Raw genomic sequence first — 72089 nt, forward strand, 5'->3', positions numbered from 1 at the left:
GTCATCATAATGTTTTGAAAATGACGCCCATGATCAGTGATAATCACTTGTGGAACACCAAACCTAGCAATTATATGATTGAACACGAAAATCACAGTTGTTTTTCCGTCTACCTCAAATGTAGGCATCGCCTTGGCCCACTTGGTAAAATAATCTACTGCAAGGATGATATACGCATGCCCCCCGGCCGAGTGAGGGTTACATATAATAAAATCGATACCCCATTTGGCAAAAGGAACAACGACAATTATATGGTGGAGAGGAGTGGGTGGAGCGTGCATCTTTCGATCAAAAACTTGGCAATTGTGTCATTGTCGGACCGCATTAATACAATCTTTAAACAGAGACAGCCAAAAGTATCCAGCGCGCAATATCTTTTGGGTTGTGGCATATCCAGACATAGGACCGCCACACGCTCTGGAGTGCCAGTTATTTAGAACCCTTTCATCTTCCTCATGAGTTAAACAACTTCGAAAAACAGAGTTCTCCCCACGGCGATAAAGAGTATCTCCAATAATTCTGAATTGTTGGGACTGGAATCGTATTTTTCGACGTTCTGACCTTGAAATTTCTGGCCGAAAGGATTGGGTCTAGAGATAAACGATGATATCCCCATACCACGGATCTAATGTGTTGATTAGAAACAAGGATTTATCCACAATGCGCTCCTCCGCCACAGTTTCCATGTCAGTACGCGGGAAGTCACACATTAACTCTGCAAAAACTAAAGATTTCTTAGACTTAGATTTTTCAAATTCCAAGTCAAACTCCTGCAGGATCGCAATCCATTTGGATTACTTTCCCCCTAGCAATTTCTTGGTCAAAATCTAGATCATAGGGTTGCAATCACAAATTAATGTAGTTTTACGTAGTAAAATGTAGTGACGAAAATGTTGGACAGCTTGAACAGCTGCCAATGCCAATTTCCCCACATGTGAGTATTTTAGCTCAGTTGGATTTAAAGTTCAACTAAGGTAATATATCACATGTTCAGTACTGAATTCATCTTCCTAAACTAATACCATTCCAATGGTGGAATGAGAGGCGGCGAGATACAAGAAGTAGTCCTGGTTGTAGTTGGGAGGATGCAATAACGGTGCATGGGTCAATGCGTGTTTTAGTTCATCAAAAGATTTGTGAGCTATCTCATCCCAATAGAATGGAGTATTCTATTTCAACAACCGGGTAAAACCCTTTGTAACCTCGCCATAGTTAGGAATGAATCGTCGTAAAAAGTTTGCTTTCCCTTGCAAACTTTGGAGTTGGCGAAGACTCGAAGGAGGAGGCAATTTGATAATAGCTTCAACCTTCGAGGGATCGACGCAAATGCCAGCTTTTGAAACAACAAACCCTAGCAATCGACCCGTTTCTATACAAAAAACACACTTGTGTGGATTCAACCTAATCCGATAATGCCTACACCTCATAAAGATTGCTCGTAAATGGATGAGATGATCAGCTCGATGTAATGAATGAGAAGGAAAAATCGAGATAGGGTTGCCCAATGTGCTTGATGTCATGAAATGCATAAGACATGGCCCTTTGAAAAGTTTCCCTGGAATTCTTTAGCCCAAAAGGTAATTTTCAATAAGAAAATGTCCCCGATGGACAAATGAAATCCGTTTTTGGTTGATCGACAAGTAGAATATTGATTTTATTGTATCCGGAAAAACCATCCATGAAGGAGAAAATTTCTATGCTGGCACAATCATCAATGATTTGATTGATATAGGGAGTTGGGTAATTGTCCTTTGGACAAGTTCGATTAATGTCCCTATAATCGATACATATTATTATTGTACCTTGCTTTTTGTTAACCGAAACAATATTTGATACCCAATCCATTAACGGAATCAGATAAATGAAACCTGCTTTGAGTAACATTTCAACTTCTGCTTTTATAGCAGAAGCTTTTCTCGGGTGAATCTGACACAAATGTTGTCGGACGGGTTTAGCGTCTGGGTAAGTTTTGATTTCATGAATAACAATTGCGGGGTCAATTCCTGGCATTTCCTCATATGACCACGCAAACACGTTGTGGAATTCTTGAAATAGGGCCTTATATATTTGAATTTCATCTTCTGTACACGAGGCACCTTTTTTTTCCGGGGAAAATAGAGTTCATAATTTCTATTAAGAGGTATAATAGAGATTACATGCTGTAGATGCCAAGGCATATGCGGAAGCGTGGTATACCGCTGTTCAATAGTTACAAAAAAATACTGTACGATAAGTGTCTTTATGGATACGATGAGGCTGTATCCATTTACAAGTATTAACAGATATACATAAAAGTTCTATAATATGCAAAAATTGAGGTTTTACCTCTGTTCATAAAGCTATACATAAGCGCCTAACAGATCCATGCCAATATATACAGAGTAATGACAATTGTATCAAAAATCAGAAATCAGAAAGGGAGGATGTCCCCTTGTTGCAGACCGTCTATGTAGGGACGGTGGTAAAAAACGTTCATCCCATCTGGACTGTATTCTTCGATCATCCAATCGCCTAGGGGCCGATCCGCCGCTTCTTTCGAGAGCCGGTCAGCAGTTGAATTTCTTTCCCTGTAAATATGAGAAACAGTGATCCGGTCAAAATGTGTATTGAAAAAAACAATTTCTTCCAAGATATGTTTCAAAGAGTATGTATGACAAATGGAAGAATTGTTTGCCCAATCAATCACTGTCTTTGAATCACCAAAGATTTGTATTTGTCTGCAGTTTTTAGATAGTGCGAAGTAAAGAAGATGTCTCAATGTGATAAGTTCGGCATGATTGTTGGTACCCATACCAAGACCCAGTCTCAGATGAAAATAATGGGATTCGGTAATGTGGAAAAGAATACCCCCTCCAGACCCATGAGCTGATGCGGCCCCATCAAAATATGCCCACGGCATATTCCCGTTTATAATTTCGGGAACTATTTGCCTGGGCGCATTGGATTTAGTATCAAATGGGATTTCTGTATATGCAACGCATATGGTAGGTGGAAGAATCTGCCAGTTGCTCCTACCTGCCGCAAAAATGATTTCGTTGCGTTTGTACCAAATGTGAATGGACACCACTAATGGCAAATTTCTTGCTTTCTCCGTAGGTACAGCGGACCACCATAGATCCCAGGCGGTGGGTAAATCATCAGCATGCCAGTCTGTTGTGATGTTGAGAGCAAGCTTGACCTGCTGCCAGATTTCAATGGTGACTTCACAAGAGTGAAATAGATGATATGTAGATTCCTCTGCCTTGTTGCAGAGTACACACTAGGTAGGTCCAGCAAAGGCTCTCCTTTTTAGGTTTTCCCCAGTTGGTATTTTATTCGCCAAAATGCTCCACATTAAAAGTCTGGCTCTGGGCTGAGCTTGTAACTGCCAGATGTTCGACCACCAATTTTGGAGTGGTTCAGGCTTCTTATCCTCAATGAGCTTTAAATAGCCCAAATTTGGTGTATAGATGCCTGACTGAGCAAGTGCCCAGATGAGCTCATCTTCCTGCTCATGTAGCTTAATGTGAGTTTCAGTGAGTGCCTGTGTGTATCGCATCCAAATATCCGCCCACTCATCTGTTAATTGCCACTGTTGGTCCATTATCCAAGCCTGCGAGAAGATGGTAGATCGGATTGGGTCACCGACCTGAGCTAAGTGTTTGATCCCCTTGTGGTTGAGGTGTCGTATCATGTCTTCTGGTAGAAGATGTGCATTTCCTGACCCAGGCCATGGGTCCAGTCCAATGCGAACCTAAGATCCATTACCTATTTTCCATAAGAGGTTTTCCTTGATGAGGGGCAATGCTTTAAGGGTAGCTTTCCAGATCACCGAAACACCCTGTTGATTCCATGCAGGTCTACGAACCCAGTCTATAATATTTGAAGGCCAAATGTATTTTTTGTGAATAACTTCTGCCCAAAGGCTGTCCATCTTGAGTAGCGCCCACCCCTGCTTTGCAGTTAAGGCTTGTGCAAATTCTGAGAGGTATTTAAGTCCCCACCCACCCCAGTTCTTGGCCATAGTTACAAGGGGCCATCTAGTCCATGCAAAGATCCTTCCCTTTTTGTTTCCATTCCACAGGAATCTGCTGCAGATTTGTTGAATTTTATGTAGAATGCCCTTCGGTATCCAGGTGAGGGACATCCAGTATACTGGTGTGGCCTCAAGAACCAATTTGATCAGCTGTAATCTACCAGCTTTTGATAGTAAGCGATGGTGCCAACAAGTTATCCTCTTTTCAATTTTATTAATGAGCCACATCCAGTGTTCAGTTTTGTAACCATCCGGTCTCAATCTGAATCCCAAATATTTTATGCCTTCCAGTAAATTATTTTCCAGGAAGGGGAAGAGTTGGATAGACAACAGAGTTTCTTGTTGAGTGCATCTCGTCAATGATCTGGTGGACTTGTCCCTGTTAACTTCCATACCCGTGGCTTTGCAGAATAGTTGGAGAATACTATAAAGTGTAGTGCTATCTCTGACACTTCCATTGAGGAATATGAGAATATCATCAATGAACAAGAGGTGGGTAATGGAGAGTTGTTCGGTAATTTTGAGACCACTTAGCTCCCCATTCCTTTTTGCATCCGCAATAAGCCTACTCAACCCTTCCATTACTATGAGAAAGAGTAGTGGAGAGAGTGGGCATCCTTGCCTGATACCCCTGTTGATGTAAAAGCGATCTGAGGCTGCCCCATTAATGAGAATGGCAAAAGAGACGGAAGATACACAACCCATGATCCAGTTAATGAATGGCTGAGGAAAGCCCAGGTGTATAAGTATCATCTTGAGATATAGCCAATTAACCTTGTCAAATGCCTTGGAAAGATCAATTTTTAAGGAGACTCCTTTCAGATTCTTGAGTTTGATGGAATGTAAGGTTTCCTGGGTAGTGCCAATAGCTTCCTGTATATGGCGGTTCCGGAGAAAAGCAAATTGTTCAGCAGAAATATGGGAGGATAGAATCGGCTTAATACGGTTGGCAGTAATCTTGGCTATAATTTTGTAGAGGCAATTACAAAGGGATATGGGCCGAAAATCATTGAAAGAAGAGGGTTCATCAGCTTTGGGGATCAAGGCAATATAGGTCTGATTTATTGGCGGGTGGATGTGCCCTGAGATTCGGCTTTCCTCAACAACAGCTAACAGATCCTCTCCCATCTGTTCATAAAATGCCAGGTAGAATTCCACCGGCCAACTATCTGGTCCTGGACTCTTATCTCGCTTGAACCATTTAAGTGTGTTTTCAAGCTCCTGAGAAGTAACAGGTTCTGTAAGATCGTCCAAATCCTCCTGATTAACAAACCGAGGGAACTTTTCTGCAATTCGAATAATATCAGGAAGATTGACTTCAGGTGGGGCTGTGAAGAGACCCTTGAAGTGGGATACCCCAAGTCTAGCTAATTGTTGATGAGTGGTAGCCCATCCATCTGGCTCCCTTGGAAGTCTCCATATGCTGTTTGAAGCCTTCCTGCCATTGGCTAAGTTATGAAAAAATTTAGTGTTACAGTCCCCCGCTTTGAGCCAAATGGCTCTACTTTTAAGCCTCCACTGCTCCTCCTTTTCCTGAAGGATTTTTGCTTTTTGTCCCTGCAGTCGATTGAGTAGAGATTTGGAATCATCAGTAAGGTAGCCAGATCCATTGTCATCAGTCAATGAAGCAATCTGTGATTCAGTATCCATCAAATTCTGTTCGTCCCTCTTCCTCTTGTATGACGCCCAGTTCTTAGTCAATGCTTTGAGTTTGTTGAGCCTTTCACAGAAATCTCGGGCCTTCCTCTGCTCCCTTAGGGGGGGCTGTGTTTCCCAGAAGTCCTTAACCAATTTCATATAATCTGGTTCCTGTAGAAAGCCAGCAAAAAATTTGAATGGAGATCTCGGCTTGGGCTTGTTGTCACTAATTTGGAGAAATATCGGTTGATGATCAGATAGGCCCCGCGTACCAACCCATTGTCTGTATAGCGGGCATAACTGAATAAGTTCCTGGTGCATCATAAACCTGTCTAGGCGTCGCCTCAGTGCAGCCTCCCCTGTGCGCTGATTGTGCCAAGTAGGTAGTTTCTTGTTCATAGGGATGTCCACCAGGTGGTGATAGTCTAGGAGCAATTGCATTTGATCCGCAATGATATCCCACTGGGCATTATGTCCCCATGATTCTCCAATTCCCAATGAAAAGTTGAAATCCCCTCCAATCACTGTATGCTGTGTGATATGGTTACCGGATAGAAAGTCTTGCCAGAAGGGAAGTCGATGCTGGTTAGGACCATATCTATTGATAAATCTGATCGGGAAACCCAGTTCACCCACCATAATATCCATGCCGAGGAAACCTCTGCCTCCCCAGGCGGAGAGAGACCTACACTTCCTTGGATTGATGCCAATGAGTAATCCACCTGATCGCCCACATGCATCCAGTCCGTGCAGAATCCAACCCGGGAGTAAGCCTTGCAGGCATCTCACCGCCACCTCAGCTGTGCACAGGGTCTCTTGAAGAAAAATAATATCACATCTAGATACTTGAAGAAGTCTTTTGAGAGCCAGTCGTTTTTTGGGGTTGGCTAATCCCTTGCAGTTGAAGGAGAGCTAGATCATGGATCACCACAGGCCATGGGCTCGATAGCTCTAAGTGCCCTTTCAATAGTAGCCTGTCGCCCCATGGCAGCATCAGCCACAGCATTTAACTTGGCCGAAGACATATGTGAAGGTCTGCCTCGTTTCTGTTTTTGGAGACGACCGGGGGATGAGCCCAGACCTAAAATACGAGGCCGGGCTCTAGGTCTCAGGTGATAGTGATGGGAGCCGGATATATCCTGAGAAGATGAAGGATCCGCATCCCGTAGAACCAGGTTGTGTGAGGGAGGGGTGGTTGAAATGGATGGCGGAGGTGGGGCGATGGTGCAAGGTAAGGAGGGTAATGGAACTGATTCAGAATGGGGGGCTACATGAGATGAATGAACATTAGATATCATATTAATAGAGTAAGAATATGAGAGAGGGGGGATAGAGTCATTACCCGGACGAGAAGGTGCAGTCGCGGCCGGTTCAGTAGTCTTCCCAGCAGTCTTCGAGCGGGTCCGCGGCGGTCCAGGTGCATCTGAGTCCTTGCATCGAGTAGATTTTGTAACACTGTCCCCCTTCCTCATGGTGGGGATCTCCTGCTGAGTCTGTGCCCCCGCCGAAGGCACGTGCTCGCCATCATCTTGATTCACCGTAGTCTGTTGACGGGGACCCTTAGAGTCCTCAGATGTCACCTTTGCTAACAATGGGCAATCTTTGTAGAGGTGCCCAAATTTGTGGCACCTCCTGCATCGGTATGGCACGCCCTCATAGTCAAGGGGCTGTTTGCGCGAGACATGATTATGGTGCAGGGTGATCTTTTCCACCAGCCCGGGCCTGATGTCCATATTAACCAGAATACGTGCCATAGTCCTGGTGCCAGTCTTCTCATATGATCTATCATGCTCCAGATAAGTTCCTAATGTGTCCCCAATTTTTTTGAAGGTAAACTAATTCCAGAATTGCCAGGGTAATCCAGGAAGGCGAACCCATATGGGTCCTTCCCCAAGTTGTTCGCGCTCTGGATCGAAAAGGGGGTCCCATCGTTTGAGTAGGACCGGAGCGAGCTCAATGTGCCAAAATTGGGTGAGAACCCACTGAGTGTACTCAGGCCTCTGAAAAGGAAGGGCAAACCAGCCCCTTGTAAGCACCATAACCTCGGAAGTTCTTTAAAGAAGGACCCCCAAATCTCATTTACCCAAAGCTTAAGTCTCTCCGCGGAGTATGTTCGTCCCCTGACTCTGCCCACCAGAACTTTTCGAGAAGCATCCATAACGTCTGGTAGCGGGTCTTGAGGCCCCAAGTTGATGTTATAGTCTGGATCAATGGACCGGAGGCAGCGTCCCTTGGTCACCTTCTCAGAGCGCTTACCGAAAGGTATACCCTTCAGCAGGTTACGGCACGGGTCTGTGGAACTGTGCTGGGCAGATGCAGCGGAACGTACCGGAAGGGGCAGGGTGGTGAAACAGCTAGAATGAATCGGTGTGCGAGGGGTTGAAAGGCTAGAACCAGGGAGACCGGATGCTGGTGGGATGCAAGGATACTGGTGTGGCTGAGGCATAAATGAAACAGAGGGGGAATGGGAGCACGAAGGGGGTGGAGGCAATGGAGGTGCGGGTAGCACAGGGCTAATTTGTTCCTGTGGGAAAGGGGAACAGAGGAAGCTGGTGCCCAGACGATGTGCCGTAGCGGGGGATAGCGGAGGGCATTCGATGGGCGAAGATTCCACTGGAATGGTTGCCGGTTCTTTGTTCTTTGCTGCAGAGGACAAATGTGTATGCAGGCTCGAGGCACCTGTCACATAACCCAGCGAAACGCTCCTCGGAAGCATATAAGGCCTGCTAGTATGTGCCCATATATCGTGATGCGGCATGGGGTCCGCCTCGTAATCAACCAAATCCTCATCACCCATGATAAACTGTCGGTAGAGTGGCTCAAATGGGGTTCAAACAGTGGTCCGTCTGCAAAGCGTTAGGGAAGTCAGAGCGGCAGTGGGTGCACAGGGGGGACCGCAGAACGACCCAGAATCTCCGCTAGAAACAAAGACGATGCCGCAGTCAACTCAATAAGTTACATAAAACCCGAAATTTGTGTCTGTAAACCGCCATGGGAAGTTGTTCTGTCGCGAACCCTAGCTAGGGTTCCACCATTTTCTTTGCTCCCTCCAATGTCATAACAACTGCCGTACACGAGGCACCTATATGAATGATCTCAACAATTCTAGGCTTAACCGAAATGTCAATAGGAATAGTTCGAGAAATGTTTCCCAAATTTAACTCCGAATCAGGATTTTTCATTGGATTCTGAGGTTCCTTGACATATATAGTCATAAAAATTAATGAAAAATCATTTTCAAAATGATCATTCTCGGGTAAAAACGAAGATCTATGATGGAGATCTTCCCATGGTAAATCATCGAAACATAGGATTTCACGAATTTTCTCATCATTGTGAACAAGTTCAGAAAACGTTATTGAATCTGAGTTTGATGTGAAAAGTGATTCCTCATGGACCACATTCATTAAGTCAATTTTGGTTGAAGGTGGGTCAGAAAACAACTGCACGGCCTGATACGCAATTTCATATGGACTCAAAGACATAACATCACCAAATGAGTCTATCTCAGATTCAGAAGGTATGATCCAAGGATCATCATAAACAATGGTGTCTGACGAAATCATATGAATGGTTGCAAAAGAAGATGATGCGTTGATTGGAGGAAAAGGAAAAGTTCCCAGTAAACCGACATCTTTAACTAGTCCTACTCCAACATCCTTATACGGGATAGTCGTTTTACCGACATGCTGAATGCTTTCAGAAGAGGCTGGGTCAGACGAAAAGTAAGCCAGCGAGTCTATTGTTACGATCTTTCCATTATGAGGAAACTTTATAACCCGAAAGACCGATGAAACGATAGGTGTCATAGGGTAAGACCAACTATGACCCAAGAGAAGGTTGTAATCTAGAGGGGCATCAACCACCTCCACATCTAGATTAACATTTTTTCCTTCAACCCCTATATGTAAATCATGTAGAATGCCAAAAGGATGAAACCCACGGCCATCAAAGGCCTTTAGAATCGTCGGGGATTGATTTAGTGAAGGAGAACCAAACGATCTCCAACACTGTATCGACATAATACAAGTTGATTTTATACATATGGATGATGATGTTGGATAAATACGGTTGATTTCATGCAACACATTGATACCAAACATCATGGACAACATGTTGTAGATGAGATGAAGACCACTTCATGGACCTAAGCATGGCTTACTTAGATGGAGATGGATTCTTGATCAAGCTGATGTTGTGACAGAAAGCTAGGATAAAAGACCAATGATGGCATGAGGATGTGCATTCTTATGGTTCGAGCATAACAGTTGGACAAATCACCAAACTGGTTCGAATCATGAGGGTCAACAATGCACAGAGATGTGTTAGCATTGTGTTGGAGTATCATGGAAGAAGTTCACATGATGAAACGACAGAGGATGGAGACTGTCATATTATATATGTTGCAAGGATGTTTGCAATATATAGACTGATTGAAGTCATGAATCAAGAAGGTTCTGATTTATGGAAGACACATACTGGTGGATTATGTGGCATTGGTATGGATATCTTGGTGACAAATGGTTGCTAGGATTGAAGATTGTCAAGGGTGACAATGACTTTGAGTGGGTGAGGATGTAATGCCCCAGTGCTGCGAGCAATTTGGTGAGGGTGCATGAGAGTGGAGCACGGGCGAGCCAAGAAAAATGACACAGCCATGTGGAGGAAAACACGACACCACTTGTAAAAATCGCTAGGTGTGGAGATGGACAGTGGTATATAGGAGAGGGCAGTCTTGGGTGGGGGTGCCCAACCAAAGTGCCAATTTGTAGAATGTTAATTTGGTGGGCCCAATGGGCGGTCAGATGGGCTCGGCTGACGTGCTAACCATGGCAGTGAAGGAGTATATAAACATGGTGATGGGGAGGAGTTCATTCACCATCGATCAAGAGATCAACAAGAACAATGTGAGCAAATAAAAAGGCAAGCAAAGTGTGAGTTGGCTGGTATGGAATCTCAGTGGAGCTTATGGCAGACAACGGGCTGAAGCATGCAAGGTACAGAACAAACAGTGGGTGACACAGAGGTGTGTGTAGGTCGCAGGGCACAGGGTGAATGGTGAATGGTTCACCAGGTGTGGGTCAGGAAGCACATGGGTGAGCACACATGGTGACCAATCGGTTGAACGATGAGGCGGGTTGGTGGTGTGACGCATGGTGGAAGGGCTAGTTGGGTGAGATGACCTCGTGTGCAGGTGCCAGGTGGAAAGAACAATAGGTGAGCCTTGTAACGCCCCAAAGTTACGAATAGTTTTGGCGAGGGCACATGATGGAGGAGGGTGGTAGAGCCAAGCAAAATGACGTAGCCATGTGGAGGAAATGTGAGGCCACTTGTAAAAATGGCTATATGTGGAGATAGATGATGATATATAAGAGAAGGCGGTCCTGGGTGGGGGCACCCAACTAAAGGGTCGATGTGTAGAATGATAATTTGGAGGGCTGAATGGGTGGTTAGCCGGGCGGGGTCAATGTGCTAACCATGGTAGTGAAGGAGTATATAAACATGTCTATGCGGAGGAGTTCATTCACCATCGGTCAAGTGATCAACAAGAAAAGTGTGAACAACTATGAGGGCAAGGAAAGTGTGAGTTGGATGGTCTAGAATCTCGGTAGAGGTGTGGGTGGACAAGGGGCCGAAACACACTAGCCACAAGATCAACTATGGGTGTCACAGAGGTGTGTGCAGGCTGTAGGGTGGAGGGAAAACGGTGAATGATTCGGTAGTGTGGGTCAAGTAGCACATGGGCAGGCACACACAGTGAGTGTTTGGCTGAATGGTGAAGTGGGTTGGCAATGCAACATGTGTTGGAAGGGTGATTCGAGTGAGATGAGCTCGTGCGTGGGTGCCCAGTGGAAGGAATGTTGGGTGAGGCTAAACGAAGAGTCGAATTGTGAACGAAGGATGTGCATGTGTGCTGATAGGAAAGTCGTGTGGGCGCACCTGGCACGACGACACGACAACTTGGCGAAGTGTTGGGCTAGTCGGTGAACAAGTCGAAGGATGAGTTGGTGAATGCACCCCGGTGTGTTTGACCGTGCGATGGTGCATGGGAAAATGATGGAATGTTGGGTGAACATGGTAGGTTTTCCCGAAGGTTTCAACGAAGGTGGAGTTTGTGAGATGGTAGAAGGCACTGATGGAAGGACGATTCATGCACGGTGAAATGACGACAGGTGGCAGGAACAAAACAATGTGTGACAAGCGCACGGGCCCAAGGATAGTTCGAGTGAACTTTCCCAGTGGTTGGGCAAGGTTGCATGATGAGTGCAGGAAGGTGAATTTGTATAAGTGTAAAGGTGAAACTTGGGGTTTGCCTTAGTTGTAAGCTTATATGTGAATTCTGAATATTAACATTATTGATACGGGCAAACTCATAATTATAGGGAGTTGCCCCTCCCATGATATTCCACTATGCATTTGAATGTTAATGGTGTTAATATGTTAATGGTAAGATGAAATTTCCACTATGTTAATGAAATATATGCTTAGCTATTGAAAAATAAACTAAGTATCGAAAGTAGGCCTAGTCCACGATTGTTAGTATTGCTAAAAAGAAAACGGTCGGTGGTTACGTACCTCCTATAGCATGGTTGGAAGATTACCACCAGTGTAGCGGTGTGATAGGTGGTATTAGAGCTATAGAATTCATGACAAGGAGTTGATTCCACTGCCCTTCATGATAGGTGGTATCATAGCTCCATATTCCGTGGGCTTTGGTGATTCAGAGAATCGAGGAAGATGTCCATTTTGCAGAAAATGTGTTTTTCAGGGATTATGACCTTCGGAGAATGGCAGGGGCACACATTGAGGCCAAGTCAATCTGAAGGAAGTCAGCCTGAAGAATCAAGTTATTTTGAACAAAGAATTGCACAATGGAGCAAGGACTTGTTCGAAACGAGGGACGCTCTTCGTGCTTTGGTCAAGGGATCTCTAAAATGAATAGCGATAAAGCCTATCAACTTGCAGGGAATGTGGACTTGTTTGGTGTAGAACTCGAGTTGAAGATAAGGTAAAACTTGCTTCGAAAGAATCTAGAATGGGTTGGGTTGACATACCACCTCTCATACCCCCTCACTGGTGATACTCTTCCAACCGCACTATAGGAGTTGCAGCACCACCGACTTTTTCCTTTTTAACAATACTAACAATTGTGGACTACGCCTACTTTCTGTACTTAGTTTACTTTTCAATAGCTAAGTATGTCTTTCATTAAGACAATGAAATCTTTCATCATACCATTAACATATTAACACCATTAACATTCAAGTGCACAGTGGAATATCATGGGAGGGGAACTCCCTCTAATTATGAGCCTGCCCATATCAATAATATTAATATTCAAAATTCACATATAAGCTCACAACTAAGGGAATCCCCAAGTTTCACCTTTGCACTTATAAAAATTCACCTTCCTGCACTCATCGTGTAGCCTTTCCCAGCCACCAGGAACGTTCACCCGAACTATCGTTCGGCCCGTGTGCTTGTCGCACTTCATTTCATTCATGCTACCCATCACCATTTCACCATTTCACCATCCACAACTCATCGTTCCGCCGATGCCTTCTAGCGTCGCACAAACTCCACCTCATTCCAATGTTTGGCCATGCCCATTGAGTTCATCCAATGTTCTGTCATTGTCTTGTGCATCGTCATACATTCAACTGCACCCAGGCACGCTCACTAACTCACCCTCTGACTCGTTCACGTACTCATCCAACACTTCACCCTGTCATTGTGTCGGGAACACACGCACGACTCACCCATCGACACACCTGCACACCATTTGTTCATGTGCAGGCTCTCCGTTTAGCCTCACCCGATGTTCCTTTCATCGGGCACCCGTAAAGAAGCTCGTCTCACCCGACTAGTACTTCCACCATCCATCGCACCGCCAACCCGCCTCACCATTCAGCTGAACGCTCATCGTGTGCACCCACCCATGTGTTTCTCGACCCACACCCACCAAAATGTTCATCATTCGCCCTGCGCCCTTCGTCCTGCATGCACCTTTGGGGCACCCACAATTCATCCTGCGACAAGGGTGCTTTGGCCTCTTGTTTCCCCGCACCTCCATCGAGATTCCAGACCATCCAACTCGCACTTTTCTCACCCTCTTAGTTTCTCGCACTTTTCTTATCGATTTCTTAATCGATGGTGAATGAACTCCTCCCCATCACCACGTTTATATACTCCTTCACTGCCATGGTTAGCACGTCAGCGCAACCCAACCGACCACCCATTCGGCCCTCCAAATTAGGATTCTACACGTCAGCCCTTTGGTTGGGTTCCCCCACTCGATACTACCTTCTCATATATATCACCGTCCATCTCCACACTTATCCATTTTTACAAGTGGCCTCACATTTTCCTCCAAACAGCTGTGTTGTTTTTCTTGTCTCACCCGCCTCCTCCATCGTGCACCCTCTCCAAAACTGCTCGTAGCTCCAAGGCATTAAAACATAGACTAAGTGGGTGGTTCAGCCGAACGAGCTGACATGATAACCATGGTGGGTGAAGTGTATAAGAACATGGTGATGGGGAGGATTTCAACCATCGGATCATCATTCAAACAACGAACTCAAGGCGCAAAGTGTACAAGTAAGGGCGAGGCGTAGAGTAAGGATTTTGCTGTTAAGGCAGAGCTATAGAGAGATAAGGGGCTGAAGCACCTGAGTCACAGATGAGTTGTGATTGCCACAGAGGTACGTGCAGACCACAGGGAAAATGACGAACGATTTTGGTGGGTGTGGGTTGAGCAACACGAGGTCCGGTGCACACGGTGGCATTCGGCAGATAGTTGGGTGGGTGGGGAATGCGACGCACGGTGGAAGGGCAAGTGGATGAGAGGATCTCATGTGCAGGCACCTAGTGGTAGTAACGTCGGGTGAGGTTGAATAGGATAACCAGAAAATGGTGAATCAATGAAGCGTTAGGCGTGTGGAGGTGTGCCAACGGGCGATTTGTGTGGGTGTGTCTCGGACGATCACACGACCAACAGTTGGTGGTGAACATGGTTGGAGAGTGAGCTAGGTGAGTGCGCCTGGGCACAGTCAATGTGAATGAAGTAAACATGTAGTTTGCGGGTGAGTTGGTGAATGAGCTCGGGCACGGGTAAACAGTGAATGGTTTGGATGGTCGTAGTGGGTGAACTTGAATGAAGGTCGAGTTGTGCAACGAAGGCGTTGGTGAATGGTGGGTTGTGCATGGGTGAACGATGATGGGCGGCACAGAAAAATGACGAATGTGTGACATTGCCCAGTGGCTGAGAAAGGATGCACGACAGGTGCAGGAAGGTGAATTTGTATAAGTGTAAAGGTGAAACTTGGGGTTTCCCTCAGTTGTAAGCTTATATGTGAATTCTGAATATTAACATTATTGATATGGGTAGACTCATAATTATAGGGAGTTTCCCCTCTCGTGATATTCCACTGTGCACTTTAATGTTAACGATGTTCATATGTTAATGGTATGATGAAAGTTTCCGTTGTGTTAATGAAGGATATGCTTATCTCTTGAAAATAAAACTAAGTATAGAAAGTAGGCGTAATCCACAATCGTTAGGATCATTAAAAAGAAAAGGGTAGGTGGTGCCGCACCTCCTATAGTGTAGTTGCAAGAGTACTGCTAGTGTAGGGGTGTGACAGGTGGTATTAGATCTTTGTATTCTGTGGGCTTTGGTCAAGATTGAAGATGTTGATCCCATTGTCCCTTCATGACAAGTGCTATCAGAGCTGCAAGGCCCATGATGTGGAGCTAATCCCACTACAATTGTGAAAGGTGGTTTTAGGAGATATGTGACGAAGAAAAAAAATTGAAAGGTGATTCAAGTTCACAGGTGATTTCAGTTGAAGTTTCAGGGTTGAAGGCTGATGACTATTGAGGTTGAGGCAGGTAACGAATAATTGCCAAATGAGATGAGGGTGGTCAAAGGGGAATTTCAAGGGCTGAAAATCATGGGTGATTGTTGGCAATATGAATCACAGAAACACTATGAACCTATAATTCAAGTGTGTGAACCCTTGATGTAGGTAGGAAGCAGCATAGAAGATTTATGGGAACACATGAATAATATCCATGTGGAAGTTGATGATCTCAAGAAACTTGATGAGGAGATACAGCGGAATGGTCTTAGTCTTGAAGAAATTTTGGATGACTGAGTTCGACTAGGGCATAAAAGTGTCATGGCGGAGATTGAAGTCAAGTAGCTTGAGGATATGATGAAGAGGAACTTTCTTGATAGAAAGGCCATTGTGATAGAGCAGGATGAGCTCGATTACATTGACAGACTTGGGGACTACCACCAAAAGAATCAGACAAATGTTTAGACACTTAGTTCGATGTAGATAGAAGGAGTCAATGGACACTTGGTTGGTGCACTTAAGAAGAATGTGATGGAGGATGAGCTTGAAGGAAGTCAAGCCGAACGAGGATCAAGTTGCTTAGAAGAGCCCAACAAGGAATTGAAGTTCCTTAAGAAGGAAGTCAGGTCAAAGCATAAATCAATAGACTCTTCTGAGTTTGAGTTGTTGAGAAAGGTTGTTGATGTAAGGTGCAAGATCAAGCCAAAGGAAGATGGTAATTCCTTGAAGTTGAGTTTTGTGCAGGTGACTGTATATTGCAAGAGATTTGAAGCTTTGGTGGACACCGAGGCTACTCATAGTTTCCTGAGTAGGAAAGCAATAAATTCTTTTAGAAAGAAAGTTAAGCTGAGAAGAGAATGGAGTGATTTCAAAGCAGTCAACTCTACCATGAAAGTTGTTACTAGTGTGATGGAGAACACTCAGGTAAGAATGGGCTCATGGTTTAGAAAGTTGGACTTGCGGATCATGGACTTGGATGATCATTCTTTCATGTTTGAGAAATATTTTCTAAGACTTGCACAAGCCATACCGATGGTGGACCAGGACATTCTCTTGATTACAAATGAAGGGAGAACCATGTTAGTTCCGATGAATAGAAGAAGTTGGTTGGGGTATAAACCAAGGATGGCTTCTATGACCTTGTATCCCAAAGATGTGAATGTGAAGCATGAGGATGTGGAGAAAAGAGGAATTTGGAGTATGACTCAAAAAACAAAGGAAGAGAAGTTATTTGAGTTCATTGCAAGAGCGAACAAGAAAGAAGGAAGTCCGAGATCAATATCACGAATCTTGAAGTAGTTGGTAGGAGCATCTTCTACCAAATATCTTCATGATGGAGTTTCAGATGAAGGAAGTTTGAATACTTCTTCAGTGGCATTCGTTGGGGAGGATTATGCAGGTAGGGATCCTGATAGCATAGTGGAGTTCTGCAGGTATGCCATGGGAATATATGACTTTCAGTTGACGAAAGACAAGCTTGAGAAGCTTGGGTGTACATGTGAGGAGGTTGAGGTTGTGCACATATACTTGAGGATGCAACATAAATCTAATACATGGGTGGATGAGAGTCAGGGAGGAAACTTCCTGGCCCTCATTTCGTGATAAAAAACCTTGGAGATAGGTTGGTGCAGGGACCTTGTTTGGAAGGGGTTGCACCACCTTGACAAGGGGCCTTGGAGTGGCTTCTTTATATTGACAAGTGAATGATACATGAATGAATGCGACTACGTGGTAGCACATTGGAATTAGCATCATGGAAAACATGTTGAAGATGGGATGGAAATACCATGGACCTGAGCATGGCTTTTGAATAGATTCTTGATTGAGTTTGAGATTGTGATAGGATCTTGAAGAAACAATCAATGGTGGCATGGGGAAGGTACATTCTCATGGGTTGAGAATCATGGTTGGATTATCTACCCAACTAGTTCGATAACATGGTAGCATGCAGTGCATTGAGTTCGTGTCAGATAGATGTCTTGGTTCTGAATAAGATGTTGTGTTGGATGGAGTATTATGCAGAGGAGTTCACATGATGAAACGACACATGATGGAGACTATCGTATTATATATGTTGTAGGGATATTTGCAATATATAGACTAGTTGAATTTATGGATCAAGGAGGTGGTTGTTCATGGGACACATACCGATGGATTATGTGGCATTGGTATGGATATCTTGGTGACAGATAATCACTAGGATGAAACATTGTCGATCGTGACAATGAATTCCACTGGAGGAGGATGTGAGGACCTTGAGTTATGATGTGTTTCGGTGAGGTCGCACAGTGGAGAACGCGAGTGAGCCGGGTAGAAAAACACAACTGCAAAGGTGAAACACTCAAAGCCACATGTAAAAATGGCTAAGTGTGGGATCTGCACAAAGATGTATAGGGGAAGGTGGTTCCGAGGTAGGGGCACCCAACCGATGGACCGACATGTGGAGAGGTTAAAACATAGACTGAATGGGCAGGTCGGTCAGGCAAGCCGATGTGATAACCATGAATGGGAAAAGTGTATAAGAACATGGCAATGGGTAGGAGATAAACCATTAGATCATAATTCACTCAAGGTACAGAGTGTACAAGCAAGGGCGAGACATAGAGTAAGGGTTCTGGAGTTAAGGTGGAGGTGTACGTGAACAAGCAGCCAAAGCACCCAAGCTGTAGACATGTTCTGGGTGGCGTAGAGGTGTGTGCAGACCGCAGAGTGAACGACGAACGGTTTCAATGGGTGCGGGTCTAGAAGCACGAGGGTGGGCGCACACAATGGAAATCAGTGGACAGTTGGGTGGATTGGCAGTGCGACACATGGTGGAAGGGCAAGTTGACAAGACGAGCTCGTGTGCGGGCACCCGATGGTAGGAACATCGGGTGAGGCTCAATGGGAAAACTATCAAATGGTGAATCGATGAAGCATTAGGCGTGCAGATGTGTGTCAATGGGAGAGCTGTGCAGGTGCATCCGACACGATGGAATAGTCAACGGTTGGTGGTGAAAGTGGTTAGAGGGCAAGCTGGGTGAGCGCGCCTGGGCGCGGTGAAACGTGAACAAATTAAATGTGTTGTTGGCAAGTGAGTTGGTGAATAAGCTAGAACATAGGTAAACATTGAACGGTTTGGGTGGTCAGAGTGGGCACGCCCGAACGAAGGTCAAGTTTTGTGATGAAGGTGTTTGTGATTGGTGGGTCATACATGGATGAACGACAATGGGTGGCACAATGGAACGACGATTGGGTGACTTTACCTGTTTTTTGGGCAAGGTTGCATGGCAGGTGCAGGAAGGTGAATTTCTGTAAGTGTAAAGGTGAAAGTTGGGGTTTCCCTCGCTTGTAAGCTTATATGTGAATTCTGAATATTAACATTATTGATAGGAGAAAACTCATAATTAGAGGGAGTTGACCCACCCATGATATTCCGGTGTGCACTTGAAGGTTAATGATGTTAATATGTTAATGATTTTGAAGTTTTATGTTGTGTTAATGAATGATATGCTTAGCTCTTGAAAAATAAACTAAGTATAGAAAGTAGCCTATGTTACATCTTCTTTATATAGGCTTCCTTACTACAACACCATGGTCCACATACCATGGTTTTGACAAAACAATAGACTAATACGTGATACTCGTTACAACATAAGGGAATTTTGAACCACCCCAAAGCCCGTAAACACTGCTTCATGAAAAGAACTTCACCAACTTTGTGCACTACACTCCTCAAAATGAAGAGTCTTTGACCAATACTTTAACCAAGTTGGGTTGCACCCAATACTTTGCCTCCTATATGTGCAACTTTCTTGCTGAAGACCTGGTAAATCTAGCTGATGGAGCTTATAAATCTTGAATATATTTTGTCACTATCTTCTCCTTATCTTTAGACTTGGTAACAAATGAAGTTTCTTTTGTCATTGGTTTTTTTCACTAATCTTAGGGGCCATTTCTAAAAGCAAATTCTTCAATTCTCTGTTGTCACGATGTAGTTAAAAAATAACCAAGTGCACCTTCCTCAACTCCTCTTGTAGTTTTGAAAGCACCTTATCTTTATGATATGGAACATTATCCTCCTTTATGGTCTCTAATTCTTGAATGGTTTCTCAAATGTTTGTTCCAAAGGTAATTTATTTTTAGTGGCTCTAGTGAGTGGATTCTTGGGAACCTCCACTAGCTCACGAAAACGTTGCAACATTTTAACCTTCGTCTTTTTTTATGGATCAACTGAAACTAATCACATTTTCACAGAAATTTCAATTGGTGATTATATATATCTTTCAATAGATGAAAATGTCCTTCTTACTCCGAGAGATAGTTGGTAACTAAGTTAGAAACTCTTCTTAGTATAAAAATGCTTCCCATGTCTGATTTCTCTTTTTTAGTTCTTCTACCAGCAACAACTTAGTGAGAGAGAAATGTAAAATATTGGGTTCCGCTTGGATTTTCATAACTTTCACCTTATATTCCATATTACTAAGGCTTTTGAACAAATATAAAGGTTGATTCAAAGGGATTTTTCATGTGAAGTGCATCAAAAGCCTATAATGATACTAATAAATTCTCCCAAATCGTCCTTCACAAGTAACGTTTCTCATAATTACCTTCAACAGTTCTTTGTAGGGTTCAAGGGGGTATTCCCTTGGTACAATAGCTCCATAACCCTTATTTTTATACTTTGGTTTGAATAAATGTTTGTAGTTGTCTATGTCACAAGGCATTCCCTTGACCAATTGTTCTCCTTGTAGAGAAATATTTGTTGCAGTTCAGGAAAGTGAGCTCTCCAGTCTTAACATACAACCAAGTGAAATTCAAATAAAACTCCTTAGTGAGTTGTACACTTTATCCCTTGATATTCTCACAAAATACAATGCATACAACTTGTTCAAATGCAACTCTAATTTCTTGGGCTGAGTTGATTAAGGTGAGGTATTAGGGCTCAAACCTAACTATGTCTCCTCCCTTTCTTCTTCTTATCTGGAGTTGTCATTATTTTCACAACAAAGATGAACTCTAGGGTTTATGAATGTAATTTTTAGTCTTTGCCAATTGAGCACAAAAGTGGAGTAACAATGATGAAATGGAGCTTTAGATTAGGGCTTTATGACAATTTAGGATGGAAAAACCTATCTAGCATTCTTGAATAACAAAACTCACCTCTAAAACCCAGAACAATAGCTAAAATTTTCTTCGCTCATAGTCGGAAAATTAAAAACATAGGTGCATCGAGAAAGTGAAACACATTGAATAAATTTTTTTTCTTGATCTTTTAGGGCAACATCAACAAGATATGAATCTTCATAGCACTTAAATGGAATGTGAGGCTTTAAAACTATAGATGGAAATCCAAGTTTGATGGAGGTGAAAACGAAAAATGAAGTGATTAAGGTAAAGTGCAAGATATTCTCCACGGTGAGACAAAAAATGTAGTGAGCTTATATACTCGAGGTTTTCAAGGTATTTAACACATTTTTCTCAACATATAGGGGTAACTTTAACAACATGCAAGAAAAAATATTCAATGAAATAAGGAATTGGTGCTAGGATATAGAAATTAACAACTCATTTGAAAGAGCAAAACATCTATCTGTAAGCGCAACACCTATGTGTGAGCACAATACCTCCCCTGTATATTTTTCTCAGTGAACCCCCAACGATGCCTGACAACCGCTCGATGGAAGAATGAATGACCGTATGGTATTTTTGGGTGTGAAACAATCTTCTGAATGATGAAGGTGACTAAATCCACATTTCAAGGGCAATGATTGTAATTTTGGACCTCAATAATGAAAGCACAACAGGTATGAGAAGCACAATGTAGCTCTCACAACTATTGTACTAGGGTGATGTCATGAGACAATGTGATTTCACACCCTAACTGACCATATTGACCCTACAAATATGTGTGAATGATAATAAGACAAGACACTATGACCTCACTCATGATTTTTTATGAGACATGCCGCTAGGCTAACCTAACTCAAGTTCATAGTGAATTAATAACTATCTACTTGATATTTCACACACTCACAAAATGCTTAAAAAATTGAAATATTTCATTTTTTACTAATATTAATAGCTTGATCTCTAAGAGATCATAGCCCAACCTTTACACATTTGCGAAAATAAATTTAAAAGACAAAACTTGTTTTTTGACTACTATAATATAGGGTAAAAACACTACTCATGAGTCATTTTCATTCATGAACCAAGAGAGGATAGAGGAATTCAAAAAATTCTATAGAAAGAGAGCTTTTGAGAACCAAAGAGAAGCCAATGTTGCTAGAAAAATTTCTCTCAAGACAATCCTACATTTGATTGCTCAAAATAAGGAGCGTTAGTATGCTGGCAAAATTGATTCTAGGCACCCCATCATTCTAGTGGAAGAGGAGTTCACAGTTGAGAGAATCTTCATACTTATTTTATAAACAGGAGAAAGTTAAAAAGATATTGAGGAAGGGAACCTCCTTGGTTAGGATCTTTGAGCACCATAGCTCAAATTTCTCTTCAAGTATTTAGTATTCATCTATCGTGTTCATCTTCTACTACTAGGAGTTAATAAAGGGAGCCATTTTCCATGACTTTTTTGACTTGTATTATTTATGTGTTTATCTCTTTGTTTCTATTTTATGTTTGTATATGAATTATTTTCACCGTTCGCAATTATTTATTTCTTCAAGCTTTTCCACTAACAACAACCAATCTATTTGTATTTTTTTGGAGGGAGAAACCAATTGCTGGGGTGTCATTTGGTAGCCCATTGCTACAAAAACACAACTACAGTATATAAAAAAACTAATTTATTTTTACATTTTCGTTATATATATTTTCTAGCATATAAAGGTTAGCGAATGTTGCGATGTTTTCATGTTACAATTCTATAGTTTTTATTTCTATTTGAAGCAATGTTTTCGTTATTTAAACTTGTCCTTTACTAGTTTATTATGAACAACATAGGTGAGGTTTATATACATAGTCATATGGGAATACTATAATATACGTATATCAATGGTTTTTCCTACCTTAAAACATTACACTTTACATGTTTTAACTTTTGATATCTCACACAATTATTACACTTTTTTCTACAACCAATTTTTTTCTTCATATAAAAATAGAATTACATTACCTCCTAACAATAAACTATCAATGCACATAACACAAAATAATCATACTCCCATCATTTTGTGTAAGATATATTAAGAGTAACACAATTCCAACAAGAAGTCTTTTTCTTTCTAGCAAATTAAATAAACATTTAAACATAGAAATGAAAACCACATACTTGTAGTTTTTCTACAAAATTAAGAGTTAAACACTTGGATCCTCCCAACCTTGACACAACTATGTGATAATGTCCCCTCAAGTAATACGAGGCATGAAATTCCACTTTCATTTGTTGAGTCTTGTTTCTCTTAAGTCTCTCCAATTATTCTCAGAGTGATGAGACAAAAATAAATAAAAACGAGAGACATTATCCATCTAGTAAGATTTCGACAGTTAATAACTATACCCACCTCACCAATCTGTGGAAAGTAGTTGTTATCTCATTAATGAGCTCTCACTTCCCACTCTTGAGGACAACTTCATGTCTTCTAGGAAACAATTAATTGGCCACTATCATAGTTCCTTAATTAGATATAACCACCTTTATTATATGGCTAGAACTTATTTATGGATCATAATGAATTTATTCAATTAAATTTCAACCTTTTTCTCTTTTGGCCATTTGTACTCAGCCATTGATTTCTGAGATTTTCTCTATTCACAAAATAAATGTAGGAATTTACAGGGTAAGTTCCTCAGACAGAACACCAAAGGTCATCGCTCACAAATAGATCACAGATCAATACACCAGTATTCTTGATGTGGTTAGGACCCTCAAAAAGGGAAACAACCCACGGCCTGAGCCAATGTGGCCACTTCATATAATTTATTAATAAAATAATGAAAATTTACATAAGCTTCTGTCATGAACGATTACTGTACAAATGACTCTCCATGCTCTTTAAATAGATATCATTAACCAATCGGGTATTAAGCCACGAATCAATTGTCGATAATACCAAGGAGAGAATGAACATTCAGATCACTACATATCATGGCCATCAGATTGTAAGTTATAAAAGTACATAGTAAAGAAACATACTTTACCTAACTCTACACTAGACCAAGTTATAACTATTTCCTACGTGTTGGAATATCCTAACATCGACCCTTAAGAACATCTTGGGATAGGATTGAAGGATGTACAAATATGATGCAATAGGAGAAGGAAGGAGGAATTAGAGCCTACCGCCCCTTAGTGACAACTTCCTGAACCCCAACCATAAATGGAAGTTTAGTAAACTTTGCCTCTGTGAGAGCCTTCATAAAGATGTCTGAAACTTGATTAGCTATTGAACAATATTGCACTTAAAGAACATTGTCATGAATGAGATTTCTGATGAAATGCATGTGTAGTTCAACGTGTTTGCTGCACTAATGTTGGATTGGATCTTTGCATAGTTGAATGAAACTTTGAGTATCACACCAAAGTGTAGTCGGATGCTGCTGCTGAAAGCCAAACTCTAACACGATCTGATGAAGCAACATGGCTTCTTTACTAGCTTCTATGACATCATGATACTCTGCTTCTGCTGAAGAAAGAGAAATGGAACTTTTCTTCTTGCAATCCCATGTAATAGGTCTTGAACCAAGAGTGAACATGCAACCTACAGTAGAATTTCAATCATCAGGGTCACCAGCCCAATTGGAATCAGTGAAACCAACCAATAAAGGAGATGCTTATGCATTGTAATGAATCCCAAACTCAAATATACCTTGAACATAACGAGCTATTCTTTTAGCTGCTTTCCAATGACTTTCATGTGGGTTTTGCATAAACTGAGCAATAAGGCCAACAACAAAGAAAAGGTCAGGATGAGTATGGGTTAGATACAAAAGTTTTACTACAATTTGACAGTATAAGGTAGCATAAACTTTAGGGGAAGTACAAGTGATTGAAATTTTGGCTCCAGACTAAAAGGGTGAAGGGACCTGCTTACAGTCTTCCATGTGAAAATGGCATAGAAGATCACATGCATACTTTGATTGGGAAAGGGAAATACCTTCCTTGGATTGTAAGACTTGAATACCAAGAAAATAATGCAAGTGTCCTAAGTGTGTCATTTCAAACTTCTTTTTTAGGTTGGACTTCACATGGTTTATAAGGTTGGGATCACTACTAGTAAGGATAATATCATCAACATAAAGAAAAATAATGATAAGAGACTTTCCCACTTTCTTGGTGTGGATAGTATTGTCAGAATGACACCTAGAAAAGTCAGTTTTTAAAAGAAAGCTATCCATTTTGGTGTACGAAGCTCGAGGGGTTTGCTTGAGATCGTAAAGGGATTTCTTAAGCCGACATACAAGAATAGAGTCTATTTGTATAAAGCGAGTAGGTTGTTTCATATAGATTTCTTCATGCAAGTCCCCTTGCAAGAATGTAGATTTAACATCCATATGATGGACTTCCCATTTGAAAGAGGCATCAAGGGAAAGAACAAGGTGGATAGAGTCCATCTTGGCAATGAGGGAGAAGGTTTCAGTATAGTCAATGCCCTCAACTTGTGAAAAAACCTTAGCAACAAGAAGAGATTTATTTTTATCAACTTTGACATCTCATCCATACTTGGTTCTGCACACCCATTTGCATCTAACAAGCTTTCATCCCTTTGGAAGAGGAACAAGATCCCATGTATCATTTGCCAATAATGAACGATATTCTTCATTCATAGTTGCGTCCCAATCTGGATGGCCTGAAGCTTCTCCAAAGGTGTCAGGATCATAATTCATTGAATCTTGAGACAGTAAAGAAGAGGTTATATCAAACTGAGAACGTGTACATCGTTGATCTGTAGGATCACCAGCAAGAGCACCTGTTACATCTCGAGTAGCATAGACCGATTTTGGAAGCCAAGGAGTTGAAGGAGGACCTTGAGAAGGTGGGGGAGGACTTTTTTCCTCACTGTCATCATTTGAAGAAGAAGTATTTTTAGAAGTAGAAGGGATAGAAGGAGGTGCCACATCTGCCAAACTAGGCTCGTAGGACGATATATTTTCGGCAAACTTTACATCTCTTCTAATGATAAAATTTTTGGACTTAAGTGGAATAAGTCTATATCCTTTGACATCTTCAGAATATCCAACAAATATACATTTTTATGTCTTAGGTTCTAAAGCTTTATGTTTCTCATCTGGAATATGGGCCCATGCTTCACTTCCAAAAACATGAACGTGACTTACATCTGGTTTAATTGAGCTCCATGCTTCTTCTGGAGTGATAGTCTTTAAAACCTTAGTAGGAGTGTGATTTACTATGTAATTTGCACAGTTAATTGCTTCTACCCAAAAATTAGGACTAAGTCCTTTAGATTGCGCATACAATTAGCCATTTCCTTTAAGGTGTGATTCTTCCTTTCAACTACATGATTTTGTTGTGGAGTGTATGGAACAATATGTTGCATTTGAATTCCATTCTGAGTGCAAAAGTTGATGAGTTTGTTATTAACATATTCTCCGCCATTATCAGATCTTAGCTTAAGAATTTGATGTCCAATTTTTTTTTCAAAAAAGGCCTTAAAGGCCAAGAACATGTTAAATACTTCACTTTTGAGTTTTAAGAAGTATACCCAAGTGCGTATGGAGAAATCATCAATGAAAGTTAAGAAATAGTTGTAGCCAGAGAATGAAACAACCGGAAGTGGAGCACATAAATCGCTATGCACAATCTGTAAGGGGCTGAGGCATGCCAAGAGGCATGTTTTTCAAAACTATCCCAATGATGTTTTCCAAGTACACATCTGGAACAAAAGCCATCTCTGCAAGATACCATTGGAAGACCTTTCACCATATTTTATTTACATAGATTCTGAAGGGAGCGATAGCTTAATTGACCAAATCGCTCATGCCAAAGTTTGCTTACTTCATCATTATAAGCAACAAATACTGAGGGAATATTTGATGACCCAAAGTTGTTAAACTTACAGAACCTTATAGAATCAGGAGCAATGCTAGTAGCTAAAACCTGTCTAGGATCTATTAGGTCCTTAATTACAACATCGGTGAAAATTCAATGATTTTACCTTCACGTGAATGAGTTATCTGATATACAGATAGAAGGTTATAGGATAAGCTTGGAACACATAATACATCATTAAAATGACCATTGTCTAGATGAACAGTTCCAGTCCCTACAACACTAAGAGATCTATCACCACCAACATATATATTTTTGGTGTTACAATCATTTAAAGAAGAAAACATGGCTTTTTCTTTGACAATGTGATAAAAAGCTCCAGAATCAATGAGCCACTCATGAGAATGAGACGAAGAAGAAAAATTTAGTGCATAACCAAACTGAGATGCTTGACAACCACATGCAGAAAGTGTTATTCCTGAAGATAAATTTGAAGTAGAAGAGTGCTCCAAATGGATGTTATGCTTCCTCATTGCTACTTCCAAGACTTCCATATTTTTAAAGCATTTGGATTCTAAGTGGCCATCTCGATTACAAAAGTGGCAATGCTTATCAGTCTTCTTCCCTTTGTTTTTATTTGGCTTATCATTTTGTTGAAATGATTTTTCATTTTGAGGTTGAAATTGCTTAGGACCCTTGTTTGGTTTAGGACCGTTCTTTTTAGGATATTTCTTCTTAGGATTCTTTGAATTTGGTTACTTCTGGGTGGCTAAGACTTTCTTAGAAGAGTTTCCAAGATTAAGAAGACCAAGATATAAGAGCTTTTCTTATTCTCTTATTAAAGAATCACAAAAGGCATCAAAAGAGGGGGACTTGTAGTCTTGTCCTTGAGAGGTAAATGCTTCTCTAATAGAATGGAAGGTGGAAAGAAACATAGAGTATGTTGGTTCGAACTTAGTAAGAATGGAATAAATAAGAATACCATCTTCTTTCTTAACCTTAACACCTTCCAAGAGAAGTCTAAGGGTCTTTAACTTGGACAAAAAAACTTCAATGGAAGAAAAATTATTGGGGTCCAATGTAAGCAACTGATTTTTGAGTTGATGGGCTCTAATTTCATTTTTAATTCCGAAAACATTAGCGAGCTGTTTCATTGCTTCATTAGGAGTATCAAGTTCTGTGATATGGAATCTAAGTTCTGGAGAAGTATACATCCCTATCAACCCATGTTCTTGATCTTGCATATTTTCCCATTTGGTTGCCTTATCTTCTTGAGGTTTGGTTTCTTGGCATGAGGCTATTATGTAAAGACCTTTACTTCTAAGTGAATCCATAATGTAGGAACACCATTGGAAGTAGTCGGTGTTGTCAAGAATACTGGTGTATTGATGTGTGATATGTTTGTGAGTGGTGTCCTTTGGTGTTCTGTCTAAGGAACTTACCTTGTAACTTCCTACATGGGTTGATAAGGATGTCTATTTGTCCATTTGGCTGCCTTATCTTCATCTTGAGGTTTGGATTCTTGGCCTCAGGCTATTCTGTAAAGACCTTTACTTCTAAGTAAATCCATAATGTAGGACCACCATTGGAAGTAGTTGGTGATGTCAAGAATAACTTCACATGGAATTTCCATTTTAAAGAAACTGAAGCTGTAGATGCTGAAAATAATTGTTTTAATGGAAATATCTCAAAAAAATAGGTTGATTTAAAAAAAGCGGCTCTCAAAACGGCTTCCGGATGAAGAAGTTATGGCTTTTTGAATAAAAGTTGTTGAAGATGCTGACGAAGTGTGTGAATGTGCGGAAATGAATGATAATGTTATATTTAAAAAAAATCCCCACCATTTCGAAACATAAACCCAATTAGCTCACTTTAAAAAAAAATTATGTGACTCACTTTTATAAATAAGTGAAAGTCACTTTTACAATGGTACTTTATGAGCTACCCACTAAATTGTAACTTAAATAAAAGATAAATAGACTTTAGAATTATAAGTGACTCACTTTTTATAATGGGTTAGGACGTTTTTACATAAAGTAACTTTAAGACATAATCTACATGTACTTTTTGAAAAAGTAACTCAACAAAAAAGAAAGACTTGAACCCAAGACGTCTATTCTCATAAAGTAACTTTGGACCAAGTGAGCTAGTTTAAAAGGTTAGTAACTTTTAGAAAAGAGGAAGGGTTTTTTTTTCTTAGTCACTCAAGCTTTAGGGTGCATGCTTGCTTGAGAAATCTCCTTTTTGCCTACAAAACAAAAAACAAGAAACCCAACACAGGCATACAGAAAAAAACAAACCTTATGGCTTGAAGTCAGCTTTACCCGGAAACTAAATATTTTCCTCAATGTTTTTAATTTCCTAAGATCAGACTAAGACACGATGGAAAAGAGCATACGGATGAGAAAAATGCTTCCTTTCCGTTTAAGATTTGCCCATATCGCAAAGAGTCACAGCGAAAAGAGCATACACAGAAATGAAAAGTATGAATCTAGTAATAAAAAAACAGAGAGCTAAATAAACCGAAATAAACTGAGAGAAAATAACTAAAAACTACAATTAAACACTCTATACCTCCAGCTCTCAAAAATGATGTAGCTAGGGCTACTTGAAACCTTTTGATGTCAAATGAAATGGATTCCTCACATGAGCAGATGCTCCTAACACAATAGAGTCTAGTCCTCTCGGCCCGAAATCAATCACATAGTAGATCTAGGAAATGATAGTCGGATGCAGTTCTACGGGCTTCAGATTTGTATCACCAACGGATGTGGCCCTCAAATAGCTCTGATACCATGTAGCAATTTATAGGGTAAGTTCCTCAGATAGAACACCAAAGGACATCGGTCACAAACAGATGAAAGATCAATATACTAATATTCTTGACATCGTTAAAACCCTGAAAGAGAGAAACAGTCCACGGCCTTAGCCAACACGGCCACTTTAAGCAATTTATTAATAAAAGAATGAAAATTTACATAAGATTCTCTCATGAACAGTTACCCTATAAATGACCCTCCAAGCTCTTCAAATAGAGATCATGGACCAATTGGGGGTTAAGCCACGGATCAAGTATCGGTAATACTGAGGAGAGAATGAATGGTCGGATCACTACATATCATGACCATCGGATTGTAAGTTACAAAAGTACATAGTAAATAAACACACTTTACCCAACTCTACACTAGACCAAGTTATACTTAACTATTTCCTATGTGTCGGAATATCCTAACAATAAAACAAAATAATAGAGTTACAAAAAGTTTTTATGAGTAATAAATTACTAATAATTAAAGTTTTCATTTTCCTTTCAATGCAACACACTTGAAAAAATAAAACTATATACATTTAATTTCAGTTGAATCATTAATTGAAGCGATATCACACTTTTGATCACTTATTGACTCAAATAAATTAATTGGCATGACATATATTGCCAAACTATTGTATGAATATTTTTATGAAATATTTGTTATTGATATGTTTTTTATTTGAATTTTCATGGAAATTTACATAAAGGAATTCTAAAAGTCATTTATATGGGAAAAATAGTATGCATTTTATGGAGAAACATTTCATAGGTATTTTTGAAACAAATACGAACATTCAGTCTAATTTACTACTGCAAACATATACAATGTTCCTTTGGTGCTTCTTATTGTGTAGATATGTCATTTGTTTAGTGGCTAATACTTACTTTCTATGTAAACTTCATAGCTTTACAAATAATGATAAACACCACATATGTTTTGTTTTTCAATGCTATTTTGAAAATACCAAAAGGTGTTATATATGAGCTATTAAATTTAAAGTTCGTGTTCCTTTTCTCATTGTACCAATTCACATAGAAATTTCAAAGTGCAATAATTCCTCTATCCCATTAAACACTCTTGAATACATATCCTCGATAAAAAAAAAAAAAAAAGAGTTGAACACTGTCATTTTCAATCAAAAGCAATCTAACCTACATAGCATTTAGGAAACAAATAAGTACATATAAAAATGGTTGAAATATTTGATGTTGAGAATGAGCATTTAAAGAAACAATATAATAGAGATGCTACCATTGATGGTGTCTTAAGTAACAATAGTATTTTTATACTTCAAGTATTTATATATGCTTGAGGATATTGTTTTTTCAATGAAATTAAAGTCCTATTTCACTTTCGTTACTGGTCCATTGAGCTACAAAATGGAATAATACACCACTTCTTGATGTGTCTACATCACGATGACATAGAGGAAAAATAATTATATTAATATGAATGACTCTAGATCCATATGAACTCTGAATCTATCAAGTGTCTAGAGGGATTAAATCGCTCGAGGTGCAAACCTCTTTTTTGAGTGAAAAACATGAGGAAAGGTTAGCACCTCAAGATATTTGATCCCTCTCGACGCTTAATAGATTTGGGGTTAAGATGGATCTAGTATGGTTTCACTTGTGTGGAGTCATACAAAATTTGTTGAACATATAATTATTTTGATCATGTTAAATATTCTAGATATGTCTAATATTAATTTGGTCAATTTAACTTTAAATTTTCTTAGGTACCTTAGTTTGTTGAGATTGGAGATACTATGAGTAACTTGAATGATGAAAAATGATGAAATAAAATTTTTAAGTGAAATGTGACAATGTAACAATGCTTAACGATAGAAAATGTGAATAATAAGAATATAGTGAATAACAAACAATCTTCACTGTGACCAATTTGAAACTATTTTCTTGTACTATTCTTATTGTCACACCTATTAGTTATTTTCTATTACCACGTTTGAATGCAAAGTGATTAACAATGTTGAATGATAGAAAATGGGAATAATAAGAATGTAGATAATTACAAATAGTTTGCATTTTTAAGAAGTAGACATTTTGGGTAAGTGAACATTTTATGTAGGATAAAAATTCATGTATTTTATTTATAATTGAATTACTGTAATAAATAAGTCAATTCAGGTCATGAATAATGTTTATGTGCGCACAGTGAGAGAGGGTTTCTATGCTTTGTGGGTTAGATAGAGATATGGATGGAGGGGGGAGAGATGGAAGAATATAGAGGAAAAGGCATGGAGGGAGGAAGAGATATAGATATGGAGAGATAAGTGTTATAGATACAGAGAAGGGGAAGAGCGAGAGGGAGTGGAAAAGGGAGGGGAAGAGAGAGAGAGAGAGAGAGAGAGAGAGAGAGAGAGAGAGAGAGTATGTGCATTTGGGGGGTCAGATAGAGAGGTAAAGGAGAGACAATGTAAGATATAGATATAGATGGAGGGGTAAGATAGGTGCTTACACTCAAAATCAATACGCTATTAATATAATTACTTTGAAATTAATGTACATCATACATTTAGTTGCATCAAATCATAAATCAACATCTACACTGAAATGAATGCATCTAGTGCAAACAATGAAATAGTATTACAAATCAACATCTACACTAAAACCAATGCATAAATTGCAAACAATCAAATAGGATTAGAAATCAACATCTAAACTAAAATCAATGCATCTAGTGAAAGCAATCAAATAGGATTAGAAATCAATATATATCTATCTATATATATCTCCCTCTTCCTCATGCTCTTTATATCTTACCCTTCTCTCTTTCTCTCTCTCTTGTGGAAAAGAGAGGGAGATAGATAGATAGACATGGAGAGAGAGTCTGTGTATGATTGGGAGGTGAGATAGAGAGATAATGAAGGAGAGACAATGGTAGATAGAGATATAAATGGAGAGAGAAGAGTGTTCTTACACTCAAATCAATGCAGAATAATAATCTAATTACCTTTAAATTAATGTACATCATACATATAGTTGCATCAAATCAGAAATCAACATGTACACTGAAATCAATGCATCTAGTGTAAGGTATTAAATATGATTATAAATCGACATCTACACTAAAATCAATGCATCTAGTGCAAGCGATCATATAGGATTATAAATCAATATCTATGCTAAAACCAGTGCATTGAGTGCAAGAAATCAAATAAGAGTAGAAATAAACATGTGGAGTGAAATCAATGCATCTAGTATAAGGTATTAAATAGGATTATAACTCAACATCTACACTAAAATCAATACATCTGCTACAAGTGATCAAATACGATTAGAAATCAATATCTATATTGAACCAATGCATCTAGTCCTACTAGTCAAATAGGAGTAGAAATTAACATATACACTAGAATAAATGCATCTAGTGTAATGTTTATATAGGATTAAAAATCAACATCTACACCAAAATCAATGGATCTAATGCAAGAATTAAAATAAGATTAGAAATTAACAACTACACTAAAATCAATACATCTATTTTAGTGAAAAACTAGAATATTCATGACTTTCTAGATCCAAATTCTATGTGTGTATTTGTCTCTATGGGTCTCTCTCTCTTCTTCCCCCTTTCTCCACCTTCCATTCGGTGTCTGTCTCGCTCCCTCTCTCGTTCTCTCTCTCCCATTCCCTCTCTGCCCCATGTCTCTCTCTCCACATCTCCATCCCTTTATCTATGTTTCTATTCTTCCCTCTCCCCCCTCCCATCTATATCTATACCTCCTTCCATCTCTCCTTATTTGTCTCTCTGTCTCACGGTCCTAAAGACCTCTCTCTCTCTCTCTCTCTCTCTCTCTCTCTCTCTCTCTCCTCCCTTTGTTTTTTTCTCGTTGCTTCGCTCTTTCCCCCTCCATCTATATCTTTGTCATAGCCCTTAAACATAAACATTCCCTCCCCATATATATCTATCTATTTCTCTCTCTCCCTCACTCTTCCTCTCCCACTCTCTCTCTCTCTCCCTCTCCCTCCCTATTCCTCTCCATCTTGCTATCCCTCTCTCTCTCTCTCTCTCTCTCTCTCTCTCTCTCATTATCTCTCCCTATCTATCTCTCTTCCTCCCTCCCTCTCTTTTCCTTTGTCTTCTTCCATCTCTCCCCCCTCTATCTATATGTCTATCTCCCCTTGTCTCTCCCTCTCACCTCGAAAACATACACTCTCTCAACATACATATCTATCTCCCTCTCTCTCCCTTCCTCTTCCTCTCTCTCTCTCTTCCCCTCCTCTCCCTCGCTCTTCCCCTTCACTCTCCCTCTCTCTCTCTCTCTCCATGTCTTCCCCTAATTTCCCCCTCTCTCTTCATGTTTTCTTTCTCTCTCTCTCTCTCTCTCTCTCTCTCTCTCTCTCTCTCTCTCTCACCATCTCTCTCGTGTCACTACCTCTTTCTATCCAACTTTGCTTCTCTATGTATTTCTTCCCCTTCCAACACCATCTCTCTCTCCTCTCTCTCTTCCTTCCTCTCTCTCCCACTTCCCTCTATCTCTCCTCCCCATCACACACACACTCTCTCTCTCCACCCTCCAACTTTGTCACTATCTCCATCTCTCTCTCCTTTCTCTCCCCCTCACTCCCCCCTCCATATCTATGTCTCCACGTCTCTCTCTTCCCCTTCTTGCCCTATCTCTCTCCTCTCCTTTTCTCTCCCTTCCCTTGTCTCCTCTCTCCCTCTTTCCATTTTCATCTCTCCCTTATCACTCCTTTCTCTCCACCTCTATCTCTCAATGTCATTTTTCTTCCGACCAACTCTTTCCCTCTTCCAACTCCATCTCTCCTCTCTCTCAAGTCTCATATTTTCCTTCCTTTCTCTCCCTTTCTCTCCCACCTTCGTGTGTCTCTCCCCCCATCACACACATGCTCTCTCTCCACCCTCAAACTCTGTCACTATCTCCCTTTGTCTCCCCTTCTCGATCTCCCCCTCTCTCCCCGCTCCATATCTATGTCTCCCTATCTCTCTCCCCCTTCTTTCCCTATGTCTATCCTCTCTTTTTCTCTACCTTTCCTCATCTCCTCTCTCCCTCATTCCATCTTAACATCTCCCTTATCACTCCCTCTATCTCTCCACCTCTATCACTCAATGTCTTTATTCTTCCCCTGGTCTCTTTCCCCATGAAAATACATATCTCTCTCTCCTCCCCTCTCTCCTCCTCTCTCCCCCTTCCTCTCTCTCTCTTCCTTCATCTCTCCCCCTCTCTCTCCCACATCTATGTCTCTCTCCCATACTCAATTCCCCCTCCATCTCACTCTCTCTCTTAAATATGATCCCATTGTATTGTATTTAAGAGAGTATCTAAAATAAAAATATACAATTGGTTGTAAAATATTAAGCCTACATTTTGGATCAAAAATTTCAAAGAAAATACAATAATAAAAAAGGTAAGATAATCATGCTTTATCTTTCCTCTATCTTTGTTAGTCACTTTTTTTCTCCATTTGCATGGATCCTTCTTTAAAATGGGCCTATCATTGATTTAGTATCTATGGGAATATTTTTCATACTAGTGAGGATCCTTTGTTAAAATTGGCCTATCCTTGATTTAATATATATGGGAATATTTTTCATACTAGTGAGGATGGAGGGTTTATATACCTCAAAATTAATTATAACCTTTTTTTCTTTTAGATTTGATTAAAAAATATTATAAAATTAAATGAAAAAAAAAAGTATTTGTAAAATATTTTGGTTTTGAAATAATTTACTTTTTTTGGGCATGTGGCATTGATAAGCAATGGTATTGGCCCATTGTATTGTAATAAAATAATTAAAATCCTCCATATATAACATAATAATCAAAATCATAGTTGGTCCATGATATTGATAAACCATGGTATTAGCCCATGGTATTATGATTTTCTTCCCTCCTCTCCCTCTCTCAGCCCCTCTCTCTATCTTTCTCTTCTAGGTATTGGGGCATGGTATTTTAAAATATCCTACTTAGAATTTAATAATATCCATGGTAAATATTCATTATTAAAAATATTGATGTATTGTAAATATTAAGTTTTGATGAGCTTATTAAACAGCGACCCAAGTGGTTGAACATAACAATTGGAGTTTTTTCATTAACAATGGAAACAAGGTATTCTGTTTTGAATAATCATGTAAATACAATTCCATTCTACATATCGTTTCATGACACAAATCCTCTTAATGGACATTTTGAAATTTATTGTACAAAAAATTAGGTGGATGCAACTTTGTCTCTAATTATTGCTTGTCACCTCTTTCCAAAGATCTTGAAAATCATTACCAACATGTTGTTCATGAAATGAAAATTAGTGGATTGGATAAAATAAAAAAAAATTATCCAAATGTCTTGAGAGCATGTTTACTACAATTTCTCACTTAATAGCATGTGATTTTGATAAACAATCTTTAGAACTCTATATTCTCCAACCCTTTTGGAATAAAATCATGGGTCACAACCAAGATGCGTTGCATTCTCTAATAAAATACTTAACAAATGACATTATATGACCCCCACCAATGTTCGTAGGCCAACAAGGATATCTTGTTAATATCACAATCCCATATGAAAAATTAAGAGTTGAATGGTCACCATTTTTCTTTTACCCCACATCATTCATATCCAATGTAAAAATACAAATATGGTTATCTATCACTAAAAGTGTTGTCAATTAATACTCACCAAATACAAATTATAATCAATAATATAACAATGTATCATTCCAAACAAGTATATCACACATTCATTATGAACCATTATTGACAATCAAAGTATTGATCAATACAATCCACAATATAACATAGTAGAAATACACCGAAGCTACAAAAATAGGATGAACTTTCACAAATCCAAACAAATTCTACATATAAAAATAGTACACAAAGTATTTAAAACAATAGAAAAATTAAGGAAGAGAGATTGTGACTCATCCAAGAGTACACCTATACAAACATCCATAAAGCAAATTGAAGGCATACCTAGAATCAAATGTAGAATATGTAAAAAGTTGAAATTTGGAAAGAATAGGATAATCTTTGGAAATGACTTAGAAAAAACTTAAGTACAAGTCTATATAAGAGGAAAAACATTTCCCGACAAGATGTTATGTAGATCATGAAAAACGTAACTTGAAAATGCAAAGTTACCAAGTTTTTGAATAACCTAAACAAATAAGACATAATAGGTCATTTCCAATTGTAGCAACACTCTTATAACTTGAAGAGAGGATTGGTAAATTCAAAGGCATGATGTCCAAATTAATGAAATGTAAAATGCTTGACATTTTGTCCATCCCTTATCCTTTTGTGTTTCTAAGCTCCCTTTTCTTGTGAATGTTATGATTACTCATTTGGGTTCTTGCTTGTTTCCTTGATTTCCCAAATAACAAGAATTTTGTTTGCACAAATAAAGAAATGGGGCTACAAATGATCCCAAATGGGCTTAGTCACCTCAATAATCAATGTAAGTATGCGCATCCACATTGTCTGAAAAGTAGTTCCACAACTCATCCATTATGAAATGATAATTTCTATTGCATTAAAAATACTATTGAAATACAATAATGCATATCCAATACCTAAACTTCTTATGGAGAGTGTGATGAAAGACATATGTTCTCCATGTTTATATAAATCTTAAAGCATTCCCTAAATAACAATTGGAATCAAATTCTTCAATAGAACATTAATGATAATACATCCCAAGACAGTGGATGTGGAAACAAACAATGGCCTCTTCACTTGGAACAACAAGAGAGGAGGGGAGTCTCTTGTAGCATCTAAGTTGGATAGATTCATTATCTCTCACGATCTAATGCATTCAGATAAGGAAATAATAGCAAGTGTTCTTCCCTTTGGAGGCTCAGACCACTGGCCAATTCAAATGGAGATCAAGGGTATAGGTACCCCCCGAAACAGACCTTTCAGATTTGAGAATATTTGGCTTACACACCGAGATTTCATCAATAATATTGAAGAATAGTGGGCAGGAGATCTTCAGCTTCAGGGAACTAGAATGTTCATGCTTCATAAAATATTGAAGCACATAAAAATGAGGCTCAAAGAATGGAATAGGAAGGATTTTGGCAATATTTTTGCAGAAAAGAAATTAGTCGAAAACAAAATGTAGAAACTCAACCAAGCTATGATCATGAAAGGTTTTGATAAAGACAAAAATGATCTAGTGGAGAAACATCATCAAGACTAGGAGAACTTGTGTAAACAAGAGGAAATATTCTGGAGACAAAAATCTAGATTCTAATGGCTAAAAGAAGGAGAGCGATTTTTTCACATATCCACCATGGTGAATAGAGCACACTACAAAATTTCTTCAATTAAAAAGGAGGATGGACATCTTCTACAATCCCATGAAGATATAGAGGCGGTGTTAGTTCAACACTTCTGAGAAATAACCCAGGAAAGTAATCCAGAAAGAGAACATCATCTCAGGGAATTAATCAAGCATATACCTAACCTCGTGTCTAGAGAGGACAATTTCAATCTCAACAAACTAGTGACTGAAGAAGAGGTCAATGAGGTTCTCAATGACATGCAGAATGGCAAAGCACCACGCCCGGATGGCTTCAATGTAGATTTATTTAAAACTTGTTGGAATATTGTAAAAGAGGATATTTTGAATGTTGTGGAAGACTCCAGGATAAACAGAACCATCTTGAGAGCTCTCAACACCTCCTCCATCTCCCTAATCCCTAAATAGGAAAATGCTCAAACACGAGATAGGTACAGACCCATAACACTATGCAATGTGGTATACAAGATAATATCCAAGGTTGTGGCCAATGGACTTAAACGTCTCCTTCCTTCTCTAATTTCGGGGGAACAATCAGGATATGGTTCACTCATTAACCAGCACAAGGAGTGGTGGTATGATCTTGGAACTCGATATAGCAAAAGCTTATGACAAAGTGAACTGGACCTATATCAGGAAAGTGCTAAAGATATTTGGTTTTGATCACAATTGGGTATGATGGCTCATGGCCTTGGTTACCTCTTCGAGTTTTTCAATATTGGTTAATGGCTCTCCTTCTGAGATTTTTCTTCCTTCAAGAGGGCTTAGGCTGGGGGATCCACTTTCTCCCTTCCTATTCATACTCATGATGGAAGGTCTTGGCCAGTCTATCAAGCATGCTAGAGTTATGGGCAAAATTCAAGGTCTTCCACTAAATGAGAATGGTCAGGCTTTGACACACCAACAATTTGTTGATGACACCATGTTACAAGGAATCCCCATAGTAAAAAAGGCTCGAGCGTACAAAAAAATACTGAATGATTTTTCCATGGCTTCAGGTATGGAAGTTAACCTCTCCAAATCCAAAATATTTTTCTTTAATACTCATATTGCTATTCAAAGAAATATCTCCAGAATTCTAGGCTTTCATAGGGATTCCCTCCCTTCAAAATATTTAGGAGTTCCTATAACGGCGAAACCCTTGCACAAGAGCATTTGGGAACCGTTGATCAACAAAATGAAGGATAGAGTCAGAAATTGGACGAGTAGATCTTTAAATCTAGGAGCTAGACTCGTGCTCACAAAGGCGGTGTTCCAATCAATTCCAATTTTCATGCTATCAGCAATACCGGCCCCTAAATGAGTTTTGCAGCAATTTAGAAACATCCAAAGAGACTTTCTCTCGGGCAGGGAGGAAGCTAGAAAGAAGTGGGCCATGGTCTCTTGGGAAAAGCTCTATAAACCCAAGAATCATGGTGGCCTTGACTTAGATGACAAGGAGATTCTAAGTAAAGTTCCAGGGGCCAAACTCTACTGGAGGTGGATTAAAAATCCCAAGGTGCAATGTGAAGCATATGGAAAGAAAAATATGCTAGCTCCTCGCATCACAGTGATCTCATAAGGATGTGTGGTAACATAAAAGGCTCTCACATCTCGAATAAAGCCTCGGAGAAAAAAGGTTTAGTACAAAAAAACAGCTTTTGGGAAATGAGAGAAGGAGACCTTGCTCTTTTTTGGGAGGACAAATGTCAACAAGAACCAAAATTGTTAAAAGAGGATTTTTGGAACCTTAAGCATGAGACTCACACCCAAGGTTTGACTAGAGTGAAAGATTTTTGGGATTATACCCACAATACTGGAAAATGGAGGATAGGAAAAAATATAAATTACAAGAATGATAGAATGTTGAAAACAAAAGGAGAGGCTCTTGGAAAAATGTGGGAACAAAGGATGGTCTTGGTGTCTGAAGGATAGGACCAACTCACATGGGGAAACAATAATGAAGGCATCTTTAATATTAAGGAAGCAAAAAGTATTCTCCTTGAGCTAGTTTCCCAGGCTCCGAAGAGAACCTCGCTAAACCTTTGGAGACATCAAGGTTGGATGAAGATCAAACTATTCATGTGGTTGGTTCTTCAAAGGAAAATCTTGACTTGGGACAACATTAGAAAGAGGGGCATACTTGGACCTTCCATATGCTAGCTGTGTGAAGCCCAAGAGGAAACTATGGAACATCTCCTCAATAGTTGTAATTTCACTTCCAGACTATGGGATGCTATTTCCATTATTTTTCAACAGTCTGGCAGGGACAAATAGAGTATTACTAACACCCTTAACACATGGAGGAGAAATTTTTTGGATAATGAAGTTCTCAACCTAGCTTCAGCTCTCATGCCAAGTTTTATTATTTGGAATATATGGAAAGAAAGGAATAAGAGAATCTTTAAAAATGAAAATAATCTTGCTCCTCACCTGTTTGATCAGATCATAAAATAGATCAAGGAGACTGTCATCTCAATAGTGAGGAATCTTCCCAAAAATCCTCCCAGAGGAGCAGACTTGAGAACTGTGAGGCTAGGGGATCATCCCCCTAAGCGATAACATAACAACAAGAAAAAGGGAATCTGAAAAAGAGTACTCGCAACCTCCGGTATTTTGAAATACAACATTGATGGAGCCTATAAAAGCAACCCCTAAATAACAACCCTTAAATAGCTGGCTTTGGGGGGTTCTGCGGGAGGCAGGTAACATCCTCTCTCTCTTCCATTGTCATTTAGGAAGAGCCAGCAATAATATGAATAATATGGTGGAATTAATGGCTATGGAGCAATGCTTAGTTTTGTTGAAGCAGGAAAAATACCACAAAGTGATCATTGAAGCTGACTCTGAGATAGTTATTAACTCGGTAAAAATAATCAATTACGGATTAGAGCCCAAGAAAGTCTCACAGCACTGGAAGTTAATCTGGGGTTTTACAGAGAATTCAGTGTCACCTTCAAGGGATTTTCTCAGTCACGTTCAATCATGTGGGCAGAAAGGCTAACAAACTGGGAGATTCCTTGGCCAACCAAAGAGTTAGCTGCAATGAAAGCAGAGTTGTGACATGGTGGCAAGCAATGCCACATGGCAATCTGAAAAATCTTAGTGATAATCTTGGGGAAGAGGACAAATAAGTGTTTCAGGATAAAAGTGAAAAGGAAAGGTGTCAATGAGAAATTCTTGGTTGGATCCCCTCATTTTGGTCAAACATGTAGGTGGAAGGAAAATTAAGGCAGGCTTATGCAGCACTGATAATATCAACTTCATGATTCAATGGCATAGGCCATGCAACTTGCTTCGTTCCAAATAGATCAACGCAAATAGTGGTTGTAATCATGACAAGGAGGAGTGGAAGGACATGCTCAACATTCCAGAGGTGATGAAAGGGGTTCAGGATTATGAGTCATGACTACAGCCATTTTTCCCATAGTTTCACCATGCTGAGCGGTTTACTGGTGATCACACCACTCTCAATTGAAAGTCACAGTTAAATCTATTGGTTTAGTGGGTCTTGGTGGAGGATTTTTTTGGTTCATCATTTGTTCATCTTCCCTTTGAGCTCCTTTGTCCGGTCTTAGTTTTAGGTTGGGGGGTGTACCCTATTCCTGGTCCACATTGTCTGGTGGACAGGTGTAAATTTTGTAAATTATTTTTAGATTAATAGTTATGGAAGGAAAGTATCTTGCTTTAGAAAAAAAGATAATACATCCCAAGATGAAGACAATGATTGTAAAAGTCAAACAAAACACAATCCAACAAGAAAAAGACCAAATGAGACAGAGGTACATGGTTTCATAGGCTTACAACATATTCATGATTTATAAGACAAGATAATTGAAATAGAAAAAAATGAAGGACAATGACCACCTGGGATTTTCAAAGACAAAATATGTAGTAGAGATGATTTTTCCAACAATATCCTTTGGAGATAGAGGTGACCATGGAATTGTACAAATATTTAGTTACCAAGAAATACCCTAGTGGGAATTAATGCATTACAATGGTCACTTGTCATATCACCTCAAAAATTTGTTCTTCAAAACAATGTGGATAATTGTTGAAAAAATCATTTTATGCATTTGAATGTGAATCTAAAAGGGAAAAATACAAGAAAGAATGTTATTATAAAATTATGTTGAGTACAAACCCAATTTGTAAAAATTACTAAAATGTCACATTTGACACATAGATTTTAAGCACATAAGGATTTCTCCTCACTACCTCCAAAAAATGAAGAAACTTGTATTTGAAATGATGCCTCAATTGTGCCCTCCAATTTTATTTCTTAAGTTCCACACACTAACTCAAATACATAGCAAAAAAATAAAAAGAAATCACATTGGAACAATAGATGAAATATATGACAACAAAAGAAAAAGGAAAGATATTGAAACAATAGAAGAATACTATATTGATTATCTGGTAACAAAGGACAACTTGTACAAGTTATTAGAGACATAAGATAAATGCCAGAAAAAAATTGATTTGTCAAGATCATATGTTCTTTGGAAAAATATTGGATTACTACTCTGTAACATAGTTTCAAAATAGTGGGCCCCTCATAGGTGTGATGAAAGGGGAGAGTACGAAAAGGAGCACAGTGGGGGAGAGTACAGCCAGGAAGGCCACCTATTGCCCTCAACATAGATCAAATGGACTTGGTGGCACCAGAGGGGAAAGGGTGGTTGTAGTGGGATGGGAGGTAGGGTTGATGGAAAGGGGAACATGAGGGCCCAAAGGGTAGGAAGAGAGCCCAGTGTGTAGTGAGCTAAGGAGGAGAACATAGCGGGGCAACTGGACCTAAGCTTAATTCTCGGTATGTTTCCTTTGGCTCACCTTCATGCATAGTATGTTGGAGGAGGGGGGAAAGATGGGAATTGCATGGGAGGGGCCATGTCTCAGTGGGTATGCAATTCACATTGTCATGCATAGTATGTTGGAAGAGGAGGGAAAGTTGGGAATTGCTAGGGAGGGGTTGTGTCTTAGCCTGTCTCAGGACTACAATGTGAGGCAGGGAGAGGAATAGAGCATAGGCATGCCGGGAAAGTATTAGAAGGGAAAAGGGTCAGCCCTAGAAAACTAGGAATGCAATACATGAGAAGGACACAATGACAGAGGGCTTGACCACCTACCTTAGTCTGCCTGGGTAGAGACCATTGATTCTCCAAAGTGATGAGGGAGACTCGAGTGGGGAAGGAATGCTAAGAAACAAGCACATGTTGGCTTATGGGAAGATTGCATCTCTTAGAAAGCTAACCTTTGTTGTTGATAATTATAAGCAGGAGGCAGAAATGCACCAACAAGTCAGAGAAGAGGGAGGAAATCCATTAGACAGGAGATGGAAGATAGCCTCATGGAAGAAGATTCTGGAGGAATGGGGGGATATTGTCCCAGACCCAGAGCTGTGCATTGGGTACTGGGTTTTGAAGGGATTACTTGCCAGGACCTGGAGCAGGTGGTAGGGAAATGGCAGGAATAACCCAAGGTATGCCCAATATAAAAAGGGACATGAAAAACCTACAAATTATCATGATTATGCAATACAGTAAGTTGGATGATCCATCGGATGATCCATCAACGTTTGATGAAGCTGACTCAGATGCAGGAGACTCCCCAGCAGATGCAGTAGACTGGTAGGCAGCACCAGCTATTGTGGAATCTTGACAAAGATAAAGGAATAGTTTTTTGTACTTTATAGTTTGATCATTTTGGGGCTAGCATTTTCTTTTCAAGTGTTTTAACATTAGTTCAGAACATGATTAGTGTTTCTAGATGTGCAGTTTATTTAACTTGGATTGAAAAACTAATTAAATTTTGTTTTTGGATGGCATATAACAGAGGTGGCTAACATACTTTGTTTCCCATATGGGCAAGTTGATGCCACCAAACTGTTCTACATGGAACAACTTGTTTTATAAATAGAAAAGGAAGGTACTACTATAGCTTACAGAAAGAAAAAGAATAGTTTCAAAATAGTGGGAGAAAACATGAACATGATCTTCTATAGATAGAAAATGCAATAATATATGGAATAAACAAGAATTCATAACTTTAAAATTCCTTAAAAATATTTATAATCTGTAACAAAGATCACCTTGATAGAGGTTACAAAAATACATGGACACCATCATACTAGAAGTTGTACAGAAAGGAAAGTGTCACATTATAGATACAATTTCCAAATGCTCCCAATGAAAAGGAAAACATTTATTAAACCCATTAATTCAATAAATAAAAAAGAAACACTAATGCATAGTGCCCTAGAATAAACAAAATATGATAAGTCAACTAATTTCTAAGATTTGATGGATGAATTTAGTTTTTCAAAAACTCATTACATCAAAGTACATTGAAACACCCAATGGTGTTCCTAAAACTAAAACCATCACAAATATGGAAAAATAGCTTTACAATCAATATGCCACATTTATAGAATTCAAATACAAATTCTCAATAAGTGCCCAACCCATATGTTGTAGGGTCATATTGGAGTTCATATATGACCAAAGTTGAAAAAATCAATGACAACTACCTTCAAAACTATACTAAAAAACATGAAAATGGAAAAATTAATGTTATTCAAATGATATAGTCATTGGAAAATTCCTTTCTTAACCTCCTAATTAATAATACCATATAGCACTATGCTTTGAATCTTAGTTCAAGATAATGCAACTTTACAAACACAACTCTTTGGTTGCTTGGTTAAAGTCAACTGGCTGTTCTTCTGAAGCAAATGTAATTTCATAACCTTCCGGCAGAAAGGTATTAAAACCCAAAATAAGGGAATGATGGTCTTTGAATAAACATCCAACTCGAGCTATAACACCAGCTGTATCAATTCTGTAGAATTGCGAAATATTAATATGTGTAGTTAATGGAGAAAAAGGAAAATTAAACCTAACTTGTTTTATTGATTGATAATGTCAATCTTTACAAAAGAAACTACAGACCTTCGGTACTTGAAAGCTTTCATGACCTCAAGGAACTCCTCATATTTCTCTCTATTGTCCTTGAATATCTCTTTTACTGCCTTCCGATATTCCAAAGCATCATTTATTGATAGCCTCTGTGATCCTTCAGAATGCTGACGCAGTCCCGAGCTGTGATAGATTATCCAGAAGAAACAAAAATAAGCAGATTACTCATCATGAATTTTGTATAAAATTGCAAACACTTAGAAACTACCAACAGATAGACAAACCGCCCATATTTAAATTTTATATTTGATAAAATACTGGGAATCTGTCCCTTTGAAACCAGTAACTCCAAAAGCTTTAGGAAGTGCATATGAACAGGAATATACCATATGGAATGATTACTCCAGGATATCTTTAAAAAAATTAAGAAGAAAAAGGTTATAAATCCAATAGATCTCTAAATAACAATAAGTGAATTACGAAAACTATAAAAGAACCGCCTCGGCATCGCAGTGATTCTTAAGTTCCAGTGACAAGAAGAATGTCAGCAAATATAACTCGCAAAAGTTCAAAATTAGGAAGCAGAATGGATAACTACCTAAAAATATTTAGGTTAAATCACCAAACATAAAAAGAATGCAATGGATAGTTAAGAAATGCATCCCCTTACAAGCACAGAAATCCCACATTTTGATTAAATATGCTTCAATCCGGTTTAACTTCACATCCACAGTATTCCCCCTATACATGCAGCATGCTACAGTGTTGTTACTGGAGCAATCCGCCACTGGGAAAACAAAAACTAAAAGGAATATCTTGCCATCTTACTGTTGGATGCCCTTCATTAGGATAGAAAAGAGGCAAAACGGCTGGGAAATGAGTATCTAGATTCGTTTGCTAAAATTAAAACACACGACGACACGTTATACTAGGGTGTAGAAAATCATATTCACGTTATACTAAATCGAATAGAGTTATTCAGAACTAGCTAATGATTCATCTAATCTTCCTGGAGAGAAAGATTTCTGTAATGGATCGCATGGTTTGTACATCCTGTCGTAGGTCAAATTCAAAATCAATTCAGGGTAAAGAAAACACAAAATCGGTCCATAAAAATTGCGATGGGGAAGATAAAATAACTCACGTTTCTCCTCTCTTTCTTCCATGCGCCCCCATAAATCCCTCCTCCCGTCCTCCATTCATTTTCCTTCAATAAGCTTGATCGAAAGGCAGCTCTGAACGCCAAAAGAAAAACCATAAATCATTTATAATTTCTTCCACACGGGAATTTACGCGTCATATGATGGCGTAAAGCCGCAGCTATGCATAGTGAAGAACTAGGTAGACTCTTCGATAGTGAAGAATTAATGCAAGAAACGTACAGAATTTTGAGGAGAACAAGCGCGGAAGCGCAGCAGATTGAGGGCAACAGAGTTGCGAGTCGGCGGTGCCAAGTTTCGATCAGTGGTCAATAACCTCGATCCTTCACAAATTTTCCCAGCAGCTGGAGAGAATACCACGTCTTCAAATTATCCGACTCCAAATACTAATGAGTAACGAGCACCTTCCCAGCAGAGAGAGTTTTACACATAGAGTCGTAACAAGTCAGTATTGATGGCGTCCCTGTAATTTGTTGTACCGTGGATTAACTGCTAGCTGATCAGCACAACTCTTTGTCCACACGATATCTCCTCCAGTTGGGTTTCGGGTAGTCCACGTGGGCTTTAATGGAAGTAGGCCGCGTCAACGGTTACACAAGGGATTTCAAAGCTTTTGACCATCCATAGGTGTCGCGCGGGAGCATCGGACTCGGGGAGTTAACGAAACTCATTCTTACTCCTCTCTTGCGGGTTGTATTTAAGGATTTTATCTTTATTTTTCTCCAATTTCTTTTTTTCTTTTCCTTTTTTTTTTTTGGGCTGACTTTGTCTATTGGGGCACAAGCCAAAAAAAACTAACTTGGACGGCAGTATTGGGGATAATTTATTTATTTTTAAATTAGGTAGTTGGAGTGTAAATTAAATTTTTGAAAATTTAGTTTATTTTGTGAGTCTTTTAGACTAATTTTTTACAAGTTGTGTTTAGTACAGTTTTTGGAAATTTTTTAGGTGGAATTTTCAGGTTTAATTTATCTAAAATTTGGCACAAATTTATTCAAATCACAAATTTGATGGGTAAGTACACACTAGAAGTGTCCTAGAGATTTTTGAGGGTGCTTAATCCTTATATATATATATATATATATATATATATATATATAAAATAAATAAAAAATAGAAAGTCTAAAGAGTCTCACTAAAACATTTTGTTTAACTATTTTTTTTTTTCTAAATATTTTTTATGGTCATTTTTTATCAAAATGGGGTACATATTTTTCATGGTTTTGAATCTAATTATTCAATCCAAAATTTATATTAAACAACAAGAAATTGCAATATCTTGCTGCATTAATACCTAAAAACCATTTCATGTACTAGATAAACTATTTTGAATATGTTAAATTAATTTGAAATTATGTAATATTTTGGTTTTTTTTAAGACCTTCAACGTCTAAGCCATCAAAATCACCAAAGAATCTCGGAGTTTGGCCCACATCATCCCTTAGCATGGCTAGATTTAAAAATAAATAAATTATCCCTCTTCCTCAATTATATTTCTTCATATTAGATGTGTAACTAAGATGAATTTATGTTAGTTTTTATTTTATACATGCACATGTAAAGTTGAGGAAAGGACTAATGGACATAATTACACATCGCCTCATAAGTTGTAGAAGAATGAGCCTGTTGCTCAATTATATTTATAAAAGTTCTTAGCTGTAGTGTTTCAGCCAGGATCATGAGAACTCATGGTATTGACCCATAGTATTCATGAGGAATATATCCTAGATTGATTTTAATGAATATCGAGAGATTTGGTCCCTCTTAGCACTCTCAAGTTAATATGCATCTAATCTCATAATAATGATCATTTGTATAGAGGAGCTCTCACCCTAGTATGGTACAAATGTTGTAATGTAATGTAATGTCATGTAACCATTCTATTTTCTTTAAAATAAAAACAAAAATAACATTATGTGAAAAAAAATATTTAAGTATTAACATGGGTAATTAAGTAAGCTTAACTTCATCAATTTACTCTTTAGTAAAAGTATTTTGGTAGAAATCACATAAAAAAAATTCTGGCTTCAATCACACTTGTTGGTAATCACCCTAGTTGGTTAATTAGGTTATGTGATTTCTACTTTAATCATAATTTTTTGGATGGTTTCAATCAAACTAGTTGGTTCTAAAGGCATCAGCTAAACAATTATGTTATGTGATTTCTATCGAAAGATTTTTCGTAATTTATTATATATCATAGAATCCTTAATTCAGAAGTTACTCAAGTGTATGAATACCCATGGTATTCATGTGGAATATAGCCTATTTAAATAGGGGAAATTAAAGTAACCTAAATCCAAACATGTGATCCACTAATGGTATTGACCCATGGTATTCATGTGGAATATAGCCTATTTAAATAGCCGAAATTAAAGTAGCCTAAATCCAAACTTGTGATCCACGATCAAATCATTTGAGATGTAATTTGATCCTTAAAATGTAATTTCATCCTTAACTTCATCAAGTTACTCTTGGTTTTTGAGCTACAAGTGTATGAATACCCATGGTATTCATGTGGAATATAGCCTATTTAAATATGGGAAATTAAAATAGCTTAAATCCAAACCCTTGATCTACCAAGGGATCAAATCTATGGATCTATGTGCTTGGTAGATGCAGAGTTAAGATGGATCTAACGTGGTGAGTTAATATCTTAGTCATAATAAGTTTTCACTTTGAAAAAAAATTATATATACGATGCACAAGTTTGTGGGAACCTTCGAACCTCTAATAGTTAGAGGATTTTGTGTAATTTGCATGAAACATAAATTGAAAATGATAATGTTATATCTAAACCGCCAAGAGAATTAATTGAAATAAATTAAGAGTTATTCCAATATATTTTAAAGACCCAAATTATCTAATGTATAAAATTTCTTTTTAATTTTTGAATGAATAAATGGATTCAAGGTGGTAAAAGCCTAAGTTTGCAAATTAAATAACTTAATCTTATGGTTCTTAAAAATCTCTACCACATTCTGGAAAAATTGACAAAAAAGGGACAAAAACCACTACACCCATATAGACCATGCTCATTCTAAATTTTATTCTAAAATTTAAATAAATTTAAATTGATTTGAAAACAATGCTTTGCTTTTGCTAAATGCAATAATTGCTATATAATATTTACTATTTATAGTATAATAGATTTAAGTGTGTTAAATATTAATTTATATTTTTTATATTAACTATCCATGAGTAAAGATCTAACATGATTAATATAGAAATATTTTTTAAAAGTATAAGATTTTAACATATGATTCACATATTTTTTACTTTAAATTACTTTACAACATATTCAATTTTTTCAAATTATAACCGACATTATTTTTCTATATAGAAGATAATTTTTATCTTTTATTTTTATTTTAAAGCTACACACATGGACTCAAGCATAGATCCATCTTTACTCTGGATCTTGGTCTACCAAGCTCTGAGAGGGATCAAATCTTGTTTTCACTCTATGTTAGTTTGCATATCAAGATATTTGATCCCTCTAAGGGCTTAGTAGATCTAGAGTAAAGATGGATCTATGTTGGTTTAATTCCCCCATGCATACAATGGGTCAATACCATTAGTTCTCAATACCATGGGTCAATACCATGTGTCATATTTACTTTTATTAACCTTAATATTAGGGTTAATAATTTAATCACATTGTAAAGATTGGGTCTACCGTTGGAATGAGATAATGTGGATCATCCTGAGGGTAAGGTGAGAAACCAATCCATCTTAGCGAATAAATAGTAGGGACTCATCATTGTTCATGGTAATCTTGTGGTATCCCCTACATGGGAGAAACAGGAAGGTCAATTAAGGAGAGGAATAAATAGTAGGCACTCATCATTATTCATGGTAATCCTGTGGTATCCCCTACATAGGAGAAACAAGAAGGTGTAGAGGATCATTGAACATGCTAATGATTGGGTCCAAGTTTCAAACCAACTAATGTGGTTCATCTTGAGGACAAGCTGAGAAACCAATCCATTTAAGTGCATAAATAGTAGGGACACATCATTGTTCATGATAATCATGTGGTATCCCCTACATAGGAAAAAGAGGAAGAACATGTTGCTGACATGAGACAGAATCTCTAGTGTACTTGAGCCCTTGTAGAACATGCTGAGAAGTCAAAACATCATGTGTGCATTGAAAAATCCAAAGTCATCTTAAAATTGTTCATTTCCACCGAAGTAAACTAAGGGAAGCGATTGAGAATGAGAGGCATGCCAAAAACAGCAATAGGGACAATGGCTAGAAATTAAGTAAAAATTGGATCCTAGCTCTCCCTTCTCAACTCCCAAACCCTCTCCTCACCCTTATCATTTTTCACTTTAGTTATTTTCTATCTTATTTTTATTTTCTTTCATCGTGGTGATATATTTCCTTGGTCACTTTATTTTCTTTCCTCCTTGATAAGTTATTCTCTACCCTTTTGAATCTCCTATCAATTGTCCTTATAGAGCTTTTGGTAAAAAATTTAATGAAATATTATTAAACATAACTAAATAAATATAAATATAACAATAATTTTGGTAATAAATATAACTTGCAAATTATGTTCTTCAACTTGTCATGAGGATGAACCACATTCATTGCTTTGAAAGGTCTTGACAAAAATATTATAATGTGATTTCCGTGGAAAAATCTTCTCATTAGATTTGATATGGATCACAAGCTTAAATTCAACAATAGAAATAAAATTTATTTTGAATAGTTCTTAACAATAAAATATCACCCAAACATTTTTTAATTGAGTAACCCCCAACTAATACAATCTTGAATAATTATCTTAAAACATAGCATTATATAAATTGATAATTAATTACATAAAAACTTATTATTATTATTATTTAAATTAATTATTTTTAATAATATTACAGTCCACCCTAACTAATAATATATTATTCCTAGTTTATATTATTATTTAAATTGATAAATGAATTATTTTTAATATTATTATTGACTAATTTATTTTCAACCAAATATTATTATACAAATTATATTTAATAATGTTACTAACTATTTTAATATAACCATTAGTCTTCCACCTTATTCACATTAGTCTACCCTAACTTTTACTATTGTATTAATAAATTATGGTGAGATAGTATTATTATTTTTAATTATGTTAATTATTTTATTATTCAATAATTTATTATATTACAATAACTACTAGTTTTCTACCTAACTCACATTGAATAGGTTAATCTTAACTAACAATATTATGTCAATAAGGTATTCTTAGATTATTTTATTATCTTAGTTGATTAATAATTTACAATTTCAATATAAAATAATTACTGATTACATAAAAGCTATTTTCTAACTATATTCTAGTTAATTTAATAAATTTCTCTTTATCACATATACCTAAATAATTTTTATTCCACCATGGGCTAATTTTGAATGACTTACCCTGAACAATGATGGGTGAGATCCATTGGTTTCTCACCTTGTGACTCAATTCTTACAATGTGATTAAAGGAAGACTCTTCTCTCTATCACAAATGTCACACCCTCATAACTTATACATAAAAAAAAATTTACAATGCAGGAAATGATATTAATACAAGCCCATGTAATTCGATGGTATCACTTTTAACCGTTGGTTTCCTTCGCATTACTTTATGTCAATTTAATTTTCATGCCTAACCTTAGGTTTCTACTGCATAATTCTCATATGCTGCACGGTGATAGATTTCGGTGGAATGGGTTTTGTTTAACACTAACCTACCCCCACCTTAGTACTTGGTATACATTGAATAGGCGTAGTGTTTGGTGGTCCGGCCGCTGTCTCTGCCACCACCAAGTCATCGTTCACCTTTAAGTCTTGGGCTCACACGTTGATGGGTGGCATGGGTTGCCTGCGGGGCCATGTGAAACCTCGGGCTTCCACACCTCGCTCTTCCCGCTCTAGCTTCCCGCGCAGTGTTGACGGTCAGGATCTAAGCTCCAGATCGGAGGGCTGGAGTGAGACTAAGGGTATAGGGTTAATACATAAACCCTCATGCTACAAACCGGGTTCATTTGTTACACAACGTTGTGTTATCGTCGGGTTTCAGACTCCGGCTCAAGTGCTGTTAGTCTTCCAGTGCCGTGACTTGTCCATCGCACCTGCTCAAGTAACACGATATCTCGTCTGCACATTCATTTGCAACTAATCTCTTTCCCCTTTGATTTCTTGCTCAGGCTAAGTTTTCATATGTATTTTTCAGAGGTTTGTACTGAATGAATTCCTTGTTGGTATTGCGTGCAAGTGGATCCGTTCAAGTTTCCTTCGGCAGCATAACCCCAACGCCTTGGCTTGTTCTACGATTTTACAGGTTGGTTTACATTTCTTGTAAGGTTCCTCCTGGGTGCGAGAGCTTGAAGCTCCCTTGACCCTAATGCATACTCGTTTTGTCTGTTGCAGTCTGGTCTTTATGTGGTCGATTCTCTTTTGCTCTCGTGTTGAAGAGGTACTTCCTGAGGGAAAACCTCACGGCTTATGAAGGTTATCTGTCTTGTTTAAGCCATGTCCGGCTACGGTGAGTTAAGATCCACCGGAAATCTTGGCCGATAACACTTACAGTGGCTTGTGTTGAACGTTTGCTGCCCATTGAGGGGTTTTGGGCGCTGATGCCTCTGTTTTTTTTTAATTATCATGGCAAATGCAATGAACTGACTGTATGCCCAACTCTCGGGTTAACGGAACTATACTGTACATTTCCTTACTCAGTTATGTGTATATAGATGTTACTTTCGAGACTTATAATATCGGTGTAATTCCTATCTTGTACTCAAGATTTGTCTGTTGTCGAAATTTCTCACGAAATGTTTATGTTTTAATACTATCTACTATAATTTGCCATTAACATTGTTGATAATGATTATTGCCTCTGGCTGTAACCCGACTGTCTGTCTATACCTGGACAACAATATTCTTCGGTTTTTACCGTTTCTTAACGACTGATAACAAGGGAATGTACTCATACCCTCTGTATAATCTATGTCGTTGAATGATTTAGCTAATTATATGCTAGTTCGGGTTACACGACAGCGTTTTTAATACTTTCATTTTTCGCAAGAATAGATTCTATTTCCTATAAGATTACAGTGTAGCGTATACAGGTTCTCTGTTGATATGGTATCTCAGAGAATGGTTTCTCACCGCCGGCTCATGGCTGCGGTAATGCATGCTCTGGACAGGTATGCTTTCTTAATTACAATGTGGGGTAAATTTCCATAACTTGTGTATTTAAAATTCCTCTGCTAGTTGTATGTATTGAGCACTATTTAAATGGCACTAGCTACTGTAGGGTTCCAGTATTTCCTACTATCGCAGGGTCTTCTCTCTATTTTAAAGAATATGATATTCTCCATTATATATCATTTGCTTGTATCTCACTGTAGAATTCGACTTCTATCTGTCAAGCTTTAAGGGAGAAGGTTGTTGGCCGGTTGTTCCTTACATAGCTCAATGAGTTCTCCAATGCTATTTTCGCTATATTCTTAACTGTTTCAGTTCTATAGCATCATTTCTAGTCGCTTTATTGCATTCGTTTTACTTACAAAGGATCACCTCTCTACCTCTGTTCTTTTACTATGTATGAGGTTAATGGTCTGTATTTTTAAAGTTGACTGCCATCTGTTCTTCTACGTTATCATAAAGATAATCTGACATTTAAGTTAACTACCACTCTTCAACCTAAATTATTCTTTATGATAGTAGTTAAAGAAATGAGTTCTCTGAACGTGCAACATTCGTTATTCATTTAGTTGTTCTGCAGTAGAATTTAAAAGAATAAAACACACAGCCACATCTTGACTACTAGAAATCCTCTGTGTATTTTTCATTCTTTATACACTCAGTCTCTTTCAGCAGTATGAATTCGTACCTGGTTCACCAGGAATGCAAATGAGTTCTTCAGTAAATTCACCTGCATGCTAGTTCTTCTCTTCCACCCAGCCATGAGACCCATCCATGAGACGAAGTTCTCCCCTCGAGCCATCTTGCAGGCCTCTAGCCCTCAACAAGATATGTGCACTTATGCCTGGTTATCTGGTCCTTACCAGACTTAACCTCTTTCTTTCTTGTATTGTCTTTCTCCTTTTCCTTAGAAAAGATTTCTTCTGTGTGTCCCAACAGCACAGAACTTCCTCCCTACAACCTGGACTTTTCCTGTTGGGGAGGGCAGTTTCAATCAGTTATTCCAACTGATCTCTTTCTTTGAAATCCACCTCCCAGAGGCTGCCAGAATTTCAAGAAAATATTTAAATTATTCAATAATGCAGTTTAACAAAGTTTTGTTTCTTTCAAACATAAAACAACAACTACTATATTGTCTTTTACTGTAGTAAAATTCACATTTACATCTTCTAGGGTCATTACACCTCCCCCTCCTATGATTGGACATCGTCCCGATGTCTGTTTCCCTTAAACAAATTCGGGTAAGCTTCTTTAAGGAGTTCCTCATCCTCCCAAGTGGCCTCTTCAGGCCCATAGTGCTGCCACTGCACTTTAGCTTGGAAAATAACCCGTTTCCGCACCCGCACTTCTCTCCGGTCGAGAATGTTCAGTGGTTCGACCAGAGCCTCGCCTTCCCGCTTGACCTGCAAACAGTAACAGATTTAGTTATTTCCTTGTTTAAAAACAAAGCTTATCTAGAATGATCAGATTAATTCTTACCCGAACATCCTGCCATTGGATCACATGTTTAGGATCGTAGACGTATTGTTTTAATACGGAAATGTGAAAAACATTGTGGATCTTAATATGGCTTGGTAGGGCGAGTTGATAAGCTATTGTCCCCACTCTTTCTAGGATTTGAAAAGGTCCAAAATAGCGAGGTGCAAGCTTGGCACAACCACTCCACTGCAAGGTACTCCTTCTGGTTTGGATCCTTACAAAAACATGGTCTCCGACTTGGAATTCTTTGAACCTTCTCTTTCAGTCTGCAAAACGTTTTTGTCTGTCCTAAGCAGCCTTTAAGTTGTTACGCACCTTTTTCACCATGTCTTCCATTTCTTTGAGCATATCTAGGCCAAACCTTAACCTATCCTCAGGTCCACCCCAGCTTGAGGGTGTGCGGAACTTTCGCCCATACAGAACCTCAAAGGGACTCAGCTGTGTTGACGTATGATACCCATTATTCTACGCGAATTCAACCAGGTGGAGGTATTCCTCCCATTGGGTTGGTTTCATCATAACACATGCTCTCAGCATGTCCTCCACTACCTGGTTCACCCACTCCGTTTGACCATCGGTCTGAGGATGATAGGCTGTGCTAAAGTTCAGTTGTGTTCCCAGTTCAACAAACAATGTCCTCCAAAAGGTTGATGTGAACTTAACATCATGATCCAAGATTATTACCTTCGGAAGTCCATGCAACTTGAATACATTTTTCATGAAAATATGAGCAATTTGCACAGCTTTATATGTGGATTGTACCGGTATGAAGTGTGCTGCCTTACTTAACTTGTCCACTACCACCATAATGGAATCATTATTTTTCTTCGTTCGAGGCCACCCGGTTATACAGTCCATGGAAATAGTTTCCCATTTCCATTCCGGAATGGGTAAGGGTTGTAACAACCCTGCTAGATGCAAATGCTCCACCTTAATCTGTTGACATTGTAGACATCGCGTTAGATATTCAGCTACCTCCTTCTTCATTTTTGGCCAATAGTATTCCTTCCGAAGTGCGGTGACCATTTTCTGGTATCCTGGATGCCCGGTGTAATGGCTGATATGAAATTCGTCTAGAATCAGTTTTCTAAGACTATCTTCATTGGTCACATAGAGCCTTTTATGGAAATACAGCATTCCGGCATCGTCTAACTCGTATCCCTGTTGTATTTCCTTATCAGAAAGTTGTTGTACCTGCTGTTTAATTTGCTGATAAACAGCATCTTGATCAACCGCTAATTTTATATTTTCAGGTAAAGTACTCTACCATTTACTGATCGAAATTCTGCACACACATTGCACCTTTCGACTCAATGCGTCAGCTACCCGGTTCTCCTTTCCCTTCAAATGCTTAATTTCAAAATCAAACCCGCTTAAGAAGTCTACCCAACGAGCTTGTCTCGTATTTAAGGTGGGTTGACTGAAATAATTTGTTAGACTATGATGGTCGGTCAATAGCAGAAATTTTCTTCCCAAGAGGTAATGTCGCCACATCTTTAGTGCATGAATAACAACTGCTAATTCCAAGTCATAGGCAGAGTATTTCTGCTCGTGTTCCTTTAGTTTTCTTGATTCGTATGCAATTACTCTTCCTTCTTGCATCAACACTCCTCCCACACCCTCTTTTCTCGCATCAGTGCAAACCACGTAATCCTTGTTAGGATCAGCTATACTCAAAATGGGTACTGTGTTGAGTAAGTGTTTAGGCTGCTCAAAGCTTGGCTGACATTCTGAGGTCCACTTAAATACCTTCCCCTTTTTTTGTAAGGAGGTGATAGGGTATGCTACCCTTGAAAAGCCTTCCACAAATCTTCTATAATAACCAGCTAGTCCCATAAAGGACCTAATGTCTGCCACGTCCTTTGGTACGGGCCACTCCATAATAGTTCTGATTTTTTCAGTATCTACTGCAATCCCTTCCTTTGTGATTACATGGCCTAAGTATTGTATCTCCTCCTTAAATAAATCACACTTACTAAACTTTGCATATAACTGATGTTCTCGCAAAGTTTGCAACACCACTCTAAGGTGTTCCTCATGCCCCTTCCTTGATCGGGAGTAAATCAGAATATCGTCTATGAATATCAACACAAATTTATCTAAGAACTTATGAAACACACTGTTCATCAAACACATGAAGGTAGCAGGTGCATTGGTCAGACCAAAAGGTAGCACCACGAACTCGTAATGCCCATACCGCGTTCTGAAAGTTGTCTTAGCGATATCCTCCTCTTTAAATCTAATTTGACGATAACGAGATCGCAGATCGATCTTAGAGAACACCGTTGCCCCCTTCACTTCATCAAAGAGTTCGTCAATCCGGGGTAAAGGATATTTATTTTTGATCGTGAGCTTATTCAGTTGACGATAATCAATACACATCTGAAAAGTTCCATCTTTCTTTTTGACAAATAACACTGGGGCTCCCCAAGGTGATACACTGGGACGGATGTAATTTTTGTTTAGCAGCTCCTGCAGTTGCATTTTTAATTTTGTTAATTCTGGTACGCTCATTCGGTATGGTGCCCGTGACACGAGTGCTGCTCCCAGAATCAATTCAATGGTGAAGTCCACATCTCTTTTAGGTGGTAATCCTGGTACTTCCTCGGGAAAAACATCTGCAAATTCTTGTACCACCGGAATGTTACCCAGCATAGCAGTTTTATCCTTCTGATTTGCGTATCCCACCTGAATAGCGTAAATTTGACATTTCTTCTTGATGCATTTAGCTAACTGAGATGCTGTAATGGGTCGAATTTGTACGAGATCCTTGATTCCTTGTAATTCCTGTTGCTCTCCACGGTCATCCTTATAGTAAATGTTCTTTGTCTTGCAATTCACTAAGGACCAGTGTTTCTCCAGCCAATCCATCCCAATCAGGATGTCATATGAACCCAAGGGTAGTATGTTTAAGTCTGCCACTATTGGCTGCCCTACTATGGTTAAAGAGCAATTATTTATTTTGGCCAAGACCCGTCTCTTGGCTCCTGTAGCTAATTGGACCAGCCACGGATTTCTGAATTTTTCAAATTGTAACTTACACTGTTCTACTATCTTTGGGCTAACATAACTTAAAGTAGCTCATGGATCAATAAGAACAACTATAGAAAGGTTTGAAATTTTACCTTCAAATTCAACCATAGATGGCTGGTATTCCGCTTGGTGGTCCTCCAAGGCTGCATTAATTATGGGTACACTACGTTCCACGTCCCCAACGGTCGCTGCTTCATGAATCTGGGATATCTGGTCCGTCCCCTTTCGTTGTGGGCAGTTTTTAACATAGTGAGGTCCTCCATAACCCCAGCATTGAATTGGGGGTCTGGTCATCCCTTCACCTTCTCGCCTAACAGGCTGCTCACTTACTCTAGATTCACTTATTGGCCTAGCTCGGGGCGCACTCTTTGCTACAGATCTACTGTTTAATCCTTTACCAGCTCCCTTACTTCCATTGCTGCGACCTCCCTTGCTGCTTCCAACCATCCGACTTTTTTTTTTTCATTCCATCTTTTATTTGAAGTATCCCCCTTCTGTTTATTATGTTGGTAGCAGATCCTTGCTTTACGAATAGCCTCATCCATGGTTCTAGGATTGTCAAACTCAATCCTCTCCCTTATATACGAAGGTAAGCTGCTCACAAACCTTTGGACCTTGGCTTTTTCCTCTTTGATATAAGGTACATAACGTAGCAGAGAGGTAAAGTGATTAATGAACTCGTCCATAGTCTGCTGCCCCAGTCTTAAATCATGGAATTCTCTCGCCTTTTCATCGTAGAAGCGATCGGTCAGGTACCTTTCTTTGAAGTATTTCTGAAATTTCTCCCATGTAATGGTCCGTTCACTTACCCCCTTGACAATCTTGATTTCCTCCCACCACAAGGTTGCCTTACCCTGTAACTGGAAAATAGCCAGTCGCGCCTTCAAGTTATGATCGTACTCATACAACTGAAAATATTTGTTCATATTTATTAACCATGCTTCAGCTGCTTCTTCCTGTTCTCCATCGAAATGTGGGGGTTTAATTTTTCGAAATTCTCCCTGCAGCTCCATTCTCTGAAGTTTTGAGGTTTGCTGCTGTGGTACATTATCAGAATGATCCTCTTTGCGGTCTGAATTTTCAGCTTCAATCTGATAGTCTTGTTCTTCTGTCATCCTCTCCTGTTCCGCGCTGGGGTTAGATAAGGGCGGATTTTGCCTGTCCGACAGACTCTTCAGAATTCTCTCTTGTTCCACCGTCAAACGCGCGTTGTCTTCTCGCAATCGTGCCATCTCATTTTTCAATTCCTGAACAGTTTCCAGTATTGCAAGGTTGGTACTTCGTGTTTCCTCACCCAACTGTACCCACAACTCTGGGTTTTCCCGAGGATTACTGCCGGCTCCTTGCATTTTGTTACTTTTTCTGGCTTAACTATTAGCTGTTATAATTCTGTATCTCACCCCTAAATAGACAGAACAACAATTAAGTAAATTATTAGCTTTCATATGTATGCATGGTGTAAGCTTCTGCACAGTGAAACATGTCATGCTTGAGGCCACAGTGTTGAATCTGGGCTCTGATACCAATTTGTCACACCCTCATAACTTATACATAAAAAAAAAATTACAATGCAGGAAATGATATTAATACAAGCCCATGTAATTCGATGGTATCACTTTTAACCGTTGGTTTCCTTCGCATTACTTTATGTCAACTTAATTTTCATGCTTAACCTTAGGTTTCTACTGCATAATTCTCATATGCTACACGATGATAGATTTCGGTGGAATGGGTTTTGTTTAACACTAACCTACCCCACCTTAGTACTTGGTATACATTGAATAGGCGCAGTGTTTGGTGGTTCGGCCACTGTCTCTGCCAGCGCCAAGTCATCGTTCGCCTTTAAGTCTTGGGCTCACACATTGACGGGTGGCATGGGTTGCCTGCGGGCCATGTGACACTTCGGGCTTCCACACCTCGCTCTTCCCGCTCCAGCATCCCACACAGTGTTGACGGTCAGGATCTAAGCTCCAGATCGGAGGGCTGGAGTGAGCCTAAGGGTATAGGGTTAATACATAAACCCTCACACTACAAACCGGGTTCATTTGTTACACAGCGTTGTGTTATCGTCGGGTTTCAGACTCTGGCTCAAGCGCTGTTAGTCTTCCAGTGCCGTGACTTGTCCATCGCACCTACTCAGGTAACACGATATCTCGCCTGCACATTCATTTGCAACTAATCTCTTTCCCCTTTGATTTCTTGCTCAGGCTAAGTTTGCATATGTATTTTTCAGAGGTTTGTACTGAATGAATTCCTTGTTGGTATTGTGTGCAGGTGGATCCGTTCAAGTTTCCTTCGGCAGCATAACCCCAACGCCTCGGTTTGTTCTACGATTTTACAGGTTGGTTTACATTTCTTGTAAGGTTCCTCCTGGGTGCGAGAGCTTGAAGCTCCCTTGACCCTAATGCATACTCGTTTTGTCTGTTGCAGTCTGGTCTTTATGTGGTCGATTCTCTTTTGCTCTCGTGTTGAAGAGGTACTTCTTGAGGGAAAACCTCACGGCTTATGAAGGTTATGTGTCTTGTTTAAGCCATGTCCGGCTACGGTGAGTTAAGATCCACCGGAAATCTTGGCCGATAACACTTACAGTGGCTTGTGTTGAACGTTTGCTGCCCATTGAGGGGTTTTGGGCACTCATGCCTCTGTTTTCTTTTAATTATCATGGCAAATGTAATGAACTGACTGTATGCCCAACTCTCGGGTTAACGGAACTATACTGTACATTTCCTTACTCAGTTATGTGTATATAGATGTTACTTTCCAGACTTATAATATCGATGTAATTCCTATCTTGTACTCAAGATTTGTCTGCTCTCGAAATTTCTCACGAAATGTTTATGTTTTAATACTATCTACTATAATTTGCCATTAACATTGTTGATAATGATTATTGCCTCTGGTTGTAACCCGACTGTCTGTCTGTACCTGGACAACAATATTCTTCGGTTTTTACCGTTTCTTAACGACTGATAACAAGGGAATGTACTCGTACCCTCTGTATAATCTGTGTCATTGAATGATTTAGCTAATGATATGCTAGTTCGGGTTACACGACAGCCTTTTGAATACTTTCCTTTTTCGCAAGAATAGATTGTATTTCCTATAAGATTACATGGTAGCGTATACAGGTTCTCTGTTGATATGGTATCTCAGAGAATGGTTTCTCACCGCCAGCTCACGGCTGCAGTAATGCATGCTCTGGACTAGTATGCTTTCTTAATTACAGTGTGGGGTAAATTTCCGTAACTTGTGTATTTAAAATTCCTCTGCTGGTTGTATGTATTGAGCACTATTTAAATGGCACTAGCTACTGTAGGGTTCCAGTATTTCCTGTGATCACACGGTCTCCTCTCTGTTTTAAAGAATATGATATTCTCCGTTATATATCATTCGCTTGTATCTTACTGTAGAATTCGACTTCTATCTGTCAAGCTTTAAGGGAGAAGGTTGTTGGCCGGTTGTTCCTTACATGGCTCAACGAGTTCTCCAATGCTATTTTCGCTATATTCTTAACTGTTTCAGTTCTATAACATCATTTCTAGTCGCTTTATTGCATGTGTTTTACTTACAAAGGATCACCTCTGTACCTCTGTTCTTTTACTATGTATGAGGTTAATGGTCTGTATTTTTAAAGTTGACTACCATCTGTTCTTCTACGTTATCATAAAGATAATCTGACATTTAAGTTAACTACCACTGTTCAACCTAAATTATTCTTTATGATAGTAGTTAAAGAAATGAGTTCTCTGAACGTGCAACATTCGTTATTCATTTAGTTGTTCTGCAGTAGAATTTAAAAGAATAAAACACACAGCCACATCCTGACTACTATAAATCCTCTGCGTATTTTTCATTCTTTATACACTCAGTCTCTTTCAGCAGTATGAATTCGTACCTGGTTCACCAGGAATGCAAATGAGTTCTTCAGTAAATTCACCTGCATGCTAGTTCTGCTCTTCCACCCAGCCATGAGACCCATCCATCAGACGGAGTTCTCCCCCCGAGCCATCTTGCAGGCCTCTAGCCCTCAACAAGATATGTGCACTTATGTCTGGTTATCTAGTCCTTACCAGACTTAACCTCTTTCTTTCTTGTATTGTCTTTCTCCTTTTCCTTAGAAAATATTTCTTCTGTGTGTCCCAACAGCACAGAACTTCCTCCCTACAACCAAGACTTTTCCTGTTTGGGAGGGCAGTTTCAATCAGTTATTCCAACTGATCTCTTTCTTTGAAATCCACCTCCCAGAGGCTGCCAACATTTCAAGAAAATATTTAAATTATTCAATAATGCAGTTTAACAAAGTTTTGTTTCTTTCATTCATAAAACAACAACTACTATATTGTCTTTTACCCTAGTAAAATTCACATTTACATCTTATGGGGTCATTACAACAAAAGTCTTAGATCTAACATAGGGTTAAGAATGTTTTTTACATGCTATTAATAATAATTTGGCCCAAGTTATTTGTAAGTTTCACCTAAATAAAACATCATTTTTGAGTGTTTGTAAATATAAATTGAATTATGAAGTAAATATAAAAAAATGTTTTTTTTATTTACCATACATCTAGTTTATTTATATTTTTATTAATTTACCATATGTCTTTTATAAATATGGTATTTCTCCCACAGTATTTAGTCCACGGTATTAAAATGATATTTGGCCCATATGCTTCACCTAAATAAAACATCATTCTTAGTCTTCTTCAAATATAAAGAGGTTTTTCTCAACTAAATTTACCATACCTTTGGAGTAAGTATAAAAAGTTGTTTTATTTATTTACCATACTTCGAGTTTATTTATATTTTTATTTATTTCCCATACCTATCTTTTTATTCTTCATAAACTTCTTTGTATTTTAAATTTATATTGTGTTTATAGATAATAATAATTAGATTGATTGCCGGAGGCTCTCTACACCCCACTATGGGGTACATATCACATAAAAATGTAAATGTAAACATAAATGTAAAAATAAATGTAAACATAAATGTAAACGTAAACATTTTAGAAATCAATCTAATTATTTTTATGTATAAACCCAATATAAATTTAAAATATAAAGAGGTTTATGAACACTCAAAAATTATGGTAAATAAATAAAAATATAAATAAATTGGAGGTATTGTAAATAAATAAAACATGATTTTATACTTACTCCAAAAGTATTGTAAAAAAAAATATAAATAAACTAGACGTATTGTAAAGAAATAAAACATTTTTTTATATTTTCTCCATAAACCTCTTTATATTTACTAAGACTCAAAAAAGAGGTTTTATTTAGGTGAAGCTTATGGGTCAAATACCATTTTAAAACACTCATAAATACCATTTATAAAGGAGACATGGTAAATTAATAAAATATGGATCAAAGAAGCCTAAATTCAAAAGTTTAATATTGTTTAATTTCCATGAAAATTTGTAACTACTTAGATGAATATTTGAAAAAAAAGGCAACTAGATATACTTAGAAAATAATGGATAAATGGTAATAGTTAGGATTTTGATTGTAATTAGGAATTAGTTCCTATTTTCTAGCAGGTTGTTTCATCTCTCTAATTAAATGCCATTGTGTAAGACTTGTATATATTGATTTGTGAATTCAGTGAATTGATTGAGCCTTGTGGGCACTGTGAGGGTCTCCTTACTTAGGGACTTCTAGTTTAACTCATTTGTTTTTTTCTTCCTATTTTTCTAGTTGGCATGAGAGCATGTGAGGTGGCGGACAAAACCAAGCATGAGTGTGTGTCATACCCACAAGCTGAGTGTTTCTAATGTGTGATGGAGGCGTGGCATATCCTTAGTTAAAGGCGACGAGCTAGCATGTACGATGAGTGGGTCGTTTGGTTAAACACACCTCAGAAAACGTGCAATGATGAGTTGCGATGAGCCATTCAGAGAGTCGAAAAACTGAAAGTCAGAAAATGTCTAAGTATGGGAACATGTGACAAGTTTATAAGAAGTGTCGAAAACCTAAACGAATCGGTGGGCCAACGTGTGGAATAAAGGGTTGGGTGAGTAAACACGAGCTTTGGTATTTTGGTGGACGATTTACATGGACAGCCTTGGGAGGCTGATCCACCTCCTTGGAGGACACATATATATAGTGGATGAGCTGGATGAGCAAAGGCATAAGTCAACATAAGCAAGAACTAACATACACATAACTTTAGAGAGTAAGGAAGGACAAACACACAAGAGGAGGTGAGGGTGTAGGCAGACCAAGGGTGAGAACACCTAGCCAAGAAAAGAAAACCAAAACAAAGAACTTTGGTGAACGAACTTTAGGTGGGTGAGGCTCTCTAGCAAGTTGGGTAGAAAAGTTGAACGAATAAGATGAGGTGGTTGAAGCTCCCTGGTGAATTTGGGTGAGGCAAGTTACAGGAAAATCATGTAGAAAAGTTGCAAAAGGAGTCAGACATCCGGATAGTTTGGGTGGAATATGGTTTGGGCGGACTAGGTGGGCGCTCAGACGTGTAGGTGTGTTGGACGACATGATGTGTGTGCTGCCGAGGACGAGTTGCCATAATTGGCACCACTGGATGATGGGTTGACCCATGGTGCTCTTGCCCAAGTGTTGAAACAATGACATGGGTGAACGACGATTATAAGTGTTGAACGAGTGTGCAATGAGGTGCAAGTTGGAGGTGGTCACCCCGCATAGTGAAGAGCTATGGTAGGCAACCCACGTATGGGAAGTCCTTCCCGAACACAACATGCACTAAGCAAGGCGAGACTGAATTAAAGGCGAACTGGGTGGGCGACCTTGAATGATAGGCTAAGTTGAAGTTTGGTAGTTTTGTAAAGGTGAACCTCGGGTTCCTTGCAAAGACTGACATTGTAAAAATATTTGTGAAGTTATATTATCGTTATAGTTTAGGCACACTATAACCAGGGAGTTTCCACTCCCTTTGAAAGAAGATTTTATGAGTTGTGCATATTTATATGACAATCATGATGATGAATGTTTCCGCTATGTAAAGAATGATGATTTCTTAGTGAAATTGAAGAAAATGTCTAAGTGTTTAATGATAGGCATAGACCATGCTCGAGAGTATTGGTGAAAAGAAATTGGGTAGTGGTGTTGCACCTATCTATGTGGAGTTGAAACACTACTGCCAGGATAGTGTTGTGACAAGTGGTATGAGAGGCGAGAATTACGAAGGAAGCATGTATCTATTGGTAAGCAGGTGGTATCAAGACTTTCCATACGACTTTTGGAAAGTTTGACAGGGGCAAGAAAAGGGCCAAGTTGAGCAATAAGGAAGTGTATGTTCAACATTAGATGACAAAGGAAGCTGATGGAAAGTCATGCAGAAGAACCTCAGGTTGTGATGGGGGAATCTAGCATGGATGTTGAATGATTTCTTATGGATCGAGTTGTCAATAGGATTGAGGAATTAGATTCTCATTTAGCTTCGGTGAAGTCTAAATATTGCGAAAAAGGGGATATGGAAGCAAGGTTGCAGGTAGAGCAGACAAAGTTGAAGGAAGATTTTGAAGACCTCAAAATCCAATATGAGTATACATGAATGGTTGTATGCACAATCAAATAAAGAAGTCAAGGAGATTGGGGCTACAAGGTTTGGAAGAAATCTTGATGTTGTAGAAGGATCTTGATGATGCTCGAAATGAGATAGTGGCTCTGAAGAAAGAAATTGAGCAAGGTTCTAACAGAAGAGTTTCTCATGTGAACGTCAAAGAACCCAATTCTTATGATTGAACAAGAAGTTTGAAAACTCTTGGTAATTTCTTATGGGATATGGAGTAATACTTGGAGCATTTGGGAATTCCTCATGATGAGGCGAAAGTGGAGGTAGCTCCACAATTGTTGATGAAAGATGCTTAGATGTGTTGGCAAAGAAATGGTAAATAGATAAAACATTTTTTTTATATATATTTACTCACTAATTCACTTTAAATTTAGGAACACTAAAAAAATAGGTTTTATTTATGTGAAACCTATTGGCAAAATTATTGTTAATACCATGAAAAAAATCATTATTAACCCTAATATTGATATTAATAAAAATAAATATGGCACATCGTATTGACCCGTGGTATTGAGAACCAATGGAATTGACCCATGGTGTTAATGTGAATGTAAACTAACTAAAGGGGAAATTAAACGAGAATATATCAATATTTACTCCTGATCTACTAAGTGCCCAGAGGGATCAAATATCTTGATATACAAACTAGCATAAAGTGAAAAAAAATTATCTTGATATACCAACTAGCATAGAGTGAAAAAAGATTTGATCCCTCTCGAGGGCTTCGTAGATCGAGAGTAAAGATGAACCTATGTTGGCTTCTCAATAGGGCCCACATTAGATTGAAAATGTTAAATGCTAAACATTACATGTTAAATGTTTATATTTGCATTTACATTTATGTTTAAGTTTACGCTTACATGTTTATGTGACACTACCCCCATATAATCTCAAATTGTATAAATTTTTTTGAATTTATAATATTGAAATTACTTAATTATTTTGAGGTAATAATTATATAAACATATTTTTCAAAACATTGAAAGTTTGGCCGAGATATTTTTATTTATTTTTAAGTTTTTAGAATTAATTGTTGTGACTATTTAAGTTTGACCCAAATATTTTTATTTATTTATAAGTTTTTAGAATTAATTGTTTTGATTATTTAAGTTTCACCCAAATATTATTTTTATTTTATTATATTATTATATTGATTTTATTAATTGTTTTATTGTTTTGATTGTTTATGTTTGACCTAAATATTATGTTTATTTTTAGATATTGATTCATTAAAATTTTCAATTTCGTTAATTATTTTCCTTAATTCAATAATAACAATTATTTCTTTATATTAAAATATTATTTATTTAGTCAAATCTAACCATTATATTATAACAACTAATTTTTTTTCTTTTAATAACTCGATGCCAAGATCTTGTTCTTCATCTTCGCTTGAGATGAACGACATTTGAGGGTTTGAAACACGTTCACAAAACTCTCATGATGTGAATTTTACGAAAGTTTTTATTACTTTTCATAATATGGATCAAAGAAGCCTAAATTCAAAAGTTTAATATTGTTTAATTTCCATGAAAATTTGTAACTACTTTGATGAATATTTGAAAAACAAGGCAACTAGATATACTTAGAAAATAATGGATAAATGGTAATAGTTATGATTTTGATTGTAAATAGGAATTAGTTCCTATTTTCTAGTAGGTTATTTCATCTCTCTAACTAAAGGCCATTGTGTAAGACTTGTATATATTGATTTGTGAATTCAGTGAACTGACTGATCCTTGTGGGCAGCGTGAGGGTCTCCTTACCTAGGGAATTATAGTTTAACTCATTTGTTTTTCTCTTCCTATTTTTCTAGTTGGTATGAGAGCATGTGAGGTAGTGGACAAAAGCAAGCATCGGTGTGTGTCATACCCATGAGCTGAGTGTTTCCGATGTGTGATGGAGGGGTGGCATATCCTCGGTTAAAGGCGATGAGCTAGCATGTGCGACGAGCGGTCCATTCGATTAAACACACCTTGGAAAACATGCGATGATTAGTTGCGGTGAACGAGGGAAGAGTCAAAAAACCAAAAATTAGAAAATTGCTAAGTATGGGAACATGTGACAAGTTTATAAAAAGTGTCAAAAAATTGAACGAGTCATTGGGCGAGCATTTGGAACAAAGGGTTGGGTGAGCCGAGACGACCTTCAGTATTTTGGTGGACAATTTACATGGACGGCCTCGGGAGGCTCATCCACCTCCTTGGAGGACACACATATATAGTGGACAAGTTGGAAGAGCAAAGGCATAAGTCAACATAAGCAAGAACCAGCATACACATAACTTTAGCGAGCAAGGAAGGACAAATACCTAAGAGGAGGTGAGGTTGTAGGCAGACCGAGGGCCAGAACACCTAGCCAAGAAAAGAAAACCGAAACACATAACTTTGGTGAACGAACTTTAGGTGGGTGAGGCTCTCTATCGAGTCGGGTAGGAAAGCTGAACGAATAAGATGAGGTGGGTGAAGCTCCCTAGTGAATTCAGGTGAGGCAAGTTACAGGCAAACCATGTAGAAAAGTTGTGAAAGGAGTGAGACATGCAAACAGTTTGGGTGGACTAGGTGGGTGCGCGAACCTGTAGGTGTGTTGGGTGACATGATGTGTGAACTGCTCGGGATGAGTTGCCATAATGGGTGCACCTGCATGACAAGTTGACCCACATGTGTTGTTGCCCAAGTGTTGAAACAATGACATGGGTGAACGAAGGTTCGTAGTGTTCAACGGGTGTGAAATGAGGTGGAAGTTGGAGGTGGCCACCCTACATAGTGAAGAGCTACGGTAGGAAACCCAAGTGTGGGCACTCCTTCCTGAACACTACATGCACTAAGCAGGGCGAGGCTAAATTAAGGGTGAACTGGGTGGGTGAACCTGAACGATAGTTCGAGTTGAAGTTTGGCAGTTTTCTAAAGGTGAACCTAAGGTTCCTTGCAAAGACTGACATTGTAAAAATATTTTTAATATTATATTATCGTTATCATTTGGGTACACTATAACCAGGAATTTTCCCCTCCCTTTAAAAGAATATTTTATTAGTTGTGCATATTTATATGATAATCATGATGATGAATGTTTTCACTATGTAAAGAATGATGATTTCTTAGTGAAATGGAAGAAAATATCTAAGTGTTTAATGTTAAGCATAGCCCGTGCTCGAGAGTATTGGTGAAAGGAAATCGGGTAGTGGTGTTGCACCTACCTATGTGGAGTTGAAACACTACTGCGAGGATAATGGTGTGACAAGTGGTATGAGAGGTGAGAATTATGGAGGAAACATGTATCTATTGGTATGCAGGTGGTATCAAGAATTTCCGTAGGACTTTTGGAAAGTTTGACAGGGGCAAGAAAAGGGCCAAGTTCAGCAGTAAGGAAGTGTATGGACTACATTAGATCACAATGGAAGCTGATGGAAGGTCAGGCAGAAGAACCTCAAGTTGTGACGGGGGAATCTAGCATGGATGTTGAACAAGTTCTTATGGATTGATTTGTGGATAGGATTGAGGAATTGCTTCTCATTTAGCTTCGGTGAAGTCTAAATATTGTGAACATGGGGATATGGAAGCAAGGATGCAGGTAGAGCACACGAAGTTGAAGGAAGATTTTAAAGACCTCAAAATATGATATGAGTATACATGAATGGTTGTATGCACAATCAGATAAAGAATTCAAAGAGATTGGGGCTACAAGGTGTCAGGCCAGGGTAACTCCAGGATGAGCGGGAGAAAAGAACTGATAATTTATTCCTTAACTAACTCATGTTTATATACAAAAATAAAACAGATCAGTTCATCTTCTAGATGACTGTCCAGTTCACCCATCCGTTTCAGATTAGGTGTCAACATTCCCCCCCTTAATCTGAAGGGATGTTGGTGAGTCCAAGCATCATTCTGAATCTTTCAAGCTTTCCTCTTCCAAGTGCTTTGGTGAAGATGTCTGCAATTTGCTCGTTTGTGGAACAATGACGGAGATGGATTGTTTTGGCCTCAACATGATGTCGGATCAGATGATATTTAGTATTGATGTGCTTAGTACGATCATGGAACTTTGGGTTCTTGGCCAACTTTATTGCAGATGTGTTATCAATCATGAGTGGAGTTGATTGTATTTGTTTTACTTGCAAATCTTCAAGAATTTTCCTGAGCCACACAATTTCTTTCGTTGCTTCAGCTGCTGCCACATATTCTGCTTTTGTTGTGGAATCTGTTGTTACTGATTGTTTGCGTGATCTCCAGGAGACAACTCCTGATCCAAGACTCATAAGATATCCTGAAGTAGATACCCCAGTTTCTTTGTCTCCATCGAAGTCTGAATCAGAGTATCCAATCAAGTTGAAGTCGCCCACCTGTGTATACTTGATTCCAAGGTCTTGAGTTCCCTTCAAGTACCTTAGAACTCTTTTTGCAGCAGACCAATGTCCCTCACAAGGCTTTTGCATGAACCTGGAGAGGATTCCAACAGCAAATGAAATATCTGGTCTGGCAGTAGTGAGGTAGATGAGACTTCCTACAAGTTGTCTATACTTTGTTGCATCCTAAAATTACTTTCCTTCAACAGGTGTGAGCTTCAAGTTTTGTTCCATTGGAGTACAAAGGGGATTGCACTCTGTCATGCCAAATCTGTTTAACAAATCTCCAATGTATTTCTTTTGAGAAAGAAATATGGACTTTGGATGTTGGGTTACTTCAATGCCAAGATAGTAATGAACATAGCCCAAATCAGTCATTTCAAAAAAATTTCCTAATTCTTTCTTTATGGATGCAATATAGCTTTCATTGTTCCCTGTCATTAAAAGATCATCTACATATACCACAAGATATACAACTGTTTTGCCAACTTTCTTGACAAATAAAGTTGCATCATCAAGATCAAAATGTTTGAAGTTGAGTTTCAGAAGATGCTCAATTAGTTTTTCATACCAGGCTCGTGGTGCTTGTTTGAGGCCATACAAGGACTTCACAAGTTTGCATACTTTGTGTTCATGTCCTTTCATAGGAAATCCTTTAGGCTGGGACATAAAAACATTCTCTTTTAGGTCTCCATTCAAGAATGAAGTTTTTACATCCATTTGATGGACTTTCCAACCGTTCTGAGCAGCTAGTGCAAAAAGTGTCCGGATGGTGGCCCATTTTGTTGTGGGAGCAAAAGTTTCCTCATAATCGACCCCTTCCTTCTGTGCAAAACCTTTTGCCACAAGCCTAGCTTTGTGCTTGTCAAGTGAGCCATTAGCTTTGTACTTGTTCTTGTAGACCCACTTGCAGCCAATTGGTTTGGTTCCAAATGGAGGATCAACCAGCTTCCAAGTGCCATTCTTTATGAGGGCATCATACTCCTTCTGCATCGCTTCTTTCCATTCATCATGAGAAGCAGCTTCTTTGAAGGAAGTTGGTTCAAAATCTGTAGACAAGTTTAATTCACAATCATAAGTAACATCCATATCAACAGGTGAATTAGAGTTATCTACATCACCTCCATCTTGTCGGTTTGTATTTCTGGTTCCTGTTTTTCCAATTTCATCAAGATGAACACTTTCAAGTGTCTTTGTCAGCCACTTTGGGGGACCTTTCTGAGATGGTCCAGGCTGTTCTGTTGATTGAGTTGGGACTGAATCAAGATTAAGTCTCCCAATTCTATCAATTACATCACTTAAAGCATCATCCATTGTTGGAGCGTCATGCAGGGGAGATTGTTCTTCAGAAGGAGATTCCACATGTTGATCTAGTATAGGAATCCCCCCTTCAAGATGTGTAATCTGATTATCAAACTCTTGGAATGATTTCGATTTTGTGAATCTATCCAAGCGATCAAGTTGCCGCTCAACAACACTGTCAGATTTGGATGATTCAAGAAAAATGACATCTCTAGATAAAACAAACTTTTTATTTACTTCATCATAGAGGCGGTATGCTTTAGATGTGTTTGAATACCCGAGGAAGATACACTTACGACTTCTAGCACCAAGTTTGTTTATATGTACCTTTGGTATTAAAGCATAACAGGTGGAACCAAAAATCCTGAGATGTTTTACCGAAGGAACATGTCCATACCACAATTCATAAGGAGTCTTGTTTCTTATAGCGCTAGATGGACATCTATTATTTATATATGCAGCACATAGAACAGCATCAGCCCAAAACATTGTCTTTACATTTTTGAAGAAAAGCATGGATCGTACCATATTCAAAATTGTTTTGTTCATTCTTTCAGCTACACCATTCTGTTGAGGATTATAAGGCACAGTTGTTTGATGTTTAATCCCATGTTGGCGAAGATAGTGTTCAAATTCATTTGATGTATATTCTTTTCCATTATCAGTGCGAATAGACCCAATATGAGATTGTGCATCATTTTCAATCCATTTATGAAAATTCTTGAATGTTTGAAAAGCATCAGATTTGTTCTTCAAAAAATAAACCCAACACATTCTGGTGTAATCATCAATAAATGTCATGATATATTTATTTCCATTTGCAGAAGGAACAGGCATTGGACCACATAAATCTGAATGAATAATTTCAAGCTTCCTATGTGCTCTTGAATGTGAATCATGAAAAGACTGTTTGCTATGCTTTCCTAGAATGCAAACATCACATTGTTTATGTTTTCTAGGAATTGTAGGCAAACCAGCAACACCATTTTTCTTCAACAAGCGGAGACTATCATAGTTTAAATGTCCAAATCTAGCATGCCATAATAAACTTGATGGAAGTGCACTTTCTTCATGATGAGAAATATATGAGAAATGTTGTGCATGAGCAGAGGTTCCTTGCAGTTTAAGAAGTCTTTCTTCTTCTATACCCCTCATGACAAGTGAGTGGTCATATGCCTTTCTTACCTCAAGCTTGCCATCAAACATGTGAATGGAGTGACCTTGCTGGCGGATGTGGACCAGGGACAACAAGTTTCTCTTGAGCTGTGGGAGATATAGAACATGATCCAGAAGAAAGTCTGGAAGACCAGGCAGTTTAAGCCTAATTGTGCCAAGCCTTGATGGCTTGATTTTTGACTGATCTGCAAAGTATACTGCTCCATCAACATTGTCAATGAAATCTTCAAAGAAATCTTTCCTATGAGTCATATGACAGGTTGCTCCTGAATCAAGCAACCAATCATTTTCCGAAGAAGCAAGTGAAGCATTAAACAAATATTCATTTACTCCAATGTTACATTGTGCCTCAATATAGTGAACGGATTCAGGTGCTTTACCTT

The sequence above is a fragment of the Pinus tabuliformis genome, chromosome 2_2 (genome assembly GCF_031772625.1).
Source record: "Pinus tabuliformis cultivar Carrire ecotype Pingquan chromosome 2_2, CPIR1, whole genome shotgun sequence".
Taxonomy (NCBI): Eukaryota; Viridiplantae; Streptophyta; class Pinopsida; order Pinales; family Pinaceae; genus Pinus; species Pinus tabuliformis.